The 64268-nt window shown below is 35.7% G+C and overlaps 6 protein-coding genes and 1 pseudogene across 7 annotated transcripts; 4 read left to right on the top strand and 3 right to left on the bottom strand.

The window, feature by feature from the left end:
- Positions 1 to 13962: 13962 nt before the first annotated feature.
- Positions 13963 to 19424, bottom strand: LOC107936903 (putative E3 ubiquitin-protein ligase RF298). 2 transcript variants are annotated; one of them, XM_041108111.1, is made up of 3 exons: positions 19070 to 19424; positions 15493 to 17532; positions 13963 to 14958 (listed from the first exon to the last, which is right to left on the bottom strand). In XM_041108111.1, the coding sequence occupies exons 2-3, from the start codon at positions 17464 to 17466 to the stop codon at positions 14443 to 14445; spliced, it is 2490 nt and encodes an 829-aa protein (XP_040964045.1). In that variant the 5' UTR covers positions 17467 to 17532; positions 19070 to 19424; the 3' UTR covers positions 13963 to 14442. The 2 variants fall into 2 exon arrangements, with proteins under 2 accessions (XP_040964045.1, XP_040964046.1); XM_041108112.1 differs by lacking the exon at positions 19070 to 19424 and adding an exon at positions 17913 to 18221 and having other exon boundaries at positions 14093 to 14958.
- A 1371-nt stretch (positions 19425 to 20795) lies between these two features.
- LOC107936884 (auxin-binding protein T85-like) lies at positions 20796 to 23392 on the top strand (annotated as a pseudogene).
- Positions 23393 to 23507: 115 nt separating this feature from the next.
- On the top strand, positions 23508 to 25401 carry LOC107936883 (BSD domain-containing protein 1). Its single transcript, XM_016869661.2, has one exon. The coding sequence runs from the start codon at positions 23810 to 23812 to the stop codon at positions 25208 to 25210; it is 1401 nt and encodes a 466-aa protein (XP_016725150.1). The 5' UTR covers positions 23508 to 23809; the 3' UTR covers positions 25211 to 25401.
- A 4951-nt stretch (positions 25402 to 30352) lies between these two features.
- On the top strand, positions 30353 to 34714 carry LOC107936898 (elongation factor Tu, mitochondrial). The gene is made up of 12 exons (XM_016869681.2): positions 30353 to 30787; positions 31041 to 31116; positions 31238 to 31330; positions 31409 to 31483; positions 31822 to 31926; positions 32032 to 32122; positions 32206 to 32411; positions 33383 to 33466; positions 33628 to 33693; positions 33780 to 33842; positions 33939 to 34179; positions 34307 to 34714. The coding sequence occupies exons 1-12, from the start codon at positions 30594 to 30596 to the stop codon at positions 34375 to 34377; spliced, it is 1365 nt and encodes a 454-aa protein (XP_016725170.1). The 5' UTR covers positions 30353 to 30593; the 3' UTR covers positions 34378 to 34714.
- A 1286-nt stretch (positions 34715 to 36000) lies between these two features.
- On the bottom strand, positions 36001 to 39019 carry LOC107936891 (uncharacterized). The gene is made up of 5 exons (XM_016869668.2): positions 38564 to 39019; positions 38090 to 38276; positions 37383 to 37800; positions 37128 to 37208; positions 36001 to 36795 (listed from the first exon to the last, which is right to left on the bottom strand). The coding sequence occupies exons 1-5, from the start codon at positions 38654 to 38656 to the stop codon at positions 36294 to 36296; spliced, it is 1281 nt and encodes a 426-aa protein (XP_016725157.1). The 5' UTR covers positions 38657 to 39019; the 3' UTR covers positions 36001 to 36293.
- Positions 39020 to 43348: 4329 nt separating this feature from the next.
- LOC107936860 (mediator of RNA polymerase II transcription subunit 33B) lies at positions 43349 to 52033 on the top strand. Its single transcript, XM_016869635.2, has 14 exons — positions 43349 to 43678; positions 43792 to 43870; positions 44053 to 45547; positions 46399 to 46509; positions 46768 to 47115; positions 47265 to 47584; positions 47684 to 47775; positions 48111 to 48471; positions 48728 to 48935; positions 49144 to 49258; positions 49360 to 49521; positions 49635 to 50283; positions 50383 to 50589; positions 50692 to 52033. The coding sequence occupies exons 3-14, from the start codon at positions 45264 to 45266 to the stop codon at positions 51792 to 51794; spliced, it is 3960 nt and encodes a 1319-aa protein (XP_016725124.1). The 5' UTR covers positions 43349 to 43678; positions 43792 to 43870; positions 44053 to 45263; the 3' UTR covers positions 51795 to 52033.
- A 726-nt stretch (positions 52034 to 52759) lies between these two features.
- LOC107936858 (EID1-like F-box protein 3) lies at positions 52760 to 53990 on the bottom strand. Its single transcript, XM_016869632.2, has one exon. It carries the CDS (start codon positions 53919 to 53921, stop codon positions 52995 to 52997), a length of 927 nt encoding a protein of 308 aa, XP_016725121.1. The 5' UTR covers positions 53922 to 53990; the 3' UTR covers positions 52760 to 52994.
- Positions 53991 to 64268: the final 10278 nt, after the last annotated feature.

The raw sequence follows: 64268 nt of genomic DNA, 5'->3' as shown, positions 1-64268 counted from the left end.
CGTGAGGTTTCACCTCCGCATGGGATGGGATCGCTTCGGATACATCCGTACCTATGTCTTCGTGAGATTTTCATCTCCGCATGGCCATAGGGAAATGTATTCCCCTGAATCGAACTTGGTCCGTATGAGCCTATAATGGGTGAGGATCGAGGAATTGCTGTTCAGGTACCCTACTTAAGCCAAACACATGTATGAGCCATAGACCGACTAGTAGAGCTATTCCAATTTTTAGCGCTACCTAATGAATTTTATTTTTGTCGTTATTTTAATCTTTTCTGTTAATGCTAATTTACTTTGTTTGTGATTGCATGGCATCTTCATTCTAAAAAGGTGTCGATTTAATTCATTTCTGTAGAAAGTATCATGGAAAAGGGTTGTGATAAGTAGAGGATAATGCGGCTGTGCGAATAGGGGCTGAAACGACACAGGAGAAAGGCGAAGTCTTACCAAGGTACGTGTCAGAATTGGGATTTACCCGTACATGTAACCAAAACCTTCGAGAAAAAAGAAGTCTGGGATCAATGGATGTCGAGGCCAACAGCTGTCTATGTAACACGGGACCTACCTACTCTAGTGTCAAAGTGACAAGTATTATTCGAGCCTTGCTCAGTTTGAATCCTGCCTACAGTGTTTCATTTTGGGAAGTAGATTTGACGCCTACTGGAGAGTATACGACCTTGCTTCGGTGCCAAAGATTCAAGTGAAAGTTATCCAAGCTGCTAGTGTCCTCCTTGTAAAGAAATTAATGAACATCACTGGGATGAGACAGTGGGTCGCTGCCGGATCCAACAAAGGGCGACAGTAAATGTGTTCTTGGAAAGTTTGCGAGATTGGTGCTGTACATCCTGACTTAAAGAAAAGGTCGTGCTCGCTTTAGTTCTATGACTAGTGTTTCCCAAAGCTTTAGGACACATAGACGAGGCTGTATCTGATTGTTTGATCGCTTAGTAAAGGGTTACACCGGTTCCGGCAATACCGCTGAAACTTTTAGATCCCTGAATGCGTGTCGAAAAGCAGGGGAGGGAAGGTTTATTGGATGCGCGCAGCTCTTATTGGCATGGTTCCACAGCCTTCTGGAAGTCGAAAGGTCTCTATCGGTATCCCGATAGCTACCCCCTAGAGAATTGTGCCACGCAAGACGGATGATATTCAGAAGAAAAATGATAGAGATACTCCAGAATCTCCAGGATGAAGATATTGAATGGAGGGCTCTTGGTTAATTCCTGATGAGATATTGTACCGATGTGGAGATTTTGACTGGGTTCCGCTGCTCGGATATGGGAGCTATCGGATATGCTCCTCTACTCGTATCAAGACAGTATAGATCACGACAATTCATACCGGCAACGCAGGGGTTGGCTTATAGTGATTTTTCCTATAGGGAGGACAATTACAAGAAGAAGGTTCGAGAAATATCTAGTGCCTGGAACCAGACTCGTCGAATGAAGATCTTAGCCGTGGGTCCGACAATTACCCCCGAGTATGGTCAGTGGCGTGATCAAAGGATCAACGACAACATCCCGGCGTCAAATTCAGAAACTGCTCGATCTTTAGAGGAACACTTACAAGTTTGCCTTCTGAGATAGAAATCATCAAACAAGAATTGAAAAAAGGAGTTTAGAATTGGGGAAGAAGATAGAACAACTAGAGGAAGAAAAAATGCAGTTAGGACTGGATGTGGACATTCAAAGGTTAGAGGCCGAAAATTGAGAAAAGGAAAGAACAAAGCAGAAGAAGATTTGGACAGCCTGAAGACAGATTACAAGAAGTTGCGTAGGTGGTAAGAACTGCTGGCTTGGGTAAAACGCCAGAACAATGGCGACAAGAAATTCAGGAGGAAAAGACGAAAGCTAATCAATGGGAAAAGAAATTCCAGGATACTCGGACTCGAGAAGTCGCCTTGGGAAAGAGTCTACTAGATTGCCAAGACGAGAAACGGAGTTGAAGGTCCAGATAACTGAACTAGAAAGATCGCTTCACCAGTACCGTAATCGTAATGCTACGGTTGAATTAAGGGCGAGCTTAGACAAAATTGAAAATTAAAAGGACAAATAGAAGGGCTAGAGAAAGCATTGCAAAATAGTGAAATCCGGATAGAGCTTCTGGAAGAAAATAATGAGCAGTGGCAAAACAATTCCGTCGGTCTCAAAGCAGATTGGAGAAAGAGATTATATTATGGGAGAGGCGGTGACTCAAGTGCGCGAGGTAGCTGATCATCTGCAAACTCTAGCGGTTCAGGCTGATCTATTAAGTTTGAAGTATGAGTTAGAGTCCGACAGGGGCCGAGAGTTAGCTTGGCTTCTTAGAAAGGTTAAGGCTTTGAGTGTAGGGCAAAGCCATATATGTAGTCTATTTATGTAAAGAAACTCTTTATCTAGTAAAGTTTTCTAATGAAGTTGAATGAGAATCAGTGCCTCTTTTTCTTTGCATTCTTTTCATGCATTGCATCACATCATATGCATTAATGACCATTAAAAGAACCTAATCGAATAAAAACATTTCAGTTAACCTGGAAAACCAACAAAGTTACGGTACCCGAGCTAAGACAAAAATTATGGACCAAAGGTTGGAGAAGCTAGAGCGACTTCAAAGAGAAATGCAGGACCAGTTGCAGGCGCAAATGAAAGAGCAAATAGAAAAGATTCAGCGTGACATGGTGCAAAAGATGGAGGAGTCCCAAAATGATCTGGTGGCTAAGATGACGCAATTATTGAAGGGAGTAGATAAGGGTAAAGGTCCTGTGATTGTTAGTGAAGAAGAAAACAATGGTGAACCACTTTATCCTCCAGGTTTCACCCTCCTCATGCGCAAGTACAGACTGAGCTGCATCCGCGGAGACCCTCTGTGTCGGTTAGGCCCCAGCAGTTCCAAGGCGATGCTTCAATCCCAATGAATTTTCAACCCGGAGCGGGCTTAATCCCAGTGATAGCCCGAATAATATTGCTGTCCCAGATCTTGACGAGATGGTTGAAAAGGACAAGGCGAAGGAGGAATTTCCAAAACAATTTGAGGAGAAATGGAAATGGATAGAAGAGAAGTTTAGGGCAATAGAAAGCATGAAAACTATGGAATAGATGCAAAGGATCTGAGCTTGGTTCCTGACTTGGTGCTCCCTTACAAATTTAAGATGCCGGAATTTGAAAATACAACGGGACTAGTTGCCCAGGATCCCATATTACTATGTTTTGTAGAAGAATGACGGGGCATATTAATAATGATCAATTATTAATACATTGCTTTCAGGAAAGTCTTACGGGAGCAGCGTCAAAGTGGTACAATCAGCTGAGCCGAGCCAAAATTGCTACTTGGAGGGATTTAGCACAGGCTTTCCTGAGACAGTACAATCATGTCTCAGAAATGATGCCTGACAGGATAACTCTGCAAAATCTAGAGAAGAAATCGAACGAAAGCTTCAGACAATATGCGCAGAGATGGCGAGAGGTGGCAGTTCAAGTGCAACCACCGCTTTTGGAAAAGGAGATGACGACGCTTTTTATTAACACTTTGAAAGCCCCGTTCATCACTCACATGTTGGGAAGCGCTTCAAAAAATTTCTCGGATATAATCATGAATGGTGAAATGATTGAGCATGCCATTAAAAGTGGAAAAATAGATGGAGGAGAAAATAATAGGAGGGCACCCCCGAGGAAAAGAGAAAATGAAGTGAATAATGTGAATGCTTATGGTAGGTCAATTACTGTGAATCAACCAAAGAAAGTGGTTGCTAATCAACAGGGATCATCAAGACAAGAGTCAGGAGCTAGGCAAACTACTGAAAAGCCCCAATTCACGCCAATCCCGATGTCATACAAGGAGTTGTATCAAACTTTATTCGATGCACATGTTGTTGCTCCTCGTTACTTGAGTCCTCTACAACCCCCGTATCCAAAATGGTATGATACGAACGCGCAATGTGATTATCATGCGGGAATTTCTGGGCACTCGATAGAAAATTGTACTGCCTTCAAGAAGGTAGTAGAAGGACTCATCAATTTAGGTGTTGTCAAACTTGACGACTCACCTAACGCAAAGAATCCGTTACCTAATCACGCAGATAAGGGGTGAATATGGTTAGCGAAGGTACGGGAGAAGAAGTCAAGACTGACATTGCTGAAGTAAAAACTCCATTGAAACGGGTCTGGAAAGAAATGACGAAAAGAGGTTTGGTTATTTCAGATTCTGAGGAAGGGCATGAGATGGGAAATTATTGTGAATTTCACCATAAAACAGGGCACGAAATCCAAGAATGTGAAGGATTTAAGGCTTTGGTTCAAAGCATGATGGATAACAAAGAGATGAGGTTTTACGAAGATGCGAAAGAAATAAGAAGCATATGCGCGACAGAGTTGGGAACAAAGGCTCCAAATCATCCTGTGGTCATTATCTCACGCCCTAAGGGTAATGAGGTTAGGGCCCAGGTAACACCGAAAATTGTAATCCAGAAACCATCAAATTTATCTTATAGGGATAACAAAATGGTGCCGTGGAATTACGGGTGTAATGTGACCGTTTTGGGAAAAGAAGCAGAAAGAAATCAGGAAACAGTTTTTACACGCGCAAGGGAAAAAGATATGACGCTCAAGAGAGTCGTCCAGGGAAGAGAATTGGAAGAAAGAACAGAGGAAAGGGAAGGCAGTAGAAGTTGAACCATTGGTAAATGAACCAATAAAAGAAGAGAGGCAAAGGAGTTTTTGAAGTTTTGAAACACAGCGAATACAGTGTTGTGGAGCAACTGCACAAACAGCCAGCCCGCATTTCTGTATTAGCTTTACTCTTAAACTCGGAAGTGCATCGGAATGCACTATTAAAGGTGCTAAACGAAACATATGTGGCTGACGATATTTCGGTAAACAAGCTGGATCGGCTGATCAACAATATTGGTGCTGACAATTTTATCTTCTTCAGTGATGATGAAATACCATCCGGAGGAAGAGGTTCTACTAAAGCCCTACATGTTACTGTCCGATGCAAAGGGTACACACTCCCGGGGGCCTTGGTTGATAATGGATCTGCACTAAATGTATTGCCTTTGTCCACTCTTAGTCGATTACCAATAGACAGTTCGCACATGAAAGCATGCCAGAGCATAGTAAGGGCATTTGATGGAACAAAAAAGGAGGTTATGGGGAGAATTGAGGTACCATTAAGGATTGGCCCAGTCACTTATGAGGTGGATTTCTTGGTAATGGATATTAAACCCTCCTACAACTGTCTATTGGGGAGACCGTGGATACACTCAGCAGGGGCAGTACCTTCATCATTACATCAGAAGGTGAAGTTGGTATCGGAGGATCGGTTGGTAACAATAGATGCAGAGGAGGATATTATCGCAATGATGACTAGCGATGCACCTTATGTGGACATCAACGATGAGGCACTAGAATGTTCTTTTCGATCGTTAGAATTTGTGAACGCGATGTTTATTGCGGAGGGAAATAGAATCCCAGTACCGAAAATATCCAGGACCACTGAGATGGGATTGCGATTGATGATAGGAAGAGGAGCCTTACCCGGGAAAGGATTGGGAAAATATCTTCAGGGAAGGATTGAGGCACCAATGCCGAAGGAAAAGTTTGATAGATTTGGTTTAGGGTACAAGCCAGACATGAAGCAAAAGAAGAAAGAAATAGAGAAGAGACAAGAGAGAAGGAGGGCGCGTTTGAATGGACATGAAGCTAAGTGTGAGCCTTTAACCTTTCCCCACATATCTTCATCTTTTGTGTCGGGAGGATTTATTCATTCTGAATGTGGGGTGTCCGGTAGCGGCATGGGAGGAATGTTGGAAAATGTTTATATTAACGCCATAGAAGTAACGGAAAGGAGGGCTTTGTTGGAGATCTGCCCTTATGAGCCTGGAAGCGAGCTAAACAATTGGACTGCTGAAGAAATCCCTGTAGTCTTTAGGGCTTATTCAGAGTAATGCTCAAAACATTCCTGTTGTTTGCTTAGAAACAATATGAAATTTTTTGTGAAATAGGCATTGGGCCTAAATATCATTATTTTAATGAAATACATGTCAACGTTCATCTTGATCAGTCATTTTTCTTCTTTTTATATTTTCCATTTGGTTGATTGTCTTACAAATAATTCTTTCATTTGTAATTCTGTTGCACAAACATATTCATAAATTTATATTCTTGGTATATTCTTTGATATGCCTTCATAGGTCTTCAGATATCAATGACATGAGTGACGCTGCCTCAAACACGGAGCCTATTTTTGAGCAAGAAGTGTGTTCAGAGGGATCCCACGACTTTGAAAATGACGAAGATTATGATGCATCCCCGGACTTGTTAAGAATAGTGGAACAAGAGGATAAGCATATCCTACCTCATAGGGAATCATTAGAAATAGTGAGCCTAGAGGATGGAAAGGAGGTGAAATTGGAACTGAAATCACCGCAAAGACAAGGCAAGACCTCATTAATTTGCTACGAGAATTCAAGGATGTTTTCGCGTGGTCGTACCAAGATATGCCTGGGCTAAGTACTAACATTGTGGTGCATCGCTGCCCATAAAAGAGGATTGTAAACCCGTTCAACAGAAGCTCAGGAGAATGAGACCTGACATTGTGTTGAAAATAAGAGAAGAAGTCAAAAGACAATTCGACGCTGGATTCTTACAAGAGGTCAAGTATTCGGATTGGGTAGCCAACATCGTCCCTGTTCCCAAAAAGGATGGAAAGGTACGAATGTGTGTGGATTATAGGGATTTGAACAAGGCTAGTCCAAAGGACAACTTTCCACTGCCTCACATTGATACTTTGGTAGATAACACGGCGGGCTATTCATTGTTTTCTTTCATGGACGATTTCTCTGGATACAATCAAATAAAGATGCACCCTGGAGACATGAGAAAAACCACATTCATTACCTTATGGGGAACATTCTGTTACAAGGTAATGCCCTTCGGATTGAAGAATGCGGGAGCAACGTATCAAAGAGCTATGGTGACTTTGTTTCACGACATGATGCACAAGGAGATCGAAGTCTATGTTGACGATATGATCGCGAAGTCTAGAACGGAAGAAGAGCATGTTCAGGTCTTGAAAAGGTTGTTTTTGAGATTAAAGAAATTTCAGCTCAAGCTTAACCCGGCCAAATGCACGTTTGGAGCCAGATCAGGGAAGTTATTAGGCTTCATAGTTAGCAAAAAGGGGATTGAGGTTGACCCAGACAAAGTAAAGGCAATACGAGATTTACCTCCCCCGCGCACTCAGAAGGAGGTTCGAGGTTTCCTAGGGAGGCTGAATTACATTGCTCGGTTCATCTCACAACTGACAGAGAAATGTGATCCAGTATTCCGGCTCTTAAAGAAACATAATCCGGGCGAATGGGATGAAGAGTGTCAGAGGGCTTTCGATAAGATAAAGCAGTACTTGGCTAATACTCCAGTCTTATCACCTCCAAGTCCAGATAGGCCATTGATATTGTATCTAACGTGTTGGAGAATTCCATGGGATGCGTATTAGGCCAACATGATGAGACGGGAAAGAAAGAAAAGGCAATATACTATCTCAGTAAGAAATTTACCGATTGCGAAATGAGGTACTCATCAATTGAGAAGTTGTGTTGTGCTCTGATCTGGGCAACCCGAAGACTGAGGCAGTATATGTTGTATCACACGACTTGGTTGATTTCAAAGTTAGATCCTTTAAAATATATGATGGAATCGGCTGCTTTGAACGGGAGAATGGCTAGATGGCAGATCTTGCTCTCAAATTTGATATAGTATATGTCAGTCAAAGGCCATAAAGGGAAGTGCAATAGCCGATTTCCTAGCTAGTAGAGCCTTGGAGGACTATGAATCTTTGAATTTCGATTTTCCAAACGAGGACTTGATGTATGTGGCGAATACTGAAGAAAATCCTCAAATGGATCACGTATGGAAGTTAAATTTTGATGGAGCCTCAAATGCTACGGGTAATGGAATTGGGGCAGTTTTGGTATCCCCAAGTGGAGATCATTATCCTGTTGCTAGCAAGTTGGACTTCGATTGTACAAATAACATGGCAGAATATGAAGCATGTATTATGGGCATTCGTGCAGCCATTGAACGGAACATCAAAGTACTGAGAGTATACGGGGATTCAGCGTTGGTGATATACCAACTCAAAGGGGAGTGGGAGACTAGAGATCCTAAGCTAATCGGTTATAGAAAACTAGTTCTTGAATTGGCTGAGGAGTTTGACGATATCACCTTCTATTACCTCCCACGGGAGGAAAACCAAATGGCTGATGCATTAGCTACTCTAGCTTCGATGATTCAGGTGAATAGACTTGAGGCAATGAGGCCTGTTCAGATGAGTATCTCTGAGACCCCGGCTAATTGTTGCAATATTGAGGAGGAGGGAAAAGATGATTGTCCTTGGTATCGGAGTATCTTACAATATGTGAAGAATCGGGAATACCCTGATCAAGCGACAGAGAATGACAAAAGAACTCTGAGAAAGATAGCCATTGAATATGTCTTAGATGGAGAAGTGTTATATAAAAGAAGGAAGGATCAAGTACTGTTAAGATGTGTAGATGCGGTAGAAGCCAAGAAAATTTTGGAAGAAGTCCATGAGGGTATTTGTGGGACGCACGCCAGTGGTTTCACGATGGCCAGACAGATCATGAGATTTGGGTACTATTGGCCCACCATGGAAGGAGATTGCATTGATCATGCCAGGAAGTGCCACAAATGCCAAATTACGGAGACAAAATGCACGCGCCTCCTTCACCTCTTCACGTCATGACCTCTCCTTGGCCGTTTTCCATGTGGGGTATGGATGTTATTGGGCCAATATCACCAAAGGCTTCTAATGGGCATCGCTTCATCTTCGTAGTAATTGATTACTTTACCAAGTGGGTGGAGGCTGCTTCATATGCAAATGTCACAAAAGCAGTAGTCAGCAAATTCTTGAAGAAGGAGATCATTTGTCGATATGGGATGCCTGAGAGGATCATATCCGACAATGCGATGAACTTGAATAATAGCACAATAGCTGAAGTTTGTAGCAAATTTAAAATTAAGCATCATAACTCATCGCCGTATCGTCCCAAAATGAATGGTGCAGTGGAGGCGGCCAATAAAAACATTAAAAGGATTGTGGGGAAAATGACTGAAACCTACAAGGATTGGCATGAGAAGTTATCATTTGCTCTCCTTGCCTATCGAACATCTGTTAGAACTTCTACTGGGGCAACGCCTTTTTCTCTGGTTTATGGAATGGAGGCAGTATTACCCATTGAAGTTGAAATCCCTTCTCTACGGGTGTTATCTGAGCTACAGTTGGATGAAGCCGATTGGATCCAATCTCGGTACGATCAGTTGAACCTAATAGAAGAAAAGAGGCTAAGAGCTATTCGCCATGGGCAAATGTACCAGAAACGAATGATGCGAGCCTATAATAAAAAGGTTCGCCCCCGAGAATTTCGTGAAGGGGACTTGGTACTAAAAAAGATTCTTCCTATACAAAAAGATTTTAGAGGAAAATGGATGCCAAATTGGGAAGGCCCTTATGTTGTAAAGAAAGTCTTTTCTGGTGGAGCTTTGATCCTATGTGAGATGGATGGCAAAAGTTTACCAAATCCGGTAAACGCAGACTCCGTCAAGAAATACTTCACATGAAAGAAAGGGGAACCAAAGTGAAAACCCGTAAAGGGCGCTTTGCTTCCTAAAAAAAAAAAAAAAAAACTTTGGAGAGGCTAAGGTGAAAACCCGTAAAGGGCACTTTGAGACCAAAGAGGGCTTGAGTCGAAAACCCGAAAAGGGCAACTCAAGTATTGAGCAGGATTGGAACATCAGGACTTGAGCGGATCAAATTTTGATCAGGGGCATATGATGATCTTGCTTTACCAATAAGAAAGGATATGCAACATCTTGGAACATTGACAGAGTATTGCAGATCTCCTGAACACATGTCAAACTTAGAAGGGTCTTCGGAAAGTTTATACAGAGAAACTCAAGCGGCGATAACTGGGGCACCTAGTTCTTAGGTGTATTCTTGAAAATACATTTTTATTTTCTTTCTTTCTTCCTTTCCTTTTGTGAAAACGTACATCCTCAATCCACTTCTTTGTTACCTTTCTTTCGCCATCTTTGATGTTTTATTTGAGTTATAATCAGAATTAGCTTTATCCATTGTTATGATCTTTTTTGCAAACATGTAATGATTAACGAACTAATAAAACTTTCAGGAAAGAAGTTTTGCACATTACTCTGGAAAATTTCTAAATAATATAGGGACCTGAAACATGACTAATGTTTAGAGCACGCCAATTTTAAAAGTTGGAAATCTAGGAAGGAAGAGTCTAAATTAAAGACTATCCTTTCAGATTTTGTCGTCTAAACGTTGATTGAACAAAATGACAAGCTGTCGTGTTAATTACAAAGCTTAAATGAACAAGAAAGCAATGATCATCAGGCAATAGGAAGAGGTTACCTCGGAGAAAAGAGCCTTCACTTGCTCATAAGACTTTCGTACGACACCTTGAGAATGGTGTAGGAAACCAGAACGGCTCAGATCCTACATCCCCGAATTGTGATAAAAGAGGACAAAGGAAAAGCCACATATTTCTACCCTTAGATTACTGTGGGAGAATGATGGCACAAATCTTGGCGTCCCAGTGGATATAACTTTGAGGGGACAGTATGGCTAAATGTTTCTTCAGAAAAATCAGTCAAGCAAGAAGGCATTGTAGCACATCAGTCACAAAACCTTGATAAACTTCGAGTAGTGATAACCTAAGCGAGATCATTCTCGGAAAAATAAAATTCTGCATTCATGCAAACACCATTCACATATGTATAGTTAGGAGCATTTGTTTCATTTTGATCATGTCATCCTAATCATTAGGCATAATTAGGTTTATTATACAGGTCTTATCTCCCTGAGATTACAGTGGAACAGACCAAAGAATTTCAGATCCTATCTCCCTGAGATTACAGCGGAGCAGATCAAAGATAGTAATCCTATCTCCTTGAGATTACAATGGAGCGGATTAAAGGATCGTATCTCTCTGAAGTTACAGTAGAGAAGATCACATCAGGTCTTATCTCCCTGAGATTACAGTGGAACAGACCAAAGAATTTCAGATCTTATCTCCCTGAGGTTACAGTGGAGCAGATTGAAGACAGAGATCTCATCTCCCTGAGATTACAGCGGAGCAGATCGAAGACACTATCCTATCTCCCTGAAGTTACAGTGGAATGGATTAAAATAAATGAGCTTATCTCTCTGAGGTTACAGCAGAGTAGGTCGCATCAAGTCTTATTTCCCTGAAGATGCAGTGGAATAGATTGAAAACAACGAATCTTATCCCCCTGAAGTTGTAGTGGGACAAGTTGAAGTTATGAGTCCGATCTCCCTAAAGTTGCAGTGGAGCGGGTCAGAATGATGGACCTTACCTCTTGAAGTTACAATAGAAGAGGATTGAAACTACAAGTCAGAGCTTTTTGAAGTGCAATAGATTGAAACGACAAGACAGTGGACTGGAATGAAGCTACCTGAAGAAGGAAAGCACCAAGAAGTCGAGACTCAACGAGACCGGGCAAAATTGGGCTTTCTTAGTCTTTGCTCTGTTCTCGTTACACGACAACGAGCAAAGAGGGGCAGCTGTACAAGCCCAAATTTCTGCCCGGCCCACTAACAAAAGAACCCAAGACCCATTACAAGACAGCCCAACTAGCCCAATCAGCCCAAACCCAATACACCCAACTACCCTAACTCATGTTCAGAAAAGAAAAAGAAAAAACAGCAGCAACCCTAGGTGCGCCGCACCTAGGGCCTTCTCACCAACTCCTCTGCACCGTCTCAGCCACTTGCCCTCTGCCACTGCCGCGCCGCACATCCCCTCACCCACTTGCTCCATTAACGTCTACCTGCTCCACCTGCAAGGAGAGAAACAAACACGCAAGGCAGAGGCAAAAACAAAAAAATAATAGAAATAGAAAAATAGGCAGTATAATCGGTTATATAAGGAAAGGAATGAGAATGTAAAAGGGGTTCGGCCTCGATTTTTATAAGAAAACACCAAAAAAAAAGGTTGAACATTTTTGCTCAGTTTTATCTTTTCTTTTGCTTACTGTTTTCATTTCTTTCAAGTTTATTTATTTATTTTTAACTTGAAAACATAAAGAAAAATAATAAAGGAGAAGGCTTTTACCTTTTTACCTGCACCGCGCCGGACGTGGAGGAAGGCGAGCGGTTTCGCCCTTTTTCGGGTCTTTGGGCCTTTGTTTCACGAGATTCAGCCCCAGATCCGTGCCTAAGAGGCACTCAACTTTGAACTAGGATCAAAAAGATCCGATTTTGAGGCGTCGGCCACCGCACGCGGCGGTGCTACGCCAGAGGCCGGGCCGGACCGGCGGCCGGATTCTGGGGAGGGAGATGAGAGAGGAGAGAGCTCTCTCTCTGTTTTTTTTAAGATGAAACATATTTGATTTTTTTTTGGGGTTTTTCTTATTATTTATAGTAAATGCAAAACGGCACCGTTTTGATAGGGTCAGGACAGCCCCAAAACGGCGTCGTTTTGGGCTCCTGACCCGAGACCCGACCCGTACCGCCTGGGATCCGCGTGTTTTTGGACCAGAGGGTTATTTGCACCCTCAGTCCTTCCGCTTTTTGAGGCCGTACAATTGGGTCCTATTCCCTTTTATTATTTGTTTTAATTTTGCCCTAAATGTCCATCTTTCTTACGATTTGGTCCATCGACCGTCTGCTCAGGCTTGTTAGAACGACGTCGTTTGGACCACGGGGAATATTTTCTGTTTTGACCCTCCATCCTTTCGCGCGAATCACATTTTGGTCCTTTTCGTCCTTTGTCATTCCAAATTCGCCCAGTATTTTCTTTTTATTTCGATTTAGCCCCTTTTTAGCCACTTTATTATTTTTGTTTATTTTATTATTATTATTATTACTTATTTGTTTATGTTTATTTTATTTAGATTTCCGGCACATATACATATACGTGCATATATTTTTGTGATATACATACATTGTTTTTATAACATATATACTTATATAGTTTATATATTTTTCAACTTATGTATATATCTATACATTTATATATTTTCATTTTCCTAAATATATACATATTTATACATAATCTTTATAGTTTAAAATATACCTTTTTTATAAATCCGTATATACACACATGTTACTATTAATTTATACACATACATATCCTTTTATTTTATAAATATATATATATTTTTATATGTACGTACATACATATTTTTGTATATCTTAATTTACATAAACACATATATACATTTTCAATATATTTTTTAAACATGTATCAAAATTAACGTATTTATTCGTATACATACGTATATTTTCATTATTTTTAAACTTTAATTTGTACATACATACTTTCTTTTATTTTTCAACACATATATGTACTTACTTTTATATGTATTTTATTATTTTCATATTCCATAGTTTTATACACCCATATATATGTACATATTTTTTATATACATATTCATCGCTTCTTTTATATATTAAAATATACTTTATACATTTTGCTAATTTATATATATATACATATTTTAGTTTATGTCTATATATATCCTTTTATATCTAATTGTATTTGTTACTTATTTATTTCATTTTCGTTATTATTTTGAATGAATGTTTTAATTTATTTGATTATATATATTGTTGTTTTATATGATTGTAGGTATGACTTTTATTTATTTTATATCGTTGCTATTGCTCGTATTATTTTTTTATTTTTTATATGTATTATGATTTTACCACGTATAACAACAATGTAATTTGTTTTCACATTTTTTACTACGATTTTCGTGTTTTATTTTACTCGTATGACAAAATTTGTTTTAAAAAATATTCCGTGTTTAGATTTAAAAGGATCGTACTCTAACTTAATGGGTTTCGATTTTCATAATAAATCTAAAAACACGAATCTTTTCAAACTCAAGTTTTTAAACGATCTCGGGAATTAAGAAAAGATCGTGCCCTAACTTACTGGGCCTGATTTATTTCTAAAACCAAGATAATAAAATATCTTTTAAATAAGCATTTTTCATCCGCGTATCGGGAATTTGAGACATTGTGTCCTAACTTACTGGATATGATTCTCTTTCTCGAATAATGTGAAATATTCCCTTTTTCATGAAAATTTTCAACGTTTCAATACAAGGATCGTATTTTTAAATTCTTTTCGAGTTTTTAATTTTCGACACCAAGACATTAAGTAATCAACCAGGTACCAATTTTGGGCGTATCGAGGGTGCTAACCCTTCCTCGTGCGTAACCGACTCCTGAACCTGTTTTTCTGAATTTCGCAGGCCAAAATCGTTGTTTTAATAAAAATTAAATTGTTTATTAAAAACAACCACTTTTCGAGGTGATCCGATCACACCTCATCAAAAAAAAGGATTGGTGGCGACTCCCGTTTTCATTTTTTTAAAATCCAAGTCGACCCCGTTTTCATCCAAAAAAAATGGTGTCAACACTGATCATGGTCCTACAAGCAGGACAGTCCTTCATCCGTTGTTTCTCATGGAGCTCATTGCATTTAACACATAGGACCTGATGAGCACATGGAAGAAATACCACTATCTTCTCTTCTGATAAGCACATGACGCACTCCCGCTCCTGTTTCAGACCTCTGCTCCCTGAATAATCATTAATGTCAACCACCCTTTTAGAGAAACTTGGACTATGATACCCCTCGTTGACAGAAGAGCACTGGCCATTTCCACCATCGATGCAACCCCAAAGTGCTGCTATTTTTGAAGAATCCAGCTTCATCTTCAACTTGGATAACTTGTTCTCAAGCATTTTTATCTCCTCTCCATATTTCTTCATATCTTTTTCAGCTTTCAGCTTAATCTTATCCTCCTCCACTTTTGCGACAGCTTCAAGACTTTCTCTTTCCTTCCTAATGGAGGCAGCCTGAGCAAAGAACTTCTCCTTTGCCATCCTCTCCTCTTTCCATGTCATCTGCAACTTTCACCGTTTCTCATGAGAAAAATATAAGTAAATAGAATTAATCTATTTAAGGGCATAAACAACTAAGTCCACTTCTCTAAGCACCTTCATGAATCTTGCCATAAAATGAAGACGGAAATTTTTGAATGAGAAAGTTGCCAAGAATAAGACGTTTGACCATTCTTGGTATCAATAATTGTTTTTACTGGCTTATAGATCTAGATGGTAGACAACCTGTCAGGGGTTTGCAAAGTCTTGCCATCCTTTTGACAATTTCATGATAATTTGCAAAGAAGACAGATTGGTACCTGTACACATTTTTGCAAATTCTTATGGTCTCTTAGAGTTTTATACTTTATTGTTTTCTCTTGGGGGCATTTTATTCGATAATCTGTCTTCTCCTCATCTTACCATTCTATAATCTCCCTAATCTATTTAGTTAGGGAAGATTAACAGCCATATATTAACTTATCAAGGCAGAAGTAAAATATACGTTGACTAAGGTTTATTTAGCAAGTCAATGAGCATTTTGACGATGAACCATACCTCAATTTGGCTGTAGATATTTTTAGCCTTGCCTACTTTCCTTTGCAGCTCTGTTGCCTTCTGCTTCTCCGATGCAAGCTCCTCCTGAAGCAAGCTCCTCTGTCCTTCCCATGACTGAATATCCTTAAGTGCCTTTTGTTCTCTCTCCAATGCCTCTCGACAACTTACAGCTGAAGCAATAGCTTGTGATTTAGCAACCTCCATCTCCATCTTCAGCATAGAATGCTCCACCTCAAGCTTCTGAACAGTATTGTTAGCATCCTCAACCTGACTAGTTGCGTTATTCAACGCAAACTCCATTTCAGACAGCCTCTTCATGGTATTCTCCTCCATGATTTCCTTTTCCCTTTTGAGCTGTTCTACTTCTTCCTTCTCTTGCCTCAGTGATTTAAGTTCAGCTTGGTCCTTGCTAAGCCTTCGAGCAGCCTGCATGACCTTCTGATTGGTCCATTGAGTCCAACTATCTAGTTCATTCTGCAGTTCCTCTATCCTTGGAACAAGCTTCAAAATCATTTCATCCTTCTCATTTTGTGGGATGTATTTTCCTAGAGATTCATCATATGGAATTCCAGCACAGTAATCGATTGACTTAGAAGACATAGAAGTGCTGCCTTTGGCCTTTGGAGCGGGTTTCTTTCCTGCATCTTGTTCAGGTGTCTTAGAAGATTTTGAGGTTCCTCCTTTAGATTTTGGAACAGGTTTATTTTCCAAAGACAATGAAGGTGCAAGCCCAGTATTTGCAGTTGGAACTGTAGATTTAGTACCCTTCAATGTTGAAGAATCATCTGCCACATGATGACTTTCATCAGCTAAAGCTCCAGCTTCCATAACTACATTTGGTGAAGAATCTTTCACATGCACAGATGGTAATTCAGATGGAGACTTCATTCTCTTTTCAACAACAGAACTGCCAGAGGCAGCTAGTTTCACAGCTCTAAAACTTTTCCAATAGGCCGCCCTGTTAATTTCCATATTGAAGGATTTTTTCCGGATTGCAGCTAGTTCCTTTTTGGAGCGCCCCTTTCTACCAGTCCCTGTTTTCTCTTCAGAGATAGATGCAACCGGGACATAATCTCCAGAAACACTCCTAGAGACCAAAAATTCTTTCTCTGGTGTCATCCCTTCATAAGGAAGAGGACTTTTGGGTTTAGGTAAATTAGGGAAACTTCCAAATTTGAGTGCTTCAGAGGACAATGAAGGTTTTGAACCATTGGACTCATTCGAGATTGAAAGTTTAGTTTCGGGATTTTGAGTTCCCGCTCTCGACTTGGGGTTAGAATCAGAGGAGCTCTCTCCAGAGACTTCCACACAACCTAAATTACGCAAAATATCTCCTTCCACTTCACATGCCACGGAAATGTTTAGATCAAACATTAACAACCACCACATTGCTTCTGCAATAGATAGACATGGTTTAACCTCTCTAAGCACACTAATCATCTCCAGCATTGTATACACCACTAGCTGCTGCAAATCCTCGAACAGATGAATCGAAATATCACCTTCTATCCCTTTCTTCAAGGAAGCAATAGCATCATTCACAACATTCGACACAAGATCTTTACCCCCTTGATAGAGACCATGCCTCGAAATGGCCTTTTCCGCAACATCTTCCTTAAATCCACACTCAACAATCTTTTTAATAGCGTTCTGGAAAATCATTTGCAAATTAGATAACAGTAATTCCTCAAGTTGACAAGCAATTGGATCATCCCAATCAGCAGGTTCAAAAACTTCACTAAGAGATCCCATAGAGGATTCTACCTCCAATGGTCCAAGTACAGGGCCTCTGAATATCTCCAGAGGTAATGCGTAAGAAGCGAATTCACTCATGGACAAAGGAACCATAACCGGATTCTCTAAAGAAGGATCATCTAATTTTCTCTTGTTCTTACTTCCTTTATCCTGATGTAAGATAGAAGTCCCTAGTTTGCAAGCAATACTACCACCACCACTATCATTCTTTTCACCCATCTTATGAACAACAATTAAAAATATCTCACAATTTCCAAATAAATTCTCTCTCCCTCTCAACAAACCCTGTATGAAGAAGAAAACAAACAGGAAATAAACATGTGAAAATTCAATAAAAATTATGAATTTGAAAAAAAACCAGTTGCTAATAGAAATGAACAGCAGACTGACATACTGATATACAGTGTAACTTTAATGCAAATTAAAGCATACAATACTCCTATAAACAGACACTAAAAATACAAGTTAACTACAGCTTACAATAAGATTCAAATTATAAAAAAAATCCAACTTTATCCTCAAAACAGATAAATACATGATACACACACACAAAATAAATAAATAAACACGACAAGAAGTTGAAAATTAAAAAAAGAAAAAAAACCGAAAGTCTATTTCAAGCAAGAAGTAGAGAGGGAGAGCAAGGGACGACAAAAACGACATACTAGGAGTGGATTTCGATTGGAGCGGAGGAAATAGATCCTTTTTGGGAGGTGGAAGCCGCGACTTGGGCCGTAGATCTAGCCTTTTTAGGGATTTTTTTGAAAACCCAATCTGGTAGCGAAAAAAAAGAGGGCAATGAGAGTTCGGAGATGGAATTTCGGAGTAAAAAGATACCGGCGGGCGGCGGGAGGTGGCAGCAAACAATGAGTGAGAGCAGAGGAGGATGAATTAGAGAAGCTGAAGAAATATAATAAAATAAGATTTTACGGAGTTTATTCAAAGCATTATACGGCACCGTTTAAAAGGGGTAGAAGACAAGACAATTAAAAAACATTAAAAGAAATAAATAAATAAAATTTTAGCAAAGATAAAAGGAGAAAAAGGAGTAACCAAATTTTAGCCTCTAATTTTCTTACATGTATTATATATTTTATTTCAATGTTATTAGATATTTATATTTAAGGTTTACCACATTTAAAATTAATTTTTCTACTTTAATTTCTATAAATTTTGTCTTTACGAAAATTTTTAAAAAAATTCTACTTTAATTTTTACAAATTTTGGCTTTGTGCTTACAAAAATTAAAAACTTAATAATACAGTTAAATCGTAAAGTTAAAAATCTAATTTATAAATAAAGTAAATTAAAACATAGAAGCATCAAACATAAACATAAAAAAAAACAAATTTAATTGGAAAAAATCAGCATTAACATACACTAAAAACCATAATTTTTTTCTTAGAAAATTTGAAGAACTAAAAAAGAAAATGCAAAATGAGACAGTCTGTTTCTCATACCTAGAAAAGAAGAGGAGTAGAGCAATGGAGAAGGAGAAGAACCATTTTTCTTGTTTTTGATGCGTTACATATTACATTGAAGGGAAAGTTAAATTTGTAGTGGTTTCATATATAATCTATAAATGGCACCCGTTTAAATTTTCTGATTTTATTGCCATTAATGGCTTTTTTTTACCGAGAAAAATAATGAATTTTTGGAAATATTTCATCATCACCACCTAGCATCTAACCCGAACCAAAATCTCCCATTTTCTTACAATCCACAACCCAAGGCACTATCATAGTCTTTATCATTCTACCACTAAACCCAAAACCTGCAAGCAATAAATAAACTGCAACAAAAATTCAAGCAACTCAGTTACCTGTATCTTTAAAATCGAAAGCAACAGAGGAGAGAAAAAGAAGGCTCGAACCCAACCGCATCTAAGGAGTTTTGGTTGTCCTTTTGCAAATCCGAACGGTGGAGCTGCAAAGGAGATTGCGAGGAAGCACTAGTTTTGAACGAAGGACGATTAGATTCCCTACGTTGGAGATCGAACAAGAAGGAGCTGAGAGTTTGAGAATCATTTTGGGGTATTCTTGAAGCTTTCTGGAAAATTCAAGCTCGATTCATGTTTAAGACGTTAAGATGAATAATGGATCAGTGCCATTATTTAAGTCGGTGGCGGAGCAACGACATTGGCTGCATGAGAGGGAGGAAATGTGTTTTTATGGTTTACTATGGAGACGAAGAAAGAATAAAATTTTAAATATATTTTTATGTAAATAAAAAAAAATGGTAGAGAGAAAGAAGGGTTTGGAGACCCATTTGCCGTAGAATAGGAGAAAAAATTAATTAGGTGGGAATTAATAAATGACGTGGAATGCAAATCAATACCTCATTAAGGAGAAAGCGGACGAGTGATGATTTGCACAATTTAATTAAAAAATTTTAAGTGATCAAAATAGGAATATTTCATTTTTAGGGTGACTAATGGGATATTTTACCCAAATTATATATATTCATAATTGACTTGCACACACATGACAGAAGTAAATCACTATCAACTCACACACACAAGAAATATGACTATCCTTGTGATTCGAACTTACAACATGAGTTTTTAAGACAAGGGAGAGGAAACAATGGTGGAGGGAGGTACAATGGAGGAGGGGGAGAGGAAGAGGAAGAGGGATGAGGTTGGGGATTTTTATTTTATTTAATATTAAAATAATTATATCTATTGAAAACATTTATGTTTTTTTTATAAATTTCTTTCAATTTTTTAGAATTAGGATCTAATTGAGATCAATTGTAAATTTTGAAGGTTAATTTTTTAAAAATTATGACTAAATTGATATAATATGTAAAAGTTGAGGGCTAAAATTGTTATTATACCAAAATTTTTAACTGTCATGTTAACCTGCTATTTGTGATTTTAATGGAGTGACCAAATGAGTACTTAAATTACAATCTTTTAATTTGGGTACTTAAATTTTATTTTTTAATAATTAGGTGACTATATATACAATTTACCCTTAAGATAAACACCTAATACCGCTAGACAAAAAGTCGAGGTTGAGTTTATAAAAATATAAATATTAAACTTGTTTAAATAGTGATTGGCATAAAATGTTACTAAAACCATATAACGAAGGTTAACAAAATTGAAACAAAGATTTTTAAAATTGTAAGGTTGAATTTAATTTCTTTATTTTTTAAAATTTTAAAATATAAATAAAATTATTTAATATTGTTAATATTTTAAAATTTTTATTAAATTTATTGGTGTGAAATTTTAAAAATTTTTAAAAAATATTTATTTGTTAGTCATGCAACAAAAAAAGTTTCGAACCTGAATATATATGAAAAAAAGATTAAATTATTCAAAATAAAAGTTGAGAGACTAAATTCTAAATCTACAAAGAATACAGTGCTCAAAATAAAATTTAACCATTTTGTTTTCTTTGGAGAACTTTCTGACGTGGCAGTTATGATGACATGGCAAAAACCGAATGGGCCTATTCGGACACTCTTTGGGCTTTAGGCCCATATTTTTTAATTGAAAAAAGGAGAAATAAAAGACCAATTTCAGCCTATTCCGGAAAGTAACAGAGAAAGATGACTGGACCTTGCTTCATTTCCTTCTTCCTTCTCTTAAACTTGCTTCCATTCTTTCAAACTCTCGAAGCTTCTCACTGCTCCATCAAAGGTAACCCTCTTTTCATTCCTCTTCCTTTCTGGGTTTGCTTCAGTCTTTCACCAATTTTCCCTCGTTTTCGAATCGGCTCGTTTTAGTTTCCACCATAGTTGCTTTATATTGACCTGGAGAAAAAAACATTGGAGGTTGCAGCAGTTCCTTGATCATTGATTCATGTTGAGTTTAATTTATTTATTTGTTCAGTCAATACGGGTCAAGTTCATTAAGAAGATTACTAGGATTTTTTCAGTTTTTTAATGGCTGATTTTGTGTGAAATAATATATATTTTGGTGTTTTTTGATACAGGGTTACCTCTGGTGAGGAACATTGCTGATCTTCCACAGGATAATTATGGAAGAGGAGGTTTATCCCACATAACTGTTGCCGGTTCTCTCTTGCATGGTTTGAAAGAAGTATGCAGTTTATTTAGATATATAATACTATTTCCTTTTGTAAATTGGCCTACTTTTCCGAATTTTCACAAATAATTGTATTTTTATGTAAATTTGAATAGAAGATGTTGAATATTCTCCATAGAATAACTGTTTTTGGGTTTTGCTTAGGTTGAGGTTTGGCTTCAAACATTTGCACCAGGATCGCGCACGCCGATCCATAGGCACTCTTGTGAAGAAGTTTTTGTTGTTCTTAAGGGCAGTGGCACTCTATATCTCGCCTCGAGTTCTAATAAGTACCCTGGAAAACCGGAGGAGCACTTTATAATTTTCGAATAACACGTTTCATATCCCTGTCAATGATGTTCACCAGGTAAAATATTTTCACTACTATGAATGTGATTGATGTGAAGAACCATAGGAATCTCGAAACAGAGACAGTTTTGTCTTAGGGTTCGCATGTAGTAAGATGATGTGGTTATTTATCACCTTTTGAAAAATAGTAGGAATCATGAAGCAAGAAAATCCTCAGAGGATTGAGAAACTTTGATCATTTCCCTAGCCAATGCTATGCATCAATAATCAATATGGTCGTATTAATCTTTACTTTATAAGGTTATGGAAAATGCATTGCCCCTTTCTTCACTTCAATGCTATCAAAGATGCTAATTGCTAATATCCTTCTATTTTTGTTTAAGTTTAACCTCCTTCTTAACTTTGGAAAACGTTCTCTTTGTTGGTGCAATCTAATCTTGCTTGGTAGTTGCCACTGATTTGGAGGATTGTTAATGTTTTCGGTTTAATTAGGTATCTCCACTAGATGCAAGTTTGGAGTGTGAATGTGCATTTCAGTTTAAGCACTAACATATGCTATAGTCTTTAGGTTAAAGATTTGATGACTGTAAGAATTACTATGATACTAGGTGAAAGGGAGGGAAGGACCCGATGAACAATGACGTCACTATGATGAATTTCACAGACGTTCCTTGTTTTTCAATTATTCATGATTGCCATTGCAGGTCTGGAATACAAATGAACATGAGGATTTGCAAATGCTTGTGATAATATCTCGGCCTCCTATCAAAGTGTATGTAATTTTTCTTCTGTCTCGTTTTGCATCAACATTTTCACCATTAGTTGATGGATGTCCTTTTGTATTTCCATTGTCCAGTTGAAAACCATGGTTGCTATCTTTGGCTTTCACCCTTCCAAATGTTTGCTGGTCGACACATTTTAGTTCTTGCTAGTTTCGAATGACATCTTCCTAACATTTAAAATAAACGAACCGAAAGCACCCATTCTCGAAGCACTTTGCCTTGGTTTTTATAGTCCTTTAAGTTGCTATATTAGAGTACATCAAGATGGAATTTACTTACCTTGAAACTTTAACTGTCCTTTACTCAATTAAGAGAAAGAAAAGTGGGAGCAGTTGTTTGGAAGCTTACAGCAAAGGCTGTCCATGTATCTTTTAAAACATGACCCACATTTTCTTTATCTAAACATGTTCCATTGCCATTGTTACTTGTTTAAGAACACAAGAATGAATGACTGTTTGAGCATGCACGCATCATGATTGCAATTCCACCTGTTGATGTTTCCTGCATGATTGAAGATGTTGCTCAAGTTACTATACGCTAAATAGAATTTAAAGAACATTATTGGGTGCGATTGTTCATTCTTTTAACCCGAAAACTTTATATTTTCATTTTCTTGTATGAAACTGAAAATGCGGCCCTTGTTTTACTAGTTCCTTGTGATACTTTCCCTTGATTCTCTCATTCATGAATGCTGAGGATGATTACTTTTCCTTTTTCAATTGAAATTTGCATTTAGGTTCATATATGAAGATTGGTTGATGCCTCACACTGCAGCCAAGTTTGAAGTTTCCCTACTATTGGGATGAGCAGTGCTTTCAAGTACCTCAGAAAGATGAGCTTTAATTTTTGAAGACACGCCCCTTCACATGCTACTATATGAACACTGTAATGGGGCCATTCCCATTTTACTGCTCAGATTACTTTACAAATTACATAAAGATTACAACATCTTAGCTTAGTGTGTATATTTTCCCACTCATTTTGAAGTCTGGATCCATTTTCTATTTTCATTTCATTTGACACTTTCATAATCAATTGATGGTTTCCCTTGAAACTTCTCATCCCTCTGTTCCCAATGAATAGTTAAAATATGGCACTCTTCACAAATTAGGTGAAATTAAAATATAAGGATTAAATTTAAAAATTAACATAGTTGAGGGATTCAAATCAAAATTAGACCTTTTATTTATAAGCAAACAAGTGGACAACAGTGTCTAGAAACTGAACCGGTCTGGTTCACCGTCAAAAACCAACAAGAAATAGGCCCTCCACCCTTTTTTGATGCGCTCTTAACATCCATAGTTTCGCTATTATTTCACTATTCAGAAAACACAAACTTAACAAAAAAACTTTGTTCCCCCAAATTTTATCCATAATTTTCATTTCCCTTTCATTTTCAGTTCTTTAACCCAGGAAACCCTAATTTTTCTTCATGAATTTTTTCAAATCAGTTTTCGCCGATGATCCGGATCCTCCTAAACCCCAACTCGAATCCGATTCCCCCAAAGCCGATTACTCCACTCCCGATTCTTCTCCCAGGGTGCCCGATCCCAACCCTAACCCTAGCGGATGGAGCTTCGGCGGCCTGATCCAAACGATAGCAACCAGATCCGAATCCGTCATCGAGACTTACCGTCGCGATCTCGAAGAATTCGGGTTGGGTCTCAAAAAAGAAATTGAGGTGGCTCAGGATTCATTAGGGAACGTAGGGCAAGTCATTGATGAGTTCGGGAACACGGTTATAAAGGGAACGGCTCAGATCATCAATCAAGGCAAGGATGCAATACTAGCTGCCGATAACGAATCCGATTCCTCTTCCTCCGAAAGTAAGATCACCCAACGGAGCTTGAACTCGAAACGGTACAGTCGATTCGATGCTCAAGTGAGGGCAATTCAAGGGGATATTAATACTTACATCGAAGAGCCAGAGGATTTGGAGGATTACAAGAAGTGGAAATCAGGGTTTGGTTTGGAAGAGAAAAAGGAAGAGATTGAGAGATTGATGGAAGAGAATGGGGAAATGGGGAGTATTTATAAAAGGATTGTTGGTGTTTCAAATGGGGTTGATCATGAGACGTTTTGGTGTAGGTACTTTTATAAGGTTTTTAAGCTTAAGCAAGCTGAGGATATGAGGGTTAAGCTTGTTAATAGAGCGATTTCTAGGGAAGAAGAGGAGGAACTGAGTTGGGATGTTGATGAAGATGAGGAAGAGGAAGAGGTGGATGAGAGAAATACGGTGCCGAAGGCGAGTTTGAAGAAGCAAGATGTGGATAAGAAAGAAAAAGATGAAACTGTGAAAGATAAGGCAGAAAAAAGTGATCTTTTGGAGAAAGAAACTGTGGGAGAGAAGGGTGAAAAAGATGTTCTTTTGGAGAATAAGGATCAAGTTGTTGTTGAGAAGGTAAATGAAAAGAATCCTGTTGAGAAAGTAAAGGGTAATGTTGATGAATCAAGTAGTGTCAATATAGTAACTGAGAAAGTTAATTTGGAGAAGAATGAGGAGGTATGCAAGGATGATTCAATGGCGAAATCTGTTGAGAAAGTAGCTTCTGAAGCTAAAGACAGAGAGAATAAAGAGCCTAGTAATGGCAAAGGTAAAGACAGTGACATTTCTGTGGCGTCAAGCCATCCATCAATGGCTGAGGAGGAGGAAGAGGAGGATCTTGGGTGGGATGAAATTGAGGATCTCAGCAGCATTGATGATAAGAAAGAAACTCATGGTGGGAGCCCGAGCTCCAATAGGGATGAGCTGAGGAAGAGACTAAGTACAGCTGAAGAAGAGGAGGATTTAAGCTGGGATATTGAAGACGATGACGAACCGATTAAAGCTTGATGAAAAGCGTTAAGTTTCATCTGAAATTGTTGATGTTTATTGCTCATAATTTACTGCATTGTTTCCTTTTTTTTCCCTTGTGTTCCTCATATTTGTCCCCTGGATTCATTTCTCGTTTGAAATGCAAACATCTATTATTGTGTACCCTTTACACTTGAAATGAAATTGAAGCATCTGTGTACATATTAAAACTGCTTTTACACGTATCCATTTTTACTAAACATGATATTGCTTCTTCATTATGGCCAACAAAAAAAAAATAAAGAAGCTTGGGTTTTAATGGACTGAGATTAACATATTGATGTGATCTTAAACATGAGGCTTTTAAGTTTATAAACTGCATCTGCTAGGCATTTGAGAAGTTGTTTGATGTTTGCATTTTAATGGGTGCTAATGAAAGTTTAGATGCTATAATTTGGTGTTATCCTCCTAATCAAGGGTTTCATTTAGGAGAGCATTTGCATTAACCCTGTTAGGAAAATTGCCAAAAAAAGTAATGACATTTAAATTAATTCAAGTAAACAAAAGTAGTGACATTTAAATAGGGAGTTTAGGCCTTTGCAAGTGAACTCTAAGACTGCAGCATCATAAAACCTTTTTGGAGTCGTATAAGCATTCCTGCCGCTATGCTTCCAAGTTTTATTCTACCCTCCAAGGATTGGCTGATTACTAAAGGCCTAGACACCCCTGGAATCTCGTCTAAGCTTACTGCCATCGTGTCAAATACACTGACATCTGCTGCTGAAGTCCTTTCTATTACTAGTAAGCCTCTGCACACTGGTCATGTCTTTCAAATGGAATCTACCTAACCCTGGTTGGTTTAAACTCAACTGTGATGGATCATCCATCGGTAATCCAGGTTCAGTGGGAGCTGGTGTTATCATACACAACCATGAGGGAAGTTGGATTGCAGGTTCACATCGTTTTCTTGGTTATACTACCAACATGGTGGCTGAACTTCTTGCTAGAGACCTTAATATTACTCATTCAATCATTGAATTTGGTGCTACATTGGTCATTAGTCTTCTTAAGAACACGTTATCAAAGAATTTATTGCTTGATCCGTTAATTGAAACTGCAGGACAACTTTTTAGAGTAGCCAAATCCTTCCATGTTTTCCAATAGAGTAATTGATGTGCGGAAGGGGTAGTGACTACTATTTTCAGGAACTCTAATGATGATTAAGTTGTGTAAAAGAGACGAATATAAATGACTTAAATACAAAACTCTGATCCTCACACTCAGTATATCTAATTCACACTAAAGCTCAACTACCTGCTAAGCCCTACCATGGCTTTCAACAAGTTTTGTGACAATTGCTAGAACATAACCTTGCTGAGGAAAATTAGAGAAAAAGCGAAGGGGGAAACACAAGAAACTCTTACAGCACTTGAACCGCATTTGTACAGTAAGTTAATGCTCTTTTTCGAGCTAAGAAGTGCGTACGAGCAATGCCTTTGACAATTCATATTGCTATGGCCCTAGGGCTGGCTTTGAGCTTGACTTATACTGGTTTATGTTTAATATTTGATGCCTGGTTCAGAAGTAGACTCTGCAACATGAGTCTCAACAAGTGAAGGTAATGCAAGCATTCTTCTTTTTAGGGGCACGTGGTGGAAGGTGTTTAGTAGGTTTCCTTGCTCCCATTGTACATGGCAAGAACACCCCGTACCGCCATGAGGAAGTTTTCAAGGGCTTGCTATCATCGGATGCCCAGGAGCAAGCATGACAATAGGACCACGGAGGATTCCCGATTTTGGCATCATCATATTCAGTGCCTCATTGACATTGCATGCGGAGTTGTGGACCTTGAACACCAGGCTGCCACAGAGTCATGGCACCAGCCTGGGTAGGAATTGGTGGAGACTGAACTTGGTTGTTACGAGGCTGAACTCGGAAGGATGTAATGCTGATTGCTGACCCTTTTGCTCGGAGATGGGCACATTACATGCCTTGCTTTCCCCCTCATAAGTAGAAGGGACCTGAGAATAGTAGTAATATGTTACGAAGTTGCTTCTCATGTAAGAGGATTATCTTCTCATACTTATATTCAAATACGGGTTAGACACAACCACTTAAAGAAAATTGAAATTTTAGAAAGTTGAAAATTTGAGTACCATAGCAGAACATTACCCTTGAAAGTTGGTGTGTTCCCCTATAGTTCCCTTCACAATTACTCACAATAGTGCGGCCAGAAGCCATTGTTGATTCAGAGAGAAGAGTGGAGATAGGTTGATCCAAATGTGGGGGCTTAATAAAAAGGCTTTGAATATTATCCCTTCAACTGCGTCGGTCTTCTTGGCAGCCACCTTATTCAGCTCCACCTTTCTGGCTTTCTCAGTCTCATTCTCCTTTTGAATAGTCTCCTTTTTCCTGGAAGAGAATCGAAGTCTTCTCGAATGATAAAATTTTGTATACGCAGTTTTTACATTAAAGTTATTTAAGGTAAAAAGAACTTTTTGGTCCCTCTCAATTTTGATATTAAGCAAATTAGTCCATCTAAAAAAATCAAAGCAATTTGACCCTATCAATTTCAAAAATTAATCACAATCATACATCTTTTTCTTTTTGTACAATAGTAGTTTTAGCCCTTAAAGCTTACATATTTTGTTAATTTGATCTTATTTTAACAAATTTAACCCACAATATTTACACATTTTGTCAATTTGGTCTCAATTTAATAAATTTAACCTACAAAATTTACACATTTTGTTAACATTTACACAAATATATAAACATTGAATGTTAAATTTGTTATTATACCAAATAAAATTAGGTAGAATTGACAAAAAAACATTAATATTGTGATTAATTGTCCTTCTTTGCTCACTTTCAAAATTGATAGGGATTAAATTATTTCAATTTTTTTAAAATAACTAATTTACTCAATTTCGAAATTAAAATTAAAAGCCACTAGAAAAGTGTTTTTACCTTTATTTAATGGAATTAGCGTAAGTGGCATAATTTGTTAATAATAAAAGTTCAATGGTATAATCCATTTAAGTTAATCTTTTGTGACCTGTATGAAAATTGATGTTAAATTGGTGACCTAAAATGTAAATTACCTTCAGGTTTGTAAGGTTTCCTCTTTATATACCATGCCTGGTTTATATATTTTGAATTAAATTTTACAAAATTTTATATTAATTATTTAAAAAAATTTAAAATTTATTTGAATATAGAGATATATTTGAAAATAATATATAATAAATTAACGTATGTTCTGAAACTAATTAATAATAATACATAAAAACGTATTGTGTATATTAAAATAAAAATGCACATGAAATTTTAAAATAATATTTTAATTGAGTGGTAAATTTAAGGTTTTACTAATCTAATTAATGTAGGTTCAAATTCCACCTTATGCATATTTTATTAGTTTTTGTTAAAACAAAAAAAAACTAAAGGACCTCAAATAATATAATATATTTTAATTACGGAAGGACATTTCCGTAATTTCCTTAATCGAGTTGGTGTTCGGTTGACTCGTGACACCGATTCAATAAAGAGCTTTATAAATAGCATAGATATATCATGCATCGATATCATTTTAAAAAATTAAAACTTTTAAGCTTTTTAATATCATATCTAAAAGGGATATTTTGATTTTTTTCGTGACACTTCTTTTATAACAATGATAAACAATTAAAATAAAATAAAAACATATTTTCCATATCACTTTTCAAAAAACACATTCTGAATTAAAATTTTCAAAATTATACGAGTTTTAAGACTCAATTTCATACTCATGGATGTGATGGGCTTATACTATCTTAAGGCCCAACAAAAAGGTCAAAAGGTCAAGCAAATCAAACCAAAATTCAATCAAAGCTAGTAAGTGAGGATGAATCTTTTTGAAGAAACGAGGAATGATACATGCATGGAGTAGGTGAAATTTATTAAAGTCAATTCAATCAAAATGTAAATTTTCAAGTTGAAAAGATTAGTCAACTTGCAACGAATTTTTGGATTGGTTCTAGGCATTTTTTGGTTAAGATGTTTTCATGAAGTTCGAAGATCTATCTCTTAGTTTCGAAACTCACTTTGAATCACTCAATTTTGAGTTCGGGAGCTCAAGTTATGACTGTTTTTGTGAAGACTGTGCAAGTAGAATTTCTGAACGGAATTATGACGGGAATTACGAGTTTCGAGCTTTTAATTCGAGTTTAAATCATATTGGATTTGGGTTTTAGGCTTAATTTTTATTATATATGAGCCCAATATTGTATTTATCAGCTCTTATTATTTTATTATTTTATTATTCCGAATTTTTTATAATTATTAAGTATTTTAAGTTATTTAGGAGTTTCATGTCAATAAGAAAGTTTAGTTACTCAAGAGTTTTATTTTGATTTATTTAACTAGTCTATATAAAGGTTTTTACATTTTACACAAAATAATAAATTCTTTTTGAGTTTTTCCTTTTAAAAAATTTTCTTGAATGTTCTTTTAAAAGAGTTTAAACAATTTTTTCAGATTGAGTGATCATTTTCAAACATTTTATTATTAAGTTTTTTTTAAGGGAAAATTAGAACCGCTCATGATCTATTTTATTTATTTTCTTTTTTATTATTCTAATATATGATTTATTGTTCTATTTTATTTATCTTAGTTACTTTCTTTTTTTTTATCTGACTTGGATTTGTTTGTGTTTTAGGTTAAATGAAAATCTAAATTTCTTTCTTTAACGTCTAAAACTCTAAGTCAAACCTACGACTTGGACAAACTTATGATATTGTATTTGCTATCATGTGATTTTTGGTTCCTAAAGACTAGATCCATTTGAATTCTGTAAAAGTGTAACTACATGCAAGGGCGGAAGGCTTGATCTTTACCTCCTAAAATGGGAAAATTATCCTTTAAACCCTCTAAAAATTGTAAAGTTATAAATTTATATATAATGAAGCATTTTAATCCTTCAAGAATGATAAAATTATGATTTAATCCTTATAAAAAATAATGAAATTATATTTTAGCTTTCATAAAAAATATAATATAATTTTATCTCCTTCTAAAATAATTCAGCGAAGTTGAGGTATTCTAGTATACCAAAAAAGCCAATTATATGCTGAAATAACAAGAATGCCGAAGAAGCCCTAAATAGATGAAAGTAAAGGAAGGAGTAAATGGTATTGGGCCGGTCAACGACATATTGATCTGAGAGAATTGGGCTGGTAATCAACATCACAGAGCCCTTTCTCTCTTCTTTCGCCCTAAAACCCTCGAATCGGAATAAAAAGCTAAAACCCTTTCACCAAAGGCCACCACCACCAGCAACAACTACCCCCGCCCCTATCTCTACCAGCGCCACTCTCTCTGTACATAAATTGCTTTGCTCTTTTTTTCTAACTACAGATCAAGAACCAAAAAGGATAAAACTATGGCTGCGGCTGTCCTCCGGAACCCTAATTCGAGGCGCCTTTTGTCATTCTCTTCCCCGATTTACTGGTCCTGTCGTGGCTTTATCTCTGCTTCCAACTTCTCAGTTTCCGATCTTCTCTCTGGAAATGAGGAGGCGGCAGCTCACGCTAACGCTAACCCTTGGTGGAGATCCATGGCTACTTTCACTCGCACGTCAGTTTTCTTCCCTTTCCTCTTTTTGCTAAATAGATTAGATCTCTTTCTCTTTGTTACTTTCAACTCTCATATGTAAGTTTCTTTTTGGGGGTTTAGTTGGTAAAATTTGTGACTTTAAAAGTAGAAGTAGGCATTTCCTTTCTGTTTTTGGGATTTTTGGTGTGGCTTAATGGCGGGTATCTGTTGAAACATGATATGAGAAATGGGCTTTCATCTGTAACTTTTGAAAATCGTTTTCTTTTTTTTTCAGAAAACCTCATGTTAATGTAGGAACAATTGGGCATGTTGATCATGGAAAGACCACACTGACTGCAGCAATCACAAAGGTTGGCTTATGGATATGTTTAATAGTTTCTTTCCGCAAATCATGTCACTTTGGAACAGTTCTGAATTAGTTATTAGTGTTAGAATAGTGATCTGAAGGCAAGTTCGGAGTTTTCTGAACAGGTTCTGGCTGAAGAAGGAAAAGCCAAGGCTATTGCCTTTGATGAAATTGACAAGGCTCCTGAGGAGAAGAAGAGAGGAATTACAATTGCCACGGTAGGTAACTTTTAATACTATTGCTCTCTTGAATTGTTTCCCCCCTGCAAGGTTATCACGCTTGATTTGGTTTTGCAGGCTCACGTGGAGTATGAGACAATGAAACGTCACTATGCACACGTAGACTGTCCTGGACATGCTGATTATGTTAAAGTAAGCTGTTAACTTAATATGGTAAATCATGTTTCCGGAATCTTTTCCTGCATAACCTGGCTGGATATGTTGCAGAAATGTTGTACCTTTCATGATTAAGAAGCATGCTATTTTATGTAAATGAAACTATAAGTGTTTTCTTTAGGGGGATGGGGATACTAGTTTTTGGACTTTCTAATGTTCTCTCATTACAACTTCAGTATTACTTCTGCTGGTAGTTTTATCTAATTTCACATACTTAACCATCTGGAATTGTTGATATGTTGTGTTTATTAATGCATACCACAAACTCTTCAAACATCTTATGAACTGTGGCCTAATTATTATCTGTTCTGCAGAATATGATCACTGGTGCCGCCCAAATGGATGGTGGTATTCTGGTTGTGTCTGCTCCAGATGGGCCCATGCCACAGACTAAAGAACACATTCTACTTGCCCGACAGGTGGACACGGCTACTAATAGCTGTTTAGAACTTATTTTCCATGGATGTTTGTCCGTGGGTTTTATAAGAAAGCTATTTACATATAAAAAAGCTTTTCTTCTGCAGGTTGGTGTGCCATCTCTCGTCTGTTTTTTAAATAAAGTTGATGCCGTTGATGATCCAGAGCTGTTGGAGCTTGTGGAAATGGAGCTTCGTGGTAAGTAGCCTTTTGAATTATTCTTGTTTGTTCGATGTTTTGGATTCTTGTAAGTAATTCACCTAAGTTTTTCTTTGCAACAGAGCTTCTTAGCTTCTACAAGTTTCCTGGGGATGAAATACCTATCATTAGGGGGTCAGCACTGTCTGCTTTACAGGGTACAAATGAGGAAATAGGGAAAAAGGCAATTTTGAAACTAATGGATGCGGTAGACGAATACATTCCTGATCCCGTGCGCCAGCTTGACAAGCCTTTCCTGATGCCAATTGAGGATGTTTTCTCAATTCAGGTAGAGGGCCATGCATTTTTTTGGGCACTCACTTAATCCATTGTTTTAGAAGCACTTCTTATGGCTTTGGTTATCATCAGTCTTGGTCATTCTTCCCTTTTTTATCCATCCAAGTTCCTTTAGGATTGTGTTAAATGTCAAGTAACTGAGTTGTGACTAGAGGTGCTCATGGGCTGGGTCGGGTTTGGGCTGGGTCTAGCATGATATTAACCTACTTTATGCTTGCCCAAGCCCGGCCTAGCCTGAAATTTAGGCCTAAAATTTTGCCTAAATCCGCCCGTATTTGCAAAAGACTAACCCAAGCCCATTTAGGCCTGCCCATATTATTTTTTAAATTTAAAAAAAATATTATATTATATTATTTTAATATTTAATAATTTTATATATTTTGTATTTATTGAAATTTTTTATATAGTATCTTAACATTATTTTAATGTTTACATTAGAGTAATATTATATATTTAATATAGATTTATTTTTTTAATGTGTTCTAAATTACATAATATAAAGTATTATAAACTTAAAATGGGTCGGGCTGGGTCAGGCTTAGGCCTTGAATGTTCAAGCCCGAGCTCAACCCATATTTTAAATGGGCCTATTATTTTTGCTCGAGCCCTCCCAAATTTTGGGTGGGCCTTTGGGCCTGGGTGGGTAGCCCACCCCATGAACAGGTCTAGTTGTGACTACAATATTGTTGTCATTTGCCCTTTTTCTGTTTCATTTAGTATTTTGACGTGGGGCTTAATGCTTGGAAATGGGAGTTTTTTTCACATAAATTTGCATTTTCTTTTGTTGGAATTGCAATCATATTCTGGTCCCCTTCTGTATTTGAATAAACCCTTTCTAATGCATGTGTGAGCATATTTTGTGAGTAAAAGTTAAAGATCTTTGTTACTATTACATGCTGGAAGTGGAATTTTTGGAGTTAAAATTCTTAATTTAGGTCTGATGGTTTTGGTTTTGTCCTGAAGGGGCGTGGAACTGTTGCAACTGGCCGTGTTGAACAAGGAACCATTAAAGTTGGTGAAGAAGTTGAAATTTTGGGGTTAACGCAGGTATATGTATATTTATTTTGTCATTTTCTATGAAATCCAGATGCGTTTTCTTGAGACACATTAGCTGTGACTGATTCTGGAACTCTTATTCTGATTCAGTCAGCTTGATAAGGGTTGTTGATGAATGGTTCTGTTGGTTTGTTTTAATAAAATGTCTTCAGGGTGCACCTCTAAAAACCACAGTTACTGGGGTTGAGATGTTCAAGAAAATCTTGGATCAAGGACAGGTAAATGAACTGTTATAGAGACCTTTCCGTGCTATGGCTCTTCTGCATTTGTTATCCTGTATTTATGCTCATGTGTTTTCTACTAGGCTGGTGACAATGTGGGACTTCTTCTGCGTGGTCTGAAAAGAGATGATGTGCAGCGGGGAATGGTAAATGGCACCAATTAACTTTATGTTCACTTAGTTCTGTAGCAATAAATAGAACTTTTTGTAGTAACTGTAATCTGATTTCTTCCTGCTGCTTAGGTCATTGCTAAACCTGGAAGCGTGAAGACATACAAAAGGTTTGAGGCAGAGATATATGTCCTCACAAAAGATGAAGGTGGACGTCATACCGCCTTTGAATCAAATTACAGGCCCCAGTTTTATCTGAGGACAGCAGATGTGACTGGAAAAGTGGAATTACCCGAAAGTGTTAAGATGGTTCTGCCAGGGGACAATGTTACTGCAACTTTTGAGCTCATCTCACCTGTGCCTCTTGAAGCAGGTAAGCTATACAGAAATTATTTTTCACATGTTATTGTACCAAGAAGAGGTTTGTTCACATGTTATTAAAGTCTCAAAGCTTAGAAAACAAGGCAGTCTTATCATGTTGCTTGCCATGAATGTAACAGGACAAAGATTTGCCTTGAGGGAAGGAGGTAGAACCGTAGGTGCTGGTGTAGTATCAAAAGTACTGACCTAAGAAGTTGCCATTCCCATAGCAATGCCTGGTTTTCTCCATCTTGTTGATCGCAGAAATGGAGAAATTGATAGAACAATCAGTTGGTGATATTTTCTGTTCTAGAATTACTAAAGAGATTGTTAGTGATATGAAAAATGAGGGCTGTTATTGAAATTATTTTGATTCAATTTCGCTGGTGGTTGGTAAGCAGACAGCATGTTTTTCCCTGTTTCCACCCAAAAAATCACGATTGAACAGCTTTTTAATGTCATTGAAAATAATAGTCCTGTTGAACAGTGCTATAGTGCCATGTAAACTTGGTATTTTCAACGTCGTAATCAATCAATTTTCCTTGGAAGTTGTTTCTTGTATTGTAGATACTTATCTGTAAGGAAAAAAGTAATCCCTTTACTGTCAAGAAAGAGTATTTAAGCGACCACCTAATGTCAATGACACAGTTAACCAAGCAAGATAAACATAGATTGTTATTCTTTTGTTCCTTCCAAATCTCTGAAATATTTTATGTTATCCTGCATCTTATAATCACCTACACCATTTATGTTGCATTTAAGGAATTTTGTGGAGAAGCAACTCCATGGCGTATTTTATTCATAGAGGTGACAATACTATTAGAATATTTATTTTGCTTGATTGATTTTATTACCTGGTTGAGGTGATGTAGAATTATTGTCTTTTTTCTTAGAAATTTTATTGCCTTCTTTCATCGGACTCTCAAACTTCGTATAAAATTTTACTTTAGTTCTGAATTGTAGTATTAAGTTTTAATTAGAATTTTAAAACAAGAATGGAGATTAATTAAATAATTTTTTTTCAATTTAGGGCTTAATAAGACTTTTATTGAAACTGAGATCTAATAAATTTTCAAAAATTTAAGAAGTTATTTTTGGGAGTCTAAAGGGAAAACCCATACTCAAATAACCATCCACCTGTGTCATACATTTATCATAATATTATTATGATTAATATATTAATTTTTACAAACCTTATCTTATTATTTCAATACACCAATCTCGATTTCTTTTATTTTACCACAACATATATTATTTCAGTTAAAGTGTATTTTAGATAATTTTTGCAGTTGGTTAATATACTATTATATTAAATATGATAACTTTTTCTTTTTTTTCTTTTTATTAATATATTATGTTTTTTTGAAAGCTAATATGTTAAGTTAAAATATTACATTATAGTAATTTGAATTAAAAAAATATAAAAAAAATCATAAAATGAAAGAATAAAATTGATCAAAATAAAGAAAAAGATAAAAAAATATGATAAAATCAAGATTACCCCCGAGTTTTACATTATTTTATATTATTTAAGAAAAAAAATGATAAATCTTTGCGAACCAAAGTGAGAACATTATACCAAATGTGCAAACTTTACCTTACATATATTTCAAAACCTTGAATAATCTTCACAAACTAAATTTGAAAAGGTTATATTAGAATATAAAATTACCGTTAAGAAATGCACTAAATTACGCTCCCCTAGTTCATACAGGGGACAGACAGTTGACCCATTTTACAGTCAATTTGTTATTTTATCCACTGTACTGTCTTGTGCACACTATTAGTTTCTGCAAAACAAATACCAATTTTAATAGTTAAGAAAAGCTTGAAATGCAATGCCAAAATTGTAGTTATATATATATGAAAGGTTTGTTCCTTTTGGCCCTAAGGCAGTAGTAACCCTCCTCTTTGACTCTGACCCTCTCCATTTACATGTTTACGATTGTTATACATACAGAAGCACCAGAGTATGTGCTCTCAAGCCCATCATAGGACCCCCCATGGATATAGCATAGTAAGTCAGAGTTCCATTGTTGCCCTCAGAACCCCTCTCTGTTCTTCAGATATTGACATCCCAGATCAATATAATTGAGTCTAACTTTCGACTGTCTAGATCTTCAGAGTTCATGCAAATCTCAGCACTGCTATAGCCATCAATGTCGCGGCTCTGAAATATATCTGATTAACACTTTTCTCCACTCTCTCAACCATCTCCTCTTCCTTCAGACCAGACTTGCTAGTATTTTTGCTGATTTGTACAACCGTGTCTCTCAATTGGTTAACTGCCCATGAGATCCAAACTAGCCCAAAACCGATGCTGGCGCTAAAGAGTTTAGGTGTACAAAATGGAACTCTCCAACAAGCTACCTTCCAAATAACAGATAAAAGAACAGCAAGACCGGTCCCAGCAATGCCAGCGGAGAATTGGGACAAGAGCTGAGGAAGTTCAGGGCCGGATTTCTTAAGGGAAAGAATTGCTGTTCTGCCATGCCGTCTCTTATCAACGATCAAGGAAAGAAGACACTCACATGCATGGAAATAATTCTTTTTGTAGAGATCTCTCTCACTGGCTAACTTCCTAGATGCATTCTTCTTTGGAGATGGCTTCTGCTTGATTTTCTCGGGACTGTCAAAAAAGAACAAACCATTTTTTAGGTTCCATAACCAGTCAACAATAGCCAAGTTTCTGTGATCTTATTTTTGTTCAGCACACTGTTATAATTTCTATTTCCGTTTATACATATTTTCTGGTGTTCATCCCAGTGCTATGGTCTGATTACAATTAACATAAATGAAGTTGGTAACTCACAAGTCATTATCCCATCAAGATTCTATGCATAGATTTCAATATCACAACCAAGATAAATTTCAGTTACTTCAACTAGACGGTTTCCACTATATTATATAGACAAATTACGGCAAGATAAACATTCTTGAAAAAGACAATCAATCACGTACCTTTTCATAGGTGCAATACTCGCAACTTCAGACTGTGGAGAAGATAGGTTAGTACCGGTACGTGCTTTGGTAATCCGCTTCCTGTTTAGTTAGAGTTTAGCATCAGAGGCCTTTCAAGCATTCAAATCAACTTATCCTTTTTCATTACAACAAGGTTAAACCAGAGCAGAAATTTATTTAATCTCAAACCGGAAGCTCAAATTAAATGAACATGCCACAATATAATTGAAATGAAGCAGGTGTTAGTTGCCATACCTATCAAAGTATGGGACCAGTGAAAACTGATTTCTAGACTTAGTTGAGTTGCTTGATAAGTAAAACTCAGCTACGATCGAAAGGATGTCTTTCATCTCAGTCCCGGTAGCTGTAAGTACAACTTGACCATCTGGGTTAACTGTAATTTTCGAATAGTGGATCATCTCTCCTAAAAAGTCTGGGAGAGGCACCTGGTAATCGATTTTGCTACTTGGATACATTAGAGAAGACGCATAAGGCTGTTGATGCACGCCAAACATCAGTGGCTGAAGTCCCATCAAATCAGATAGCAAAGACAAATCAAGTTCCCCATTCTCTAATTCATTCGATCCAGACATAAGAAACTTCAAGATTTTTTCATGTCTAGTGCACTTTTCAGCTATCCTGAAGCTAAACCGTGCTGTGTCTAGATAAGCATCTGCAATCAAAACAAGGCACGTATAAGCATTGAGACTACCGGAGAGGTGTCGATTATCTCTCAACTCCTTTTTTCCCTTAAGAAAATCAACATCTAAAATTATGAGTCATAGCAAAGTTCTAAGTTCCAAGTATACAAACCCTCATCAAGACTAAACGGAAATCTAATTAGCATGTTAACTAAACTTCATACATAAACACAAATTCTTTATCATGTTTCTAAGAACAGCAAGTACATAGAAAAAGCAACAATTAGTCCAATACAAGGAACTAGGCAACAAGTTGCAGACCTGGTTTATCTATAACCACGGGGTTTTGTACCGTTGGATCAGCATCGATAATCAGTTTGGTCTCACATAGTGCAGTAACTGGCTTTGGCTGCTCCTGGAAATGGAATTGGTTGCACCTCAGATCAAAGGAGCCAATCTGTACCATGTCTTGTTTCACTAGCTGACCTGGGAAGACGGAACCAAACTCCTGCTTTGGTCCAAACAATAAAGTATTCATTAATAAACAACCACAAATCTCAGTAACTTCTCAATAAAGGCACGAGTTTTGATAAAAACTCCATTAAACAAAACCATTAAAATCCAATAACACGAAATTAATTAAACAAAGAAGAATTAACACAATTTAACAAGCTCATAACAGAAAGCATTAACCCAACAAAAAAAGAAGAAGAAGAGAAACCCAATTGAAATAACAACGAATCTCGAAAACCCAAATCATCAAAAACCATAGAAAAACAACAAAAAAGAACAAACCTTGACCATCCTGCTAAAGCCTGGCTCTTGGTGTAAAACAGGCCCCAGACCACGAGGGTAGCCATGAGAAACCATTAAGCAAAGCTTCAACATATTGATTTACGGAGAGAAACCCGGTTCTAAAAATTCTCAGAAATTCAGACCTCCCTGTTTACGTGACCCTTTTAGCCACGGAAGCTGAAAAATCCTGGATTTCCTCGCAATTATCATTGGTATTAGTGGTTATAAGAGGGAAGATGGGGAAATGTAGAATTATGTGAACCAATTGATAGGATTTGAGAAATTTGAGTGGGTTGGGTATTTGTGGCAACCCTGCTTAGAGAATCAAAGATCTGAAACCCGGGGAAAAAAAACAAAGAGGGTCGCTGTTTTCAATCTTGGATTCTTCCCAGATTTGTCGACTAAGTGAAGTCTTTTCAATTGAGTGGTGGTCTGCTGTGGTGGATTCGATAATTTTAACCATATCAATAATTGAGTGGCGGAGTAAAATTAGAGATGCCAACCGGGCGGGGTGGGCTTTTTCCCCGCCCGACCACACCCGATAAACCTTCAATGTCATAATTTTTATTATTATGTAGAATTTATATAATTTTTTAATATGTAGAATTTATTATCTTTATTGGTTATATCGATTATTTTATTTAAATATTTATTTAAATATTTTTTAATATGCATAATTTATTATCTCTACCTGTCGAATATATACTATACTATTAAGGGATTAAACTAATGTTTAATAAATTTATAAACAAATCCTTTACCACCACACCATTAATAATTCTTAAATGAACTTAAAAAAAATTAACTTTTAACATAAAATATTTTCTCCCATCATATTTGTGTATCTATACTATTATTTAAGCTCCTTACTAAATTGGTGGCACCTTCAACCGGGTCACCAACTTAGCTAAGAGAATTACAAAAATGTAACACTGTGATTAAAATAAGTTATATTATTTGAGGATACTTTAATCTTTTTATTTAAAAAACTAATAAAATTATGTTATAAGGGGATTTGGACTCAAACCAATTATATTAGTAAAACCTTCATTTTCTTTTTAAAAATCCATTTACAACCTATTGGTTTGGACCCGGTGGAAGATAAACTAAAATCTAAGATTGATTTCCCATTTTTAAATCCATCTCATCATTTATTGTTTCTTTCCAGAAAATAGAGTCTTGAGATTTCATTACCTCTTCAAATGTAATAAGATTAGATTCCGTACTATAACAATAAGGTATTTTATTGCCTATACTTTTACCTTTACCTTCTACAAGGAACTTAATGAAATCTGGTCCAAAATCTTTGACCTTTCTTCTTAATTCTTAACAAGATTTATCATTGTTATCAACTTGTTCCAATTGAATCTCATTTGAAGAATGAATTAATTGTTGTGGTTGTAATTATCTTAAAATAAAATTAAATCTATTTTCATAAAAAATAGCATCTCTTGATTCAATAACAGTATTAATTGAAATTGAATCATTTGGTTCAATTACCATGAACCTATATGCCTTGCTATTATGTGCATATCTTATAATTATGCATTCAATTTCTCTTTCACCTAACCTTTTAGGTTTAGGTGTTGGAACTTTAATAATAGCTCTAGATCCCCAAATCTTCAAATAATTAAGGTTTTGTTTCTTTTCTTCTATTGTTCATAATGGGTTATTTTAGTTTCCTTATTAGGAACTCTATTCAACATGTGACAAGTTGTTAGAACAACTTCTTCCCCAAAAACCTTGTTCAATACTTAAATATGACTATTTCAGTCAAAACTCTAATTTTTCTTTCAGCTATACCATTTTGTTGTAGTGTGTAAGGAGATGAAACTTGATGGACAATCCCAGTGGATTCAAAATAACTTGAATTATAGTATTCTCCACCTCTAACCGATTTTAAGCACTTGATAAATGATTCACACTAAAATTCAACTTCAGATTTATAAAATTTAAATTTATCAAGCGCTTTATCTTTTAAGTGCAATAAATATACATAGCAATATCTAGAATAATCATCAATAAAAGTAACAAAATATTTCTTTCTACCTAATGAATGAGTATTATGCATGTCACATAAATCACTATGTATCAAATTAAACATTTTTATTTTCCTTTTAATTTTAGGGAAAGAATTTCTAGTAATTTTAGTAAACATACATGTATTGTATTTTTTAATAATATTAATAAAAAACATGAATTAAATTTAACTTATGCATGTCATTCAATTTTCTATAATTCAAATGACCTAATCTATAATGACATAAACAAGAAGATTCAATCATATAAGCAGAAACACTATTTTTTTTTCTTATTGATAATATTGAATTTGAATATACCCTCATACATATACCCTACAAAAATTTCTCCCTTAGACAGAATATACTTATCTACCAAAAACAAATTTAAAATCAAACTTATTCAACAAACTTCTAAACACTAAATTCTTCTTAACTTCCGGTACATAATATACATCATTTAAGGTTAAAACCTTTCCAGGAGTGAATTGTAGTTCAATAGACCATTTGTCTCTGATTGCTACGGTAGAAGAATTTCTCATGTACAAGTTATTGTCATATTTACATTGTGTGAACTTTGTGAACATACTTTTATTTTTGCACACATGTTTGGTTACTCCAGTATCAATCCACCATGCATTATCATCTTGTACCATATTAAGTTTAGAAATCATGGCAACAAACTTTTCGTTATTATCAGCCTTAAAAGAAGATTTCTTCTTTAAGAATCGAAATTCATTTTTGAAATGTCCTGACTTGCCACAATGGTAACATAAGCCTTTTGTTTCTTTTTGAACTTAGGTGCTCTAGCAGTCTGTATGAACTTTCTCTTGGATGGTTTAGTAGTTTGTATTTTCTCCGTAACATGCACTTTGGTATTTTCAGAATCTAGGTTCTGATCTTGCTTTTAATATTCTTCTTTAGTACGGAGGTGATTTGCTAAAGCCTTAAGAGATATTTTCTCTTTCTTACGTTTTAGACTTCTTTTAAAGTCTTTCCAAGATGGATGAAGTCTATTTATTATGAAGGATACAACAATAATTTCATTCATTTTCATATTATATTGCTTAAACTGATTCAACATTTTTTTCAATATCACGAAATTGTTCCATAACAGAACGATCATCAATCATTTGATAATTATTGAAACGGCTTACAAAAAATTTCTTATTTGTAGCATCTTCGTTCATGTATCTTGTCTCCAATTTGTCCCGTAGTTCCTTAGCGGTGACCTCGTTTTAGTAGGTGTTGAATAAACAATTGGATAAACCATTCAATATGTGGCCTATGCACATGTAATCAACATTGTCCCGTTTTTGTCTTTCTTGGGTTGCAACAATAGATTCATTTTCATTCTCTTCCAGTCTTGAAGTATTCAAAATATAGGCAATCTTCAAAGTTGATAATAAAAAGTACATCTTTTTCTGCCATCATTAGAAATTGTCACCATCAAACTGACCAAGCTTGACAAATTTGGAAGCCAACTCCCTTAGTGTTCCATTTTCATAGAGACATCTTTTAATATGTGTCTTTGCTGAATAATAACATCTTTAAAAGAGATATAATTATTCATCTAATATCATAACTATTTAAAACTATTCAAGTAATATTGTTTGAATAGTTATAATTATTTGTTAAAAATCGAGTGATATAACTCTTGACCATTAACCAAAAGATATAACTTTTGATTGATTATACTATTTCATTTATAGTTATTGAAACACTATAAATATTGTTGAAAATGTTCCAACAACATAACTTTTATATTTTAACTTACTCCTTCGAAAAGTTAAATCTTTTTTTAGTGATTTCATTTTTTTATGCATATTTGATAATCTAAAATTAAAGTAATTTGATAGAAACTTAATGGATAATATTTTTTATTATTTCAGTTTTATTTTATTTATTTTAATGTTATATTATCATATAAAATTTTTACATTTAAAATTTTATTTTTTATTTAGAATAAGGTGAAATTAATTTGGATAAATGTATAATATATTTTTTATAATTTAAAATCTATATTTATTAAACAATATAACTATATTCTATCATTAAGTTCAAGTAATATATCAAACAAATTTTATATCTTAAATTCAATACTTAATTTTTCAACACTTATCTTTTCAACACTTAATTTTTTAATTTATCAAACAATACATTAATTTTAATGCTTTTGTTTTAACTATTTTTAATTATAATTAAAAATAAAATATAATCATTTAAATAAATTAATAATTTTAAAATTTTTATTTTTATATAAATATATTTTATGAACATGTAATTGATATATAGATGCATATTATATGTGTTTTAATAAATTTTAAAAATTAGATATTGAACAATTAGTTAAGAGTTCTGTATTGGTATTCAAAGTTCAAGGTTCAAATCTTACTGACATCATTTTTCCTCTTTCTACTGTATATAGGGGTAGAGATAGTTGATTTTTTTTTCTCTTAGCCTCTCTTATATCAGGAGTTAGTGTGTCCTTTTATTTTGGACAAAGAATCACATGTAAACCATGTATAGTCCACATGTCTAAAGTCACGCAATATTTGATGAGGTGAGATGTCAGTAAAGTCATTTTTAAAATTGATAGAATAAAAGCGTAAAACGTAATGATTGACTTAACAAAATTATCTAAATAATGTAAAATCGTTAACAAAAAATTTAAATATAAATCCTTTATCATTACACTTACATTTCAATATTTAAAAATCCTACTTTTCTCTAAAAAAAAATCTACATTTATGCATCAAATGATTGCACATTCAAGGCAATTAAACCTTGATTTTAAAAAAAAAATTTCCCTTTCAAATGGGATGTCAGTTACGTTATCTTCCCAATTACATTTTGAAAACGTAAAATCTACACCGTTAAGAGGAAATCACAATCTTCTCAATACAATAACAAGGCTTTTAAGGCTTAATTATTTTCTATTTCAAGAAGAGTAAATAATCCAGATTTTCTTGCCAAAAAGGAAAAGCAAAGGAAAATTCATCAAAATTTTTCTTTAAAAATAGCCACACTCAACTACATTTCCCTTCCCCTTACTTAGGTTCTCAAAGTTCCAATGGCAGATGATCTCAATGTCCCGGTATTCATCTTTTTCTTTGTATGTATGTATGTATGTATGTATGTATGTATGTATGTGTTTAATACCCGTGATATCTTTTTCATGGTTTTACTTATTTTTCAATTACTTTTCAGACTTGTGTTCTGAAAGTGAATATCCAATGTTGTGCAACATGTCCCAAGAAAGTGAAGAAAAAGTTGCAGAAAATCAATGGTATGCTTCCTCCGTGAAAGACTCTTTATTTCATCTTTTGAGTCCTGTCTAGAAATTGAATGAGGAACTGGTGTCAATTGAAGACTTAAACACTAGTTCATCGTCATAGTTCAATCGAACCACAAGACCAACATCTTTAGAAATACTTTCTGATCTTTGTTTACTTGATTCTTGTCATGTAGAGGTGTATGATATTGACATGGATACCAAAAATGGGCTGGTTTCGGTTCGGGGCATCATCGAACCCTCTATTCTCATTCAGACAATAGCAGAAAAGGTTGGCAAAAAAGCAGAGGTTTGCTCCTACGAGAAGAACCCCAAGATTCAAAGCGACTTGCTAGACCAAGACAATCGTCGGACCGGTCGTAAATACGAGGAAAAGAACCAAGCATGTTCTTTTACTGATGAATGTAATGTTCGTGATGAAGCTAAGGACCCTATTTCAGAAGGTTCCAAAGGCTCACATTCTAGGCACCACCCACAACATGACGTGAGAAAGAAGAAACGAGGCTTTGCTAGTTGGCTTGGCAAGAAGAGTAATGGAGGATACGCGAGGCTGCTGACGCCATCATCAGCACCGTCGCTACCACCGTCATCATAACCAGCTGACATGTCCTTATGATTACTCTGATGATACAATGTTAATGCTTGCAGTAAATGAGATGATGTTGAATTGATTTTTATTATCATGGAAATTTGGAAAACCAGTACCTAAACCTCAATTTATGATCAACACATGCATGGGTGCATTCACAAAGTAACATAGTTGCATGTTCTTCATCCATAATATATCCAATATATACTAATATATCTATGTATGAACAATATGAATATCAAACAGAGCCTCTAAAATAATTAAAAGATGCATGATGAACAATACTTGAGTGGTTCCCTAATCATGTCTGCTGTATGATACATGCATATATATATACATACATCCAAAGTTGATTCTCCTTAATTTTATTCCCAAAAAGTAAAATTTTGTCTTTTAAGTTCCACTACAAGAAAAAGAACATCCAAGATTTAATTCTCATTCTGTGGTTGATTGTACGAGAAGGAAGCTAACTTTATTTGATTTTGAAAAGCAGAATAAAAAATTAAGCCTCAAAAAATTAGAGAAAGTAAGCAACACCCCAAAACCAGATGAAAAATAATAATAAGTAGCCCCCAGAATTTGTATAATCTAGTCAAAAGCAAAGCACAAATCCTTTCACACATATTCCTCGAATCTAAAAAGCGAAAGGAAGAAACCCACAGATAACATTTTTGTTCCCCATTTTTGTATTGTGTTTCAATCAGGTTTCCTTACTGACTTCACTCTAAATACTTGGTAAAATCATACTCCATTGCACCACCACTTTGCGGTTGCAGTTTGCAGTGGCTGTCAGGCGGCATGACGGTGTCTATACAGGCGAAGGGTACTACTGTTTGGGACTGGGTACTGGAGTGCACTAAGTCTGCTCGGGAAAAGAACAGTGACCCACTTCTATGGGCGGTTCAACTCGGTTCTAGCCTTAACTCGGCTGGGGTTTCTTTGCCTTCAATCGACCTAGCTCACCTCCTTGTCTCCTACATATGCTGGGATAATCACGTGCCTATCGCGTGGAAGTTCCTAGAGAAGGCCCTGACTGTCAAATTCGTTCCTCCTATGCTCGTTCTCGCCCTGCTCTCTTCCAGGTCCACTTCCCTGATTTTGTTTTAATGTTATATATATATATATATATATACAGGGTAGGTGATATTTATGACCATATTGAAGTTGATAGTATAACGTACAGTGCAATTGTAGAAATAAGATAAGTGTTGTTGTGTATTGACAGTGCTAATGGGTGGCCAAGGTAAGTTGTTATGATGATATCATTCATTCAAAGGACCTATGTATAAAAACTGTATTTCATTCATAGTCTTTCTTTAAATTGATTGCCTTATTTAATCCATGTATAAGAAATGCTAATGCCAAATACTCATAATCCTGTTTCGTCATCAGAGGTTAAAAATTTACATATGGTATTTGGTTCTGTTTTGTTTCATTGTCCAGTTGTCCTTATACCTGTAAGTGTTCCAAAAGGTTGTTTCTTTGATGCCCTTTGCTAGTGATTGACATAAACTTTGAGGATATACAACAATGTGATATGGACTTGTGTTTGAGCATCGGATATGAGTATGTATATGGTTAGAATTTTCTAAGTTTTTCCATGTACTTAGAGAATCCTTGTAGGTCATGTCCCCATATCATTTATCCTCAAAGTTTATGTCAATCACTAGCAAAGGGCATCAAAGAAACAATCTTTTGGAACACTTATAGGTATAAGGACAACTGGACAAGGATGTGTGTTTGTCACTTCTGGTTTTGAAAGAAAATTTCTGCTTGATGGGGATTTTATGTTAGATTCTGACCATTAAATGGCTATCTTTTCTGTTTTTCTCGCATACATTTAAGTCCTCCACCGGGATACGTTATCTGATAATAGGTGGGCTGTGAAATTATGACTTCACTTGGAACTGACTATAGTTGTTGTCTATGATAGGGTCATTCCAAATCGTAAGTTTCACCCTGCAGCATATCGGCTTTACATGGAACTGCTTAGGAGACATGCCTCTGCACTTAAATGTCAAATTAGTGGACCAAATTATCTAAAGTAAGCTTCAATTTCACCTACCCCATTTTCTTCATAGAAGTAGAATTTGTTTATATCTTTATGATTACCATCATGTTGACATATTTTACTGCCTATTATAAAATCCATGATTCATCAGTGTCTTTTTTTCATTTTATTTTCTCTTTTACGACATTTTATGATTACCCCGTTTTATTTTCGCTTCATATCTTTCAGGGACACTTGGTTAAGCAACTGCAATAGTATTAAACTTAATGCTAGTTCCTGGTGAACTTGCAGGATTATGAAATCAATAGATGATGTTCTTCACCTTTCCAAGATATTTGGTGTTCAAGCATCCGAACCTGGTCTGCTTCTAGTTGAATTTGTATTTTCAATTGTATGGCAACTACTTGATGCATCATTGGATGATGAAGGGTTACTGGAACTTACTCCAGAAAAGAGATCAATATGGCCTATTGTAACTCAAGACATGGAAATCGATAATGCTGATAACTTTCATGAAAAGAGAAATGACCACCATGATGTGCTATATAAAAGAAATACTATGATGGCTATTGAGATTATTGGGGAGTTTCTGCAAAATAAAGTAACTTCAAGGATTCTTTTATTGGCACAAAGAAATATGTAAGAACTTATATCTGTTATTGATCTTCTTCTTTTTGAGGCATTATGGTGCTATCATTTGATTTATTGTACTTAGGGTGGAATCCTGGTAATACTCTTGAGTTAATTGAGTAAGATTTGACTAACACATATTCTAATACCGTTTTTAGTCCATCACATTGGGAAGCTTTCATTCAGCAATTAAGAGTTCTTTCCGCGAAGTCAGTGATATTGAGGAATTCAAAACATACAACTCCAGAGGCCCTTTTGCAGTTGACATCTGATACACGTAAAGTTCTATCTAGGAAATGTAAAACACCGTCACAACAAGAGTTTCATCTTCTCATAGGCTCTAGGTCTCTAACATCTGCATCTGGTCGGTGTCACGGGACTAGTCCTTCTGCACATTGGCTTCCTATTGACCTGTTTCTTGAGGATGCTATGGACAGATCGGAGGTGGCAGCAACTGGTGCTACTGAAAGACTTACTGGTACTTGTTAATGGTCACCATATGCTCAATTTATTGCTTTATTCAAAGCAGAAAAGGCTCTAGTTCCTTGATCACTTTTACCTAGAGTTATTCTTGCAGGTTTACTGAAAGCTTTACAGGCTGTCAACAGTACAACATGGCACGATACATTTCTAGGTCTATGGCTTGCAGCTTTGAGGCTTGTTCAAAGGGTAAGAATTTCTGCAAACTTGATTGAGCTCTTGTTTGCCTACGGCCATCGTTTTCTTTTGTATTGATTAGAAAGTTTTTGAGTATACGTAAATAAGTACATACCCATATGTATAACATAGCATTTATGTTCGAATGTATCTAGATAGATGGATGTATTTGATGATACCGAGAAAAGATTAGTTCATCATAGGTGCGGTTTGGTTTGTCAAAGACCTAGTTCTGCTTAAGATAAGCCCATAAATGATAATATAGAACACATTACACTCCAATATCCTTTTTCCTACTTTTTCATGTATCTGAACGGATCTTCCCTTTCTATTTTATTGCTTCATAGGAAAGGGACATTAGTGAGGGTCCTATGCCTCGCCTTGACACCTGCCTGTGCTTGTTATTGTCTATTTCTCCTCTTGCGGTGACTAATATTGTGGAGGAAGAGAAATCTGAATTGATCGATGAAATTGATTGCAGCCAAACCACTCAAACAAAAGAAAAACAAGCCCCTGGGAGATGCCATAAGGGTTTAATATCCAGCTTACAGATGTTGAATGATTACGAGGCTTTACTGACTCCTCCTCAATCAGTTCGTTCAGTAGCCAATCAGGCTGCTGCCAAAGCAATCATGGTTATTTCAGGTCTCACTGTTGGTAATGGATACTATGAGTGCATGAGCAGTAATGACATGCCTATTAATTGCTGTAAGTACTCTTATCTTCATCTTTGATATGTGAAAGGTAACCGATCTTTTATGGCTGTTTTGAGATATGTTCCTGCATAAGTCGACTTTAGTGCAGTCTCTTAGTGAGCGGTGCAAGAGGCATAATGCTAACTACATTTTTATCTTTTTGAAATTTTGTGAAATGTCCCCTCAAGTATGCCCTTAATAAAATTCAACCATAGAACTAAATATAGAGCTTTGATTATTTGTTCTATAATATTATGATTTCCTTGCAGCTGGAAATATGTGGCATCTGATTGTCGAGGCTTGTATTGCTAGAAATCTATTGGACACATCTGCATATGTCTGGCCTGGTTATGTAAATGCACGTCCAAATATACCCCGTAGTGTTCCTAGTCAAGTCCCTGGTTGGTCATCACTGATGAAAGGATCCCCTCTAACTCCAACACTGGTAAATGCTTTGATTGCAACTCCAGCTTCCAGGTATGCTGCAACATATATCCCTTTCAAAATTATTTACCTAATTATTGGCCACATTATTATCATCGTCGTCATTTGAAGTTAACTAGTTCCGGTTACAATTAATGTTAGTTGTAAGTTGCCTTGGGGGATAATTTGTTTCATCTTCATAGTATCATCTTTCTTCTATCTGCTAAGGCAACTGAATTTGAGCTCATGGATTTGATTGAAGCTTAGCCGAGATAGAGAAAATATATGAAATTGCAACCAAAGGTTCAAATGATGAGAAGATATATGCAGCTAGCATTCTTTGTGGAGCATCTCTAATTCGTGGTTGGAATATACAGGTAATTTAATGGAAGGTTACTTCCTACAGGGTGCATTACTGTCACATTGTCAGTACAATTCGTACAAATTTCAGCTTTATTTTGGTCTTGCTTGTTTATAGGAACATGCCATTCTCTTCATTACAAGTTTGTTATCGCCACCAGTTCCTTCAGATTATTCTGAGAGTGAGAGCTATTTGATCAGTTATGCCCCACTTTTGAATGTTCTTCTTCTTGGAATATCATCTGCAGATTGTGTCCAGATCTTATCTTTACACGGCATGGTAGGTTTTATTTGTAATGGTTCATGCTTTCTACTGTCTTATATGCAAATATTCTTGTGTGACATTTGATGAAAGATCCTCCATGCATTGATGTTATTTTATGTTTTTTTCAGGTTCCAATACTTGCTGGTATGTTGATGCCCCTTTGCGAGGTTTTTGGGTCAACTGCTCCCGATGTTTCATGGACTCTTCCAACAGGGGAAGAACTAACTAGTCATGCGGTATTCACCAATGCATTTACACTTTTACTGAGATTATGGAGGTTTGATCATCCACCTGTTGAACATGTGATGATGGGAGATGCAACACCGGTGGGATCCCAACTAAGCCCTGAATATCTGTTGTTGGTTCGAAACTCGAAAGTATCGGATTTCGGAAAATCACCCAAGGATCATTTGAAAATGAAAAGGCTATCGAAAAATTTAAACCTCACCTTGGAACTCATATTTATGGATTCCTTTCCCAAGTTGAAAGGCTGGTATCGTCAGCATAACAAATGTATTGCTTCCACCCTGTCAGGACTTGTTCAAGGGACCACTGTTCATCAAATTGTTGATGCACTCCTCAATATGATGTTCAGGAAGATAAGCAGGAGTGGTCAGTCTTCTGGAAGCAGTAGCCCTTCTACATCTGGAGCTGATGATGTGCCCTTAACACTAAATGTGCCCGCATGGGATATCTTGGAAGCCACTCCATATGTGCTTGATGCAGCTCTGACTGCCTGTGCTCATGGAAGACTCTCGCCCCGTGAACTGGCAACAGGTTTGTACATGGAATATATCAGTATACCATGAACTACAGATAATAGTACTCAAGGCTCTATCTAATGTAATGTTTTCTAATTGACCCTCTATCTCTCAGGACTCAAAGATCTTGCTGATTTCCTTCCAGCAACGTTGGCGACCATTGTTAGCTACTTTTCTGCTGAAGTAACACGAGGTATATGGAAGCCGGTTTTTATGAATGGATCAGATTGGCCAAGTCCAGCTGCAAATTTATCCAACATCGAGCAGCAAATTAAAAAAATTATAGCTGCCACTGGTGTTGATGTCCCAAGCCTTACCACAGGTATGATCTTGTACCACTATATGTGTTTGTGGTCAAAATGATAATTGTCTATTTAGTTGCATCTCCAGAACATGAAGTAACTTTTTGAACTAAATGTTGCAGGGAGGAGCTCTCCAGCTATGCTTCCTCTTCCCTTGGCTGCCCTTGTTAGTCTAACGATAACATATAAACTCGATAAAGCCTCGGAACGTTTCCTTGTATTAATCGGCCCAGCATTGAGTTCCCTCGCTGAAGGTTGTCCCTGGCCTTGTATGCCAATTATAGCCTCACTATGGGCTCAGAAGGTTAAGCGTTGGAACGATTTCTTTGTGTTTTCTGCTTCTCGTACAGTCTTCCACCACAGTAGTGATGCTGTGGTTCAGCTTCTTAGGAGTTGCTTCACCTCTACTCTCGGATTAAGCCCTTCCACCATTTACAGCAACGGTGGAGTGGGTGCACTCATTGGCCATGGATTTGGCTCTCATTTCTCCGGGGGAATGTCTCCGGTTTCCCCAGGGATTCTTTACTTACGAGTGCATCGATCAGTCAGAGATATCATGTTTATGACCGAAGAAATCGTTTCTCTTTTAATGTCTTCGGTAAGAGATATTGCAGGTAGCAGGGAGAAACCAAAAAACACAAAGTTTGGCCTGAGGTATGGACAAGTTTCTCTTGGTGCTGCAATGGCTCGTGTCAAACTCGCTGCATCACTTGGGGCTTCATTGGTTTGGCTCTCTGGTGGATTAAGCTTGGTACAATCGCTGATCAAAGAAACACTACCATCTTGGTTTATATCAGCTCATTCAGCTGACCAGGATGCAGGGGAACCTGCAGGTATAGTTGCCATGCTAGGGGGTTATGCACTTGCATACTTTGTAGTGCTTTGTGGTACCTTTGCATGGGGCGTGGACTCGGCCTCACCAGCATCGAAACGGAGACCTAAAGTTCTTGGATCACACTTGGAGTTTCTTGCAAGTGCAATAGACGGTAAAATATCACTCGGATGCGATTATGCGACTTGGCGAGCATATGTAGTACGGTTCGTGAGCCTGATGGTAGGTTGCACCCAGAAGTGGATTTTGGACGTCAATATTGACGTCTTGAAAAGGCTGAGCTACGGATTGATACGGTGGAATGAGGAAGAACTAGCTATGGCTTTGCTTGGACTCGGTGGTGTCCGAGCTACGACTGCAGCTGCCGAATTGATTATCGAAATTGGGGCCTGAATTCTTGTCTGAATATTCCTTACTGCTGGTAAGAAAATTTGGTTTCCTACTATTTGATCCACTACAAGTACATATGCACTGCTGATGTAGAGTTCTGAGGTAATTTATTTTTGTGCAAACTACCAATTTAGTTACCCAACTTTAATAAATTTTATTTTAGACACTGAAAATAAAAAAAATTACAAATTGTACATCATCGTTAACAATCGTTTCTATTTTAGTCACCGTCATTAATTCAATGTTATCTTACACTCATTTTTATCACTCAACTATAATAAAATTTTATTATAGTCTTTAAACTTACATTTTTATCATTCAATGTTAACAACCGTTTCCATTTCAGTCTTTAAACTTACGTTTGTTTTTGTCAAATCATTAAAAATAGATAGAAACGTGTCTGTTAACTTTGCTGGTATGGTATACATGTAAATTGCCACGTGGTTGATACATCAGTATTTAATTAATTTTTTAAAATTTAAAAAATATAAAAACTAATTTTTAAAATTAAAAATCATTGAATTTATTAAAATTTTATATATATTTTTAATATTTTTAAATTTTAAAAAATTAATTAAATATGGACGTATCATCTACGTGACAATCAACATGTATATCATGCTAGCAAAGTTAATAAACACGTTTCCATCTATTTGGGATGATTTGACAAAAAAAGTAAGTTTAAAGGCTGAAGGAGTAAAAAAATTAAATAAAGAACTAAAATTACTTTTTTTTAAGTTAAAAGGGCCAAAAAAATCATTTTACCAAAAAAATTTACCATGCGATCCAAGTGACCTAAATAGCAAATTTCCCATAGTTCACATAGGTAATTGAATAAGTTTTTTTTCTTTATTTATTGGTTAAAATATTTTTTAAAAAATTTGAACTAATCTTGATTTATTTCCATGGCTCAAAATTCCAATTCATTAAAAAGAGCATACAGAAAAGGCGGGAAAGGAGGACAATTATGAACCAATTGGCTGCTTCCGTTCCAATTAAACTCCATAAGAAAATCCACGTCATTATTTTTCAATCCCAAGAAAATCAGTTTCTAACATGAGGCCAAAAGAGCATAGCCATGGGACCCAATCCAGACTCGACACGTCATATTTTACATTACAATAAAGAAAAATCATAGAGAGATCCAATCTGGTCCGCTAATCTGTTTCTTTCTTATAATACGCGCAAAAATTTAATCATTAATTACAAGTTCAGCAATAAATCGATGGGCCCACCGCCTAAAACATCTTCCCCTAACGAGCTCGTGCTTCCATTTGTCACCGTCTGATGGCTACACGCGTCCCCATCGACCTCATCATAGCCGGCATGATCTTCATTCACATCATCGTCGTCGCCGTCCACGTCTTCCTCCCCAACGTCACATACTTCTTCATCGGACGACAGAGGTACGAGCCAGCAAGCCCCGTGCAAGTGCCCGTTCACACAAACGAAATACTCCAGCCTTCGGTCACCCGACCCGAGCCGCCTAGCCGCGCTCTTGGGGACGAGCCGAGCCGCCGTCATGCTCCAGACTCGGGTCCCACAATAAGGGCACCTCACTCTCTCGTCGAACGGTACTTGCCGTCTGAGCAAACAGGCTCTTGTCTTAGATCTCATGAATCCCCGAAATACCCCTCGGAATATCCCCAGATCGTCTTCCTTATCCCCCATTGGATGCTCGCACGGGTCACTCACGAACAACAAATCGCCCCGACACTTCTTGGCCAAGAAACTCCGACCCGAAGTCTTCGAAAACCGAGAAGCTTGGGTGAAATGACCCGGAATAGCCCGACTGACTATGAAATGACGAGTCGACTCACAACCGCTGCAGAAAAACATGAGCTTCGCGAGCGCATCCCATCCACCACCAATTCTTCCATTAGGTGCTCCGTTGGCCAATGCTGCAACCATGCACGGCGCTCGAAACACGCAGAGCTTTCGCCACAACAACCGTTTCGCTATAGCTCGAAGCTTGCGATTCACCGAAGCAGTCAAGCAAAGGACCTGTAAGTCCCATTTTATGGACTCAAAGAGGAGTAAGAGAATACCCTCGTTCAATATCCCCGAGTAATCCGACTCAGGCTCATCACTCGGATGAACATTCACTCGCCGTCTCTGGGCAGCACTCATTTTTTTTTTCTGAACATTGAGACAGCAATGGTCAATGCAAACAATCCTAAAATACCAGTGTCCGAAAAAAAAAATCAACACACGTGTCGTATGAGAAATGGATATTTTACTGCTGCCGATCCCATCACACGTGGTGGTTTTCCATTGGAAAGAAGAAGACGCGTGTTGATCACACATTGCTGAAATGCCGTGATGGAGAATCGAAAGGATTAGGGGGAGTACGTGTCGATGAGATCACCAAATCCGAAATATCTTTTTCGTGGCTCGAAAATATCAAGGGGATTCCACGTGTTGGATGGGAAGCGAGTAGGGAGACGCGAGTGCGCCTTAGTTTAATTTTAAGGAATAAGAAAATCTGAAACTGAACCCAGCTAGCACGAGCACTGCCGGTACACGTGGAAGGATGTAAAGAAAACAGGTGTTTTGCTTAAAAAGAGGTTGCTTTGACGTATGAGCACGTGGGTCCCGGTATGGACCATGAAGCAGATGACAACCAAACCCCAATATTGTTTAAACCGGTGCACCGGTCCGTGAATTGTTTTGAACCGTTATTAAATAGTCAATTACGAGCTGAACAAATGGACAAAAGATGGGTTCAAGCTTTGGTTCATTTTCATCTAATCCAAACCGAAGAACAAGCCCCAAAAAATAACACTCAATCTTTATCTATCTCAAAACCAATATAAAAAAGCCTGAATTTAAGCAGTGTGAAATCGATAAACTGAGCAAGCAGAAGCTGAATGATTTAGAAGAAACAAGAAGACCAGAAAGATGAACTGAGAAACTGCAACAGTCGTTTGTGTTTTCATATTTTGAAAATCATTGGTAAAGAAAAAGAAGAAGATGAACACAAAAGAAAGAATATGGAGAAAAGGAGACTGAAGAAGAGTTGAAAGTTGAAACGTGAAACGTGAAAGACTTGAAAGTAGAAAGAACTAAAGATTTGAAAATTGAAATGAAACTAGGTTGCACGGAAAACAATGCTTAATCTAACTCCATCAACCCATCCGAGGGGATTATATTTGGCAGGTTGTAGTTTAAAAAAATAAATAAATTCATTAATACATTCAATTAATGAAATTATATAATTTAGAGAAATAATAATAAATATTCGTTGTAGATGGTGAAAGACAAGCTACATCAATATAACAAAGCCTTAATAGAAGCACTTAATACGATAAGAAAATCAACCTCAGATGATCCAAAGCGGCGAGCAAAATTCACCAAACCAGAGAGGACGATAACAAAACCATCCCTAAAATCACTTGTAAAACTAAGATTACATGCATAAAAAAAACTAAAAAAACGTGCTACAAGAGCAGACAAAAACTTCTAAAATTGAAGACTTATTGAACAATGGAAAAACAAACAAACAAAAAACATATAAAACTTAAGACAACATGAGTCCAAATCGACACGTGAAATCATTTATTATTCTAAAATACTTTCAAAATAGAAACAAATTAAAAAGTGGATGAAAAACCACCAACTTTCCAAGAAAAACTATTGGTGGCCGGTGGAGTTTTAGTGATCGGCAGGCACCATCATATGTCCATCACAACTTACGAAGACAATAAAGATACTTATAAAATAGATCTGCAAACTGAAAAAAGAGAAGACATGTGTAGTAAATGAGAATAAGAAAGAAAGAAAGGGTTGATGGGCGATAGCCAGCTCGGAGGCTAGCAAGGGCTCTTTTTCCATTTTGACCTTTTAAAATTTTTAAAATTTTAAATCAGTAAATGTAAAATTACACTTTGTCCCTCCTAAAATGATAAAATTTCAATTTAATCATTTAAAAATTACATTTTTACTATCTTAAAAATTATAATTTAATTTCGACCCCTAAAAAAATTCTGTGGCGTTACCCCTGAAAGTTAGCACTACCGCTAAACAAAACAAAAGATAAAAAGTAAACAACTTGAACAAAGTTTTTTACTTAAATACGTATGGTTTTAAATTAGTCTTGTAATTAAAAGTGATTAAATATGAAAAGTAAAGGATAATTATTTTCATATATAATTAAATAAAAACAATTTTACTATTCTGCCCCGTAAAGGTTGTATAAGCAATGTGTTATTCACATAATATTTGACATTTTTTTACCCTTTTGAACTTCTTAAAACGATCTCATACGTGTAAATTAAATAAATATCAATAGTAAATATAACAAAAAAAACAGTTCATGGATGCTAAAAGAACAATTAATTAATGAGAAAGAATTGTATGAAACTGTGATTCCACGTCATCCCTATCCATTTTCAATAGGAGAATGACAAATGAGATTTTTTCTCTTGATGTTGAGAAAGGATTGTATGAAACTTTAATTCCGTGTCATCTATATCCATTTCCAATAAGAGAACGACAAATCAGATTTCCTCCCCTGATTTTTAGTATTTTTAGTTGAATTTGAAATTTTTCAGGAGAAAAATACTAAAAATCAAGAGTAAAAATTTAATTTATCATTCTCCTATTGAAAAGAGATAAAGATGACATTGAATCACAGTTTTATATAATCCCTTTTCTAAAGAAAAGATAAACATATGTAAAACTTATGCACATGCAAAATTCATCCTTTTTTTGGTATATTAAAAAGCAATAAAAGCATAGAAAAAATACACCAATTTTAAAGTGTTTTTTTTTTGAACATTTGAGGCTTAAGGAGAATAAAGATTGATGCAAGAATATATTCATATAAAGATCATGTCAATTGTATTCTTACAAATAAACACAAAATATGTCATGTGACCACCTCCGAACGTATTAATGTTTAGAGTGTAATATTGCAACTAAATAAATGGAATTGAGGTAGCATTCGCAAGTATACGGGTCGGGTTGTACTATAGTTACAATAAAGTAGGCAAGTACTCCGAAGATTGTACCCATGGGTGACGAATACTAAATTAACTTTAACCTAAACGCAAATAAATCTAATTAGTACTTTAAATAAATTATATTACGAATAAACATAAATAAGAATTTTTGGTTTTGATAAATAAAAAAACAAAAATAGCAAAAATAAAGGGAACTTTAGATAAATGAATTCTAACTTAATCAAATCTAAACATGGGTAATTAGCTCGCTTCTATTTTGGGTGTCTACTCAATCAACTAATTGTTACCCTAGTAAGATCTCTTGATCTTCCACTAAACTAATGAGTCAGCAAGAATTACTTATCTCTTGACCTCATAGTCTAGATCGATTCAGGGCTAAGATGTTCACGGATAGGTCATACCAATTTTGGGTTAATTCCCACCTAAATGACTTCCTACTGCTGTACATAACTAGGCATTTTCATGTTGACACATAATCTTGGCATGATATATAAACAACTTACCACTTTCAATATCAAACACCTAAGTTCAGCATATTATAAAGTATACAAGTATTAAGGTTTTCAAACATATGCATCCATCAACAAATTATACAGGTAATTTGATTATCTTAGTAGAATACAAATAGTTGTAAATGTAATTACTTAATATGATGTTAATTCATGAATAAGTCTACCTAGATCACATAGGGCTTTTCGGTTTGTAACGTTTTGAGGCTTAGGATAGGTATGGAATTCAAGAACAGGAAGCATCAAAATAGTTTCAAGCACGAAAATAATTTGACACATCGTATTGTTCCTTATTCTTCCCCCTTAGTAATCCTTGCCCACTCACTGCCTTATTTCTCTTTCTCTTACCTTCATTATTTCTCCACATAGGAAGTTACAACATAATATAGCAATTACGGCTAGCTCACAAGTTTTTGTTCATCAATGACTGAGTTTTTCCACTTTTGTGACTTTATCACTTTTTGATCTTTTTCATACATCTCACCCACAATGATTTTGTTTTTCACGTACTTTTTCTACTCGTTTTGATTTTTTTTTTTGAAATTTTCTTTTGCTACACATATTGGCTAACCTATAATCACTATATCACATTGATTCTTCCTATGAATGTCTTTATTTTTTCAACAAGTGACGGGATTCGAGTCACACAATTTCTAACAATATGATCTAAGCGAGAATAAATTTGAATAGAATTCACAAACAATTTACACGGAATGTGAATCAAATTTAGACACTTAAGGACTCAAATCCTCAACTTTGCACACGTAATTGTAAAACATGATTATTAAATACATTTGTATGCAATTTCTACTATTACTCATAATCTCACAAACTCTTAAATTGAAAGATAATATACGTTTAATTAACCATATTCAAACTTACATTCTCGACAAAAATGATACGAAGATGAATTTGAATATTGTTAAAATGCATTATTTACTTAATAAACAGTTTTTAAATGTTTGACCTACACGAGTCAACTTCACATTACAAAGAAAATTAAGACAACAAATTGACAAATAATTAGACACTGAAACCGTTATAATATAATATTCACAGATATTTTGTGTTTGGCTCCCCTACTTGTTTCTATTACATTGCACAAGAATCAATGATTGACGATTTTAATTTATCTGAATTATTATTCAAAATATTATTTTTTATTTTTTTTATAATATTGAAATAAAAAAACTGGAATCTGGTGTCTTCATTCTGAAAATATTTTTGTTTAATTTATAATTGATTTTATTTTTATAATGTTATTTTTAAAATATATATTATCTATATTTGTAAAAAATAATATCAATAAAACCTATTTTTTGTAAAAATGAGATAAATTAATGAAGACGCGTTTAACGGGAGAAAGTCCCATAACCAGAACTAGAAGCAGTCATGTGGGACGAAGACAATATCTGGTGCGCGTAAACGCAATTTCCTGTCGGGACAGGTGGCAAGTGGAAAATCGAATATGGACTCCACCATCAGACCATGTCTAAATGCAACCCACCACCACCCTATGGAATACGGGTCCACCGATGCCTTGTTAACCGGTTTAGCATTGTTCGGGTGTTCAAAACCCGGTATATTGGCCGGTCCACGCTGCATTTCAATAGAGGGCAGCAGGGCTACCGAGTGCATGCTCGATAGGAACTTTAGCAAAATTTATATTGGACAGTTGGTCCGTTACGCATTCTTCTGGTTTAATTCTACATCTGGTCCATATACTTTGAACTTTTGAAATCTAGTCCTTATACTTTTAATTTCATGAATTTAGTTACTCTATTTGTCGAATTTGAAAATTAAAATCCAATTGATAACCCTATTAATGAATTTCAGTTAAATTTGAATATACAGTAATTTAATATTCAATTGTCTAATTTAAAAATTAAAATCCTATTCACTCAAATTTAACAAAAGTCAATTAATGTGTCAAAAAAAAGTCAATTAATAATTTTATCGATTGCATTTTAATTTTTGAATATAAGTAAAATGATTAAATTTCTAAAATCTAAAGAGTATAGGGACTGAAGGAAAAGTTAGACCTTTTTTTCTCTTAGAACCCCTCACCCTTATTTTCTGATTGTTCATTTTGCCACCCATTTCAGCTGTAAACAATCTACTATAATATCTATATTATATTTTGTTTATGCAATGACAAAATTTCAGTCTCGTGGGTTACATCTTTACTTGCAGCTTTAGGCGATTTCTTGAGTTTAAATCTTGTCTAAGTTAGCCTACTCTCGGAAAATGAGAATTCTTGCAGGAAATTTTTTAGGCACCGAAGCAAACTCGAAAGATAAAAGAAACTACGAAGAAACAAAAAGCCACAGAAAAAAATTGCACACCAAATGTTTGAGTAAATGTTATCAATAGTATTCAATTACTATAAATGAATACAAATGACGAGAAAGGCTTCTATTTATAGTTGAGCTCTCCTAAAACTAACGGTATTGTTTAAGTTACATCAACGGTCAATATAGAGCCTATCTACAATTAAGAGTCCTAAGAGATTTAAACTCTATATAATCTTATTCCTGTAAGATTTATACTATTTACTTTGACAATTCTAGTTTTACTTGGATGTTTCACTGAGCCACCAAAACTTAAAATAGATAGGCTTCTTCATGGGTTCCACGAGTCAGACTAGTTAATTTGGGTCAAATGAGCCTCATTTAATAAGCTGAATTTTATGGGACATTCTGTGTGCAATGACCACGGGCTTTGATCTGCGGCCCATGACAAGTGTGCCTAATTCACAAAGTCGGGAGCACCTGAGGCATATAAGCCACTTACTTGCAATCATAGTACCATTTGAGGGACAATACATTTGATTGTTGGGGAATTGATCGACAACATTATGAAGAATTTTCTATTTGAATCTTTTGTGCATAACAGAATAGTTTGAAGCCTTTTGTACCCCTTTTATTAAGCTTACAATGTAATCTAATTGTAGAGTTCTCCATTGATATTACATGAAGCAAAACTGGTGTAAAAGACTAATTTTGTTGGTTACAAATCCAATGGGGAAAACATGTGAGGTCCATACCTGTAATATAGTGAAGATAGAATCTGTCCTACAACATGGATAAATATTTCGGCCATTTTCATCACATGATAAATTAATCATACCCTACTTAATTTCTTTGTTGTTTTGTCACCTCCGGTGGACCCCCGGCATACGGAATGTTATCAATCATCTCCCTTTCGAAGACGACGGTTGCAAAATGTAGAGTGTAAAGCCACAAACGTGGCATGCTTCAGCCCACTAGCTGGATCAAGGCTTCGTGTGCATGCAGTTCATGGTGTATCGTGTACGTAGACACTGAGACTGAACTGGTTTGTCACGGCCGGCAATGATAGGTGCCCGGCCAGCATGTCGATTTGACCTCACTCACGACAAGGCACGCTACACGTGACCGAAATTAAATTTCAGATTTTATTCGACATGGATTTCATTTAATCAAGTCATAATATAAAATTTAGCTCTCAATGTTTATATCTTTTGATAATTTTTTTTAGTTAAATTTAGTCATTAGTTTTTTAAAAAGTATCGAATCTCTTTTTTTTCAATAGAAATGTTAACTAAAACATTAATTTTTTAATAATGTTGGCATGGCAGTGCACATGTACTTCATGCTGACTAGGTACTATTTGTTTTATATGTCATGTCAATAGATAATTTAAAAATTATAAAAATATTAAAAAAATAATATTCAAAATTCAAAAAAATATAAAAACTCTGGAAAAAAATAGCACGAAGCACATATCGATAATCATGGAAACTTTCATGTTTAAAAATTTAATATTTCCATTAAAAAATAATTTAACTTTTTTTAAAAATTTGATGATCAAATTTAATTAATATTAATATAAAAGTTTAATGTTATAACTATATGTTAGAATTTTTAAAAAATTAATTACAAAAAAATTATAACACCAGTGACATTTTCGAAATGTCACAAAAAATCCAAAAGCGTCACAAAAGGTCACTTAACACGTCACTGAAAGTTCATTTTCCTGTGACATTTATCTTTGTTTTACATTTTTCTAGATATGGTTTTGAATTCGTGACGTTTCTCCAATTTCTTGTAGAATAAGGTTAAATTGGAAAAAGATATAAATATTGATAGCTAAATTTGACATTATGCCTTTAAACCATGGGTATTTTAACATCACAAGGATGTCTTTTTTTTTTCCCTCTTCTTTCGTTTTAAATTATTGGTCAAAATACATTGTAATTTCATAGAAGTTGAGATTTAGTCCATGTATTTTAAAAGTTAAAAATGTAATTATAAATATTAAAATTTTAAATTAAGCTATTTTTCTGTTAAATTTATTGGTTTGACAGTTTGAAATAAATGAATATTCATTTTGGTAGCCATGCGACAAAAAAAAAAGGTTGTAATGAACTTGAATTTAGTAGAAGAATTCTAACTGTGCTAATAATTGGACTTGTATTTTTAAATCTTAAAAGTAAAAAGACTAAATTCTTTAAAATAAAAGTAAACATACTAAATTCTAAATTATTGAAGAACATAGGGGCCTGCAGCCTATTTTAACCAATTAAAAAAGAGACGGCGACTGGGTGCAACATAGACCTGTCCATGGGCCGGGCCGGGTTCGAGCCGGGCTTGGAAAAAATTTTCGGCCCGCTTCCTAAGCCCGACCCGAAATATGGGCCTGAAATTTTGCCCAGGCTTGGCCCGGGAAAAATATCATAAGCCCGAGCCCGGCCCAGCCCGACCCATTTTGTAAAATAAAAAATAAAAAATTATTTTAAAAATAAAAAATAAAAAAATTATTTTAAAATTAAAAAAATAAAAATAAAAAATATGTATTTATTATATTCGGGCCGGGTTCGAGCCGGGCCTAGAAAAAATTTTTGGCCCGCTTCCTAAGTCCGGGCCGAAATATGGGCCTGAAATTTTGCCCAGGCTTGGCCCGGGAAAAATATCATAAGCCCGAGCCCGGCCCAGCCCGACCCATTTTGTAAAATAAAAAATAAAAAATTATTTTAAAAATAAAAAATAAAAAATTTATTTTAAAAGTATTTTAAAATTAAAAAATAAAAATAAAAAATATGTATTTATTATATTCGGGCCGGGTTCGAGCCGGGCCTAGAAAAAGTTTTCGGCCCGCTTCCTAAGCCCGGCCCGAAATATGGGCCTGAAATTTTGCCCAGGCTTGGCCCGGGAAAAATATCATAAGCCCGAGCCCGGCCCAGCCCGGCCCATTTTGTAAAATAAAAATAAAAAATTATTTTAAAAATAAAAAATAAAAAATTATTTTAAAAGTATTTTAAAATTTAAAAATAAAAATAAAAAATATATATTTATTATATTCGGGCCAGGCCGGGCCGGGCCAAAAAAGTTATGCCCGAGGCCCGGCCCATTTTTTAAACAAGCCTTGTTTTTTGCCCAAGCCCATATTTCGAGCCTATATTTTTGCCCGAACCCTCTCATATTTTGGGCAGGCCATTGGGCCGGGCCGGGCCACCCGACCCATGGACAGGTCTAATGCAACACATGAATAGATATAATAGGTGATTCCTTTGCCCATGAAATTCATGGCATGTTGGCCCATGGGATCAACAACAAATCTTGAACCAGCACCACCCATGATGGGCTGACTCATGCTATGTTCTGAGCTTTTCTGCTCATTTGGTCACTTTTATGTAGAATTTGATAAGGTAAAAGTACCATTGAAATCTTTATATTGAGAGTCAGATTATATTTTATTTTTTTATATAAAATATAATTGATAAATTAGCCTTTTTACATTATATTAAAAAGCAAATTGGTCCTTTCTAGTAAAAATTTCACCAATTTTTACTGTTAGCAATTTAATGTTATAAAGACTAATTTAACAGTAAAAATGGATAAAATTTTAAAAGAATGACCAATTTACTCTTTAATCTAATGTTTAGAGACTAATTTACCAATTTTTTGAGTGGAGAGGACAAAATGCAATGCGACTCCTAGTACAAAGGTCTCCATAATACATTTACCAATTTGATACTATAATGAGAAATAATTCTATATATATATATATATATAAACGTAAGATTTTATATTTGTTTGCTTTTGTAGCACGTTTTTTGGTCTTACTTATGCATGTAATCTTAGTTTTATAAGTGATTTTAAGGATGATTTTGTTGTCGTCTTCTCTAGTTTGGTGAATGCTCGATTCTTTTGTCGATTTCTGCTTGATTCTTTGGACCATTCGGGGTTGATTTCCTTATTGTATTAAGTGCTTTCAATCACTCCAGATATGCCGTATTTGAGTTGTGACAAAGTCAATTGTCGTTGTGTTATAATTTTTTATTGATGCTGAGACTAAAGCCTTTGTCGTGTTGATGGAGCTTGCTATTCATCATCTACGATGAGTGTTTGCTATTATTTTCTCTATGAATTGTATGGTTCTATTCATTAAATGAATTAAAGAATTTACCTTAAAAAAAGTAAGATTTCATAGAAAATTTTAAAATAATTAAAAATATCTTTTAGTCGTTTAGTATATTACTAAATTGACATTAAAGTAATAATTTATAGGTTAGTATTTGGTAGACTGACATTGTATTTTTTTTTTCACAAGCATTATTAAAAAATTGATATGTCTCCCTTTTTCAATTTTTTTACTATACTCTTATAGGACACTTGTTTCTAGAATCTAAAAATTTCATCGTCGGAGTACCAAATATTTTCCCATAGTTTATTATGTAATTAAACTTTGTATCCATATTAAACTCCACTTATTATTTTAAATTGATTATCACTTAATTAATTTTATATTTATTAATATTAATTTAAAAAATATTAAAAATTACTTTAAACATGATTCCTACAAAGCAAACAAAATTATTGTTCACTTATGAGATTAAAATAAATAAATAAATAATTTATTCAACACGTACAACTAGAGGTGATAATGGGTCGGGCCGGGTCAGGTTTGGGCCAGGCCCAACCAAAAATTTAGACTCATTTTCTAGGCTCGGCCTGGCCCAG

Source organism: Gossypium hirsutum, chromosome D12 (assembly GCF_007990345.1).
Source record: "Gossypium hirsutum isolate 1008001.06 chromosome D12, Gossypium_hirsutum_v2.1, whole genome shotgun sequence".
NCBI lineage: Eukaryota > Viridiplantae > Streptophyta > Magnoliopsida > Malvales > Malvaceae > Gossypium > Gossypium hirsutum.
This window is presented reverse-complemented; position numbering and strand designations above follow the sequence as displayed.

Bases quoted from the DNA above. Each gene is read 5' to 3' on its own strand.
- LOC107936891 (XM_016869668.2), bottom strand. From the start codon at position 38,656: ATGTTGAAGCTTTGCTTAATGGTTTCTCATGGCTACCCTCGTGGTCTG. The intron at 38,277-38,563 runs GTTTGTTCTTTT...GGACCAAAGCAG, and splicing joins GCTTTAGCAGGATGGTCAAG to GAGTTTGGTTCCGTCTTCCC. The intron at 36,796-37,127 runs GTACGTGATTGA...CTTTTTTGACAG, and splicing joins AGTATTGCACCTATGAAAAG to TCCCGAGAAAATCAAGCAGA.
- LOC107936858 (XM_016869632.2), bottom strand. From the start codon at position 53,921: ATGAGTGCTGCCCAGAGACGGCGAGTGAATGTTCATCCGAGTGATGAG.
- LOC107936903 (XM_041108111.1), bottom strand. From the start codon at position 17,466: ATGGGTGAAAAGAATGATAGTGGTGGTGGTAGTATTGCTTGCAAACTA. The intron at 14,959-15,492 runs GTATGGTTCATC...TGAAAGTTGCAG, and splicing joins ATATCTACAGCCAAATTGAG to ATGACATGGAAAGAGGAGAG.
- LOC107936898 (XM_016869681.2), top strand. From the start codon at position 30,594: ATGGCTGCGGCTGTCCTCCGGAACCCTAATTCGAGGCGCCTTTTGTCA. The intron at 30,788-31,040 runs GTCAGTTTTCTT...TTTTTTTTTCAG, and splicing joins ATGGCTACTTTCACTCGCAC to AAAACCTCATGTTAATGTAG. The intron at 32,412-33,382 runs GTAGAGGGCCAT...TTTGTCCTGAAG, and splicing joins AGGATGTTTTCTCAATTCAG to GGGCGTGGAACTGTTGCAAC.
- LOC107936883 (XM_016869661.2), top strand. From the start codon at position 23,810: ATGAATTTTTTCAAATCAGTTTTCGCCGATGATCCGGATCCTCCTAAA.
- LOC107936860 (XM_016869635.2), top strand. From the start codon at position 45,264: ATGACGGTGTCTATACAGGCGAAGGGTACTACTGTTTGGGACTGGGTA. The intron at 48,936-49,143 runs GTATGCTGCAAC...ATTTGATTGAAG, and splicing joins ATTGCAACTCCAGCTTCCAG to CTTAGCCGAGATAGAGAAAA. The intron at 50,590-50,691 runs GTATGATCTTGT...TAAATGTTGCAG, and splicing joins TGTCCCAAGCCTTACCACAG to GGAGGAGCTCTCCAGCTATG.